The sequence below is a fragment of the Mytilus galloprovincialis genome, chromosome 5 (assembly GCF_965363235.1).
Source record: "Mytilus galloprovincialis chromosome 5, xbMytGall1.hap1.1, whole genome shotgun sequence".
Taxonomy (NCBI): Eukaryota; Metazoa; Mollusca; class Bivalvia; order Mytilida; family Mytilidae; genus Mytilus; species Mytilus galloprovincialis.
Window position 1 is genome coordinate 38,651,743 of NC_134842.1, and position 57,011 is coordinate 38,708,753.

At 31.8% G+C, this 57,011-nt stretch overlaps 3 protein-coding genes across 3 annotated transcripts; 1 reads left to right on the forward strand and 2 right to left on the reverse strand.

The window, feature by feature from the left end:
- Positions 1-212: 212 nt before the first annotated feature.
- On the reverse strand, positions 213-18,762 carry LOC143075779 (solute carrier family 23 member 2-like). The gene is made up of 12 exons (XM_076251340.1): positions 18,671-18,762; positions 16,878-17,006; positions 15,161-15,318; positions 13,897-13,991; positions 12,210-12,289; positions 11,117-11,298; positions 8,453-8,573; positions 7,179-7,335; positions 5,784-6,037; positions 3,074-3,347; positions 1,717-1,812; positions 213-502 (listed from the first exon to the last, which is right to left on the reverse strand). The coding sequence occupies exons 2-12, from the start codon at positions 17,004-17,006 to the stop codon at positions 279-281; spliced, it is 1,770 nt and encodes a 589-aa protein (XP_076107455.1). The 5' UTR covers positions 18,671-18,762; the 3' UTR covers positions 213-278.
- Positions 18,763-24,198: 5,436 nt separating this feature from the next.
- LOC143075781 (serine/threonine/tyrosine-interacting-like protein 1) lies at positions 24,199-42,485 on the reverse strand. Its single transcript, XM_076251343.1, has 9 exons — positions 42,221-42,485; positions 41,779-41,840; positions 36,331-36,436; positions 29,787-29,855; positions 29,336-29,403; positions 28,113-28,258; positions 26,980-27,077; positions 26,008-26,120; positions 24,199-25,038 (listed from the first exon to the last, which is right to left on the reverse strand). Exons 1-9 carry the CDS (start codon positions 42,375-42,377, stop codon positions 24,907-24,909), a joined length of 951 nt encoding a protein of 316 aa, XP_076107458.1. The 5' UTR covers positions 42,378-42,485; the 3' UTR covers positions 24,199-24,906.
- Positions 42,486-42,635: 150 nt separating this feature from the next.
- LOC143075780 (malate dehydrogenase, mitochondrial-like) lies at positions 42,636-53,043 on the forward strand. Its single transcript, XM_076251342.1, has 8 exons — positions 42,636-42,788; positions 45,165-45,423; positions 46,938-47,047; positions 47,675-47,800; positions 49,768-49,872; positions 50,178-50,249; positions 51,037-51,189; positions 52,046-53,043. The coding sequence occupies exons 1-8, from the start codon at positions 42,717-42,719 to the stop codon at positions 52,172-52,174; spliced, it is 1,026 nt and encodes a 341-aa protein (XP_076107457.1). The 5' UTR covers positions 42,636-42,716; the 3' UTR covers positions 52,175-53,043.
- Positions 53,044-57,011: the final 3,968 nt, after the last annotated feature.

The window sequence follows — 57,011 nt, forward strand, 5'->3', positions numbered from 1 at the left end:
TTGTGGCATGCCAAACCTCCCGCTTTAATGGCAATGTTAAATATAACATTCAAATGACAACATAAAACGTATAAAATCGAGGTTTAGCAGTCAACTTTTGAAATATAAGCTTCGATTCATTTCTTCTATTCATACAACATGTGTTTCAAAATTGAAATTTTCCTTCTGATTTCGATGGCATTGAAAATTGCGATATTGTCATAAAACTGACATTTTTATTTTATTAATGAAAGTTTTAATATGATTATTGATTCTAAATGTCGATTTCGTTATTCACATTATGCATATTGGTTAGATCCATTATCAGTCACGTCATATGACTCTATATATGGTTGTAAAAATGGCACGTGGCGAAGAGGTTTACAGCTTTTTTGCAGTCGACTAACACATGGAAGGTCAAATAATCGAGAACGGGGTATCTCGTGATTATCTTGTAATAACATCTGCTTATTTTCCACCGATAACGCATCTTCTTTCAATATACCTCTTTCCCTATCGGTACCTACAACAAAAAGCTTAAGTAACTGAATAAATTTGGTAATAAATTCAGTATTGTTTGTAAAAAGAGTATACGAATAAAATACGATGGTGTATGATTCCCGATGAGTCCGGAAAAACAAATGACGTAGTAGTTAGCATCTATAATTTGTCATAATGCTGTCATCAATTAGCCAAACCAATAAAAGACGAGTGAAATTATTTTTTATTTTAGTTTTATATCAAGTCAAATAGCTCAAGCAAGAAATCTAAAATCAATATACTGGTATATATAAAGATTTAAAGATGTGGTATGATTGCCAATGATTCAACTTTCCAACAGTGACCAAATGACGTATACGTATGGTTAGCAACATGTACTGACAATTGGCCGTTTCATAATTTAATGCATCCTGGGTAATATTTTCAAAAGCGTACACCGAAGCGTTTTGATTGGTTTAAAACGTTATCAACAATAGAAATTCAGTCAATGACGTCAACGTTATTTTCACTTTGGGGTACGAACAATGAAATTACCCATGATGCTTTAGATTCTGAAACGGCAAATTCATCCCACCAAGAAGTAAATCTTTGATCGTTGAATCTCTAAAAAGTACTGCACAGATAGAACCATTGTCGTCGGAGAGTCCATACAATTGTCAAATAAGAATGAAAGATATGAAAAGTAGTAAATTTTAGAAAATCACCTTTATAGAAATGACCATACAAAAAATTATCTGCAAAAATTGTTGAATAGAGAGATTTGATTTAAGCTTGATATTTCCTGTAATCAGGGTATCGAATTTAGCATCCCCCCAAACCAATACAACACTCAAATGAATGGTGATGTCGGACAAAAAAGCAACAGTAGTTCACCGATGTTCAAATCTCATAAATCAACTAAGAAAACCAAATATATTATAAAAACCAAATAGCTTAGGGAATCGCCTAAAAGCCAAACATAGAGAGTGCACCGACAAGCTATGTCTCTGCTTCTAAATATACTTCACTCGCCAAAATATAATCTCTGTTCTCTATAATGCATTGTCGACCTTTTGCATTAACTTTAAAGTCATTTGGCAATGCGAATTGTTATTATTCAACTATTGTATATCAAGTTTGGCCAGCATGTAATTTTTCTTTCATCGTAAAAATTTATAGTTTTATTGCATTCAATAAGTCGTTAGCATTTCATCCATTGAAAAGGTTAAACACATCTTACCTAGATGATTATCTTACCTTTCACAGTGTTGTCCATTATCAACGAAACAATAAATCCTACGAACATTGCGTTACCAAGGGTAACTTTAACAATTTGATTCAGTTGGTCCGAATCTGAAAAAAAATGTCCTGTATAATTATTGCTGTTATACAGTGCTTGATACAACTTCAAACATGGTGTGTAGAACTGAAACACATGAATCTATGAGGGTCTGGATGGTTTGTTTTACAGAGTAGATAATAATGAGCCAAAGTACAAATAAAGGGCAGAATAGAGAAAAAATAGAGAAAAATGGTTGTCAAAAGGACAATAATGGGTTGCTAACATATTAATAAAAGCAAATAAACAGCAAAATTAATACAGAATATAGAAAATTGGCCCCAAAAATTAAAGATTATAAAAATGAACCCTCCCATCCCGACCCTCATCTATGACAACAGTTTTCGCGAAAAATACACTTATTTTTGAAATTAGCATCAGAAACGCTCGAATGAGGGGCAAACAAAACACACTGAAGGCACAAAGTTCAAAAGAGACCAGTCATAAACAGTTTATGTACACTTAAAATATTGCATGCCCACGAATTGTTTTAACACAAAATATCGGGGAACCCAACCAAAGTGTTGAACGTAATATTTTTTCAATTAAAAAAAGAATAACAATTCACTTCTTTTTTATATAACTTTGGTGTGAAATTTCAAGTACACGAGTTCCGCGGACACCTTAACTTATATATAAAAAATGTTAATTTTACCTATTATGTCTGTTTGTTTTGTTCCCACATTGTTGCCAATATAATGGAATTTGATGCAGCTGTCAAGTTGAGAGGTTTAGCTACCTTTAAAACAAGTTTAATACACCATCTTCTACATAAGAAAATGCCTGTACCAAGTCAGGAATATGACAGTTGTTATCCATTCGTTTGATGTGTTTTAGCTTTTGATTTTGCCATTTGATTAGGGACCGTCCGTTTTTAATTTTCCTCGGAGTTATTTTGTGATATAATAATTTCGGCTGTTTCGTGGCAGCCAGTTTTTAGGTGGAGGAAGCCGGAGTGCCCGGAGAAAACCACCTACCTTCGATATGAAAACTGACAATCCTAGTCAATTAAGATAGGAGTTGAGTGCACCTACACGAGGGGGGTTCGAACTCACAACCTCAATGTTGACTGGCTAGTAGTAATTACTTAGACCGCTCAGCCACCAAGGCCCCTCAGCAACAACAAGCTACGTGTTTAAACCAGTAAATGGTCTCATTTCCTCTATATCATTTTTGTTTATTTTACAGTTAAAGACACATGTTTTGCAAAAATATACAAATAGTATGATCTTTCAGTACCTAGGCATGCCTTAAATTAAATTCTTATGCAAATACCTGTTTTCAGTGAATCCGGAAATTGTCGTTGCCATTCCGACAACACCACAGCAAAATATAAAGAAATTCCAATAACAGACAAGTTTCTGCTGGATCTTAGTTCAACGTTTTGTAACGCAGAAAGGCCAAGAGAACAGAGTACTCCCAACATAGCAAAGGTAATGCCTCCTAATACAGGGTCAGGTACCGACGTCATTACTGCACCAAATTTTCCAATAATTGCTAAAACTACTGCTAAAATTCCGGAGATGACCAGCACTATTCTGCTACCGATCTAAAAATGAAAACAATTAATGAAAATAAAGAAAAAGACCAATAAATGTCACTGTTGTAGCAACCTTAATGTATCGATAGTGTTGAACCTTAATACAAGCGCTCTGTTTTGCTATATTTGTCCTTTCCTGTTGTTGCAGATAATATAATATGAGTGTATATCTGTTTTTAACAAAATGTCTCTTGAAAGTAGACCACAAAGTGGACTCGGAATAAATATATTGCCACTTTGGACCGACAGTAAAACTTTCTCATACTAAAATGATTGCGTCTAATATTTCTGATCTTGTCACCAACTTTCAAGTTTTATTGTGAAAAAGTTATCTTTATTCATTAGTTGTGTTGATTATAACAAATTAATTTTACGGACGCCATTACGAGTTGGTTGACCATTATGAAATAACCGTTTCACAGATGATATTGGGTATTTTCGTCATGTCTTAACTACAATCCCCTTCCCTTTTCACGAATATAGAATTATAGAATTAGACCGGGTTTGTTACAACATTAGCAACACGACGGGTGCCACATGTGGAGGAGGATACACTTACCCTTCCTGAGTTACTGAGATCACCTGAGAACCAAAGGGTTTTGGTGGGGTTCGTGCTGCTTAGTCTTTAGTTTTCTATGCTGAGTATTGTGTTTTTTTATTTGCCTGTTTGTCATTTTCTTTGTTAGTCATGGCGTTGTCAATTTGTTTTCGATATATGAGTTTTACTGTCCCTCTGGTATTTTTCGCCCCTCTTTCAAGAGGGTTGAGCCGGGCTAACTTTAACATTATATGAAGTCAAACAAATTAAGAAAATACCCTTTGGTTACATGAATTGGTATTTACATGACAAACCCCGATATTTTGATCATTGACTGCACTTATTTTATTTTTACATCATATGAGGGTTTTTTTAGCACAGATCTTTCAACACATTCAAAAAGGAATATAGTTTTATAGAATAGTATATCAATGTTTGAGGTCAAAACGTGATAATTAAATTCTTGTTGCAAAACATGCACCGTCTAAAGCTGGTTGAAAAAAGATGGCATACATGTAAATGAAAGTCAATACAGGTGTTCGGGTTTTATCCAATTCTTGGCACAAACTTAGGATGGAAGGGAAAATGACAATGTTTTGGAATTTAAACAAGAATGAGTCTAAAGTACACGGATGCCCCACCTGCACTATCCTTTTCCATGCTCCATGGACTGTACAAATTGGGTAATAATCTAATTTGGCATTAAAATAAGAAAGATTATACTAAAGGGAACATATGTACTAAGTTTCAAGTTGATTGAACTTCAATGTCATCAAAAACTACCTTGACCAAAAACTTTAACCTGAACGGACGGACGGACGGACGGACGCACATACGAACGGACGGACGCACGAACGGAGTCACAGACCAGAAAACATAATGCCCCTCTACTATCGTAGGTGGGGCATAAAAAAAGAGAAAATCAACATGATGTTGGGAACAATAATTCGTACCGAATTGAAACTAAAATCAGATGGATAAGCGTTTCACCTGTAAAAGATTTAAGACATGGGTGTAGTATTTAAATGTTGTTCCTAATTGACAGATTAATTAAATCGGAGAAGACCCGTTGTTTTGTCTATCAATGCAATAGATGAACTTCTTGAGTTCCCACTCTATATCTAAGCTTGAAACAACATTTCAACGTATCAAGTTATAACTGAGGAATAAAATAAACAACAAGATTTTAATTGGAGAAAATTGATGCTTCAAATAATTCAGATGCACATTTTCTTAAAATAGACAAAGAAGATTTATGTAACATTGCTAAACCTCTCAACTGTATGACCATCACATAGAATTGGTAAAAGTGGTTTCGGAGAAGTATTGGGAATCAAACGTGTTTTCCAGTCGACAGCTGATAAAGTGAATACAAAAGCATTTTTGTCATATGACATAAACATATTATATGAAATGATAGGTATAAAAACCAGCATTACTGTAAAAAGAAAAAAGGCAACAGAAGTATACCGTTGTTTAAAAGTCATAAATCGATTGAGAAAAAACAAATCCGGGTAACGAACTAAAACCGAGGGAAACACATCAACTATAAAAGGAAAACAACGAAACAACAGTAACACTTAAGTGCAACCACAACAAAAACGACAATGCAACACACACAGAAACGAACTATAAGATATTAACTGCCATTCCTGACTTGGTACAGGACCTTCTGAGAAAATATGGTGGGTTGTATCTGGATTTGTGACTTTTATGATAATGTTAGATATCGCGCTTTTATGACAAGGTTAAATATATCACTAAGATGACAACATTTCATGACAGGTCTACATCACAAATAAATGCAAGATCAATAAGGACAGAGAAATACTCAAATAAACAATACAATAGCACATTTCGACATGTAAAAAGTTAATCAATTTATCTCAATTACAAATCACTCTTACTCTGGTTAAACCAAGGAGTGATACTGTCGTGCTGTATGAAGTTGTTGCGTGACCGGTTCCGAGAGTTCCAGATATTACACTAAATATTCCTTCTATAGCTATTCCTCTGTTCAGCGCATGCCTGGGTACCGGATATGCATGACAGACACGTGCTGTTGCTATGTAGTCCCCAACTGATTCGATCACTGATGTTATTACAGCAATCAAAAATCCAAGAAAAATTGCTGCGTTGAATTTAGGTGTTCCAAATTGACCTTCATATAAAAGAATGGGCAATTAATCACATCGGAACTTTATTGATGCAGTTCATTTAATGTAATAACATTCGTTAAAATCATATAATGAATATAAAAAATAAGATGTGGTATGATTGCCAATGAGACAACTCCCAAACAAGAGACGAAATGAGACAGAAATTAACAACTTAAGGTCATTGTACGTCTTTCAACAATGAGCAAATCCTATAACGCAAATTCAGCTTTAAAAGGCCCCGAAATGACAAATGTAAAACAATTCAAACGAGAAAAACGAACGGCCTAATAGTTCATTTTAATGCGAATCAAATTGAACGTTTATGATGACGCGATGAAATCAAGAATGTTGGATAAGGAACAAACTCGATCGAATTAATATCACGATAACATTTTAATATGATACTGATACTATCAACCAGTTCCAAGCAAACGGAAATTTTTTACATTATCCAAAAATGTTTTTAAAATCAAGTCGCTTAAATATTTGGTTTATACCTCTTATGTTTTCAAAGCGATATTTTGATCGGCTTGGTTTGCTGCTCAAAGCATGTTTAAAAACCTCCACCTCTGGATGATAAAGGTGAACTCGTATCGTTGAAAAATTGATAGCCAATAATAAGGATTCAAAGGTGAAACAGCAGTTGTTTAATTTCAATAGTAAACCCACGATAAGAAGGGTTCACTGATTCTTAATATAAATGTGTTTTTGAAATATTTTTTTTTTTTACTTTATTTTGATGTTCGTATTAATTTTGCTTTTCTATGACACATGCAGGATATTAACCAGCTTTGAAGTTTTAAGATCAGCAATCCATACACCTAATCGGTATTAGGCCATTCCGAAAAAAAAATATCAATTTGGACAACTACCTGTTAGGGTCAAATGTGCAAAACAAAGATGATTAGAATGCGCTGAGAGAGGTGAACATTTAAAAGTTTTGATAGTTAATGAAATAATTTAAAGTTTGTGAAGTTACAATGCTTTGTTTAGGGTGCCTTCGATGGTTTTCAACATTCCTGTATAAAAAAAAACACAATATATTGTTTGAACAAGGCACTAGAAGTTCAGTTTGAAAAAGTTACGTAATTTCCAAACCTAGGTAGATTGGCATAGATAGCGATAAGCGATTACATATCCTACCTGGATAAGGAATGAGTATCCAAGGTGTATCTTGTATCACTTTGCTTCTAACATCTGTTCTTGCTTTGAATGACATATCATCAGGGTCATCGGAAAAGACGTTTAGTTTCGTAGATACAGCACACACCACCCACATTATTATCAGTGTGAAAAGAACCTGTGAACAGGAAGAAAAATATCTAGTTTGCAACTAATGTATCAATGCATATAACACAAACCAGTAATCGTTAATGAGATATATTATGGTTGGTTGATCTTTTCAAATCCATCAAGGTATCTGAACACCAATGAAATACATACGTTGGTATAACAAAACTAAACACCATAATAAATGCAAACAGTCTGACTGATCAAAATGAAGTATTGTAATTAAGTATAATGGATCCTGGTATACCTATCGATAGTGTAGCCATGCGGAATACAACAACATGTATTTGATTAAAAAAAGCAGATTCCAGAACAATAAAGCCACTATAACCTAAAAATTTGTGATTACTATTGTGAATTTCTGGTCATGATCCCATTGGTATATCCTTTGTAAATAGAACGCGACATGCGCATTTATTCAATTCTGTTCAGCGTTGACCGCATAGATTGTATTACCGCTGGTCGTTTTGACATGAAGAGTACGTTTCATCAGTTTGCCAGACTATTCATCAAGTCTTTTCGCATTTAAATTGCCATAGTGTGTATATCTTGCAAGCCTTAGTAAATAAAAAGAAAATCTGACATAGAGATTTATTTGCTGGTGACATTTCTACTTTAATTTTCATAGGATATCTTCACGGTGTATTGACTTGAGAGTGTCTGGTATACAGTAACATGAGTAACATAGTTTGCACTAAACAGATGATTTCTGAACAATTTTTGGCGGAATTATTGCACCAAAACAGATGATTCATGTCGAATGCTTACGTTTTGGCGAATTATTGATCTAAAAATTTATCCGGAGCATATACTTCCTCTATCAAACCAATGTATATAAATAAGTTTAATGCCGAAACTGTCTGCATACTTTTTTTGAATATTTACCATTGAATAACCCTATAACCTGGTATGATCCTTTTCTTAAACTATCTGCAACTCTGAAATTTATGAGCAATTTTATCCGAAACATTATATAAAAGTTGATACATGTGTATAAGATTCATATATATATATATATATATATATTAATCAATGCATGTTTCCCCGGAAGCTCCATATTCGTATTGTTTTTTTTTTTCATTTTATTTATTTAGAACTGAATTTGTAATTAAGTTATATATACTCACTGGAAATACTTGAAAAACTGGATATGGCTTTGATTTCTTCTCTGACTTCCGTTTGCAGTTCGGTATAGTAATTTTGATATGCGACATGTACACAGAAAACAGCACAGTGATTCCACAACCTCTAAAGGAAATAACGAATTACAAATCTGTTAATGAAATGATGTTATAGTTCTAAAAAGACAGCTACAACATATATATATGCACAAGTGACGCCTAGGATTCTTCATGGTTAGACTCAAAACAAACTAAGCACGTTTGTCAACCAAACTAAACATGTTTGTACAAAGCATGTTTGCCAACGAATAAAATAAAATTCCCAATAATATTTTAAAAGAACATTTTCACTTTTTATTTCATTAGATTTGTTTTATTGTCCCATACAAGAATATATATGGTTTACGGGTGGGGATCTCGACCGTTTATGAGTTTGCAAACAGAAGGGGGTGGGGTTGACCCCCAGGGACTCCCCAAATAGTTCATTACATTTGTTTTATTGTCCCATACAAGAATATATATGGTTTAGGGGTGGGGATCTCGACCGTTTACGAGTTTGCAAACAGAAGGTGGTGGGGTGACCCCAAGGGACTCCCCAAATAGTTCATTAGATTTGTTTTATTGTCCCATACAAGAATATATATGGTTTAGGGGTGGGGATCTCGACCGTTTACAAGTTTGCAAACAGAAGAGGGTGTGGGGGACCCCCAGGGACTCCCCCAAATAGTTCATTAGATTTGTTTTATTGTCCCATACGAGAATATATGTGGTTTAGGGGTGGGGATCTCGACCGTTTACAAGTTAGCAAACAGAAGGGGGTGGGGTGACCCCCAGGGACTCCCCAAATAGTTCATTAGATTTGTTTTATTGTCCCATACAAGAATATATATGGTTTAGGGGTGGGGATCTCGACTGTTTACGAGTTTGTAAACAGAAGGGGGTGGGGTGACCCCAAGGGACTCCCCAAATAGTTCATTAGATTTGTTTTATTATCCCATACAAGCATATATATGGTTTAGGGGTGGGGATCTCGACCGTTTACAAGTTTGCAAACAGAAGGGGGTGTGGGGGACCCCCAGTGACTCCTCCAAATAGTTCATTAGATTTGTTTTATTGTCCAATGCGAGAATATATAATATGGTTTAGGGGTGGGGATCTTGACCGTTTACAAGTTTGCAAACAGAAGGGGGTGGGGTAGACCCCCAGGGACTTCCCTTTAATTTCAATAGATTTGTTTTATTGTCCCATTCAAGAATATATATGGTTTAGGGGTGGGGAACCAAACTTTGTTTGGGAGACTTAATTATTAAATATACAAATGTACTTTACATTTTAATAAGATTATTAAATACAAAAAACAATATATGTAAACTAAATGTACATGTGTTCCTTCATTTTGTACCCTGCTTTTTCTGCTTTAAATAACTCAGCTAAATTTTTGCCAAATGTGGCTTCATATTCTGATTTTTTGTTATGCACTATTTTTACAATCTAACATGTAAGTAAAAAAATCTGTTGTACTGTATTCCAAAATTCCTATATATATAATTTATAAAACATTTAAAATGATTTTAAAAAACAAATACATATCTGTTTCTGGTTACAATTGGTTGAAAAATTTGGTAGGGAGGTTTAGAAGTTATGTTTCTATATACATTGTTGTATCATGTATTAATAATTACATTAGATGTATGTTTCATTATAATATTTTATTCTGATTGGCTAACTGCACATCACGTGTTATTCCGTAAGCAGTTGCATTGCTCAATACAACTTTTCTTTCATGGTAACACGTGCTCCAACAATAAAGTGCACAGGTGAATTAAATAATAAAATATATAAAATTCGTGTTTTCATGATCATAGCTAAAAAATGTAATTATAAGTATTGAATGCTTCTTTTTGTAACTTTATAGGGCTGTACAAGCGTTGACCGTGCGTACATTTTTAGAATGAAGCGCTTCCGCGCTTCATACAAAATGTACTTCGGTCAACGCTTTTACACCCCAATAAATTTACAAAAAGAAGCATTCAATTCTTAAATATGTTACATTTTTATGATTTTTATTTACTAAAGAATTATTTTTATCTAACATGTTATTATTTTTTGTTGTATATTTTGTTTGTTGTTTTATCAATTTTATTTATTCTTTCATTATTTACATGAGAATTTAACTTGATTTTATGAGTTTTCTTATTCTAGTCATTACATTTAGTTAAAAATGCAAAATTTTATTGACATTATTTTTTAATTCAATTTATTAAAACATTACAGTCATTTCTTATAATTTAATCCTAAATTCCATTTTAAACCGTAGAAAACCATGAAAAAACGTTGATGACTAAATGATGTCTATGGACTTATAACAAAATAATGTCAGCCAATCAGAAGACACGTTACATCCAAAATTAAATTATTTCAAAGTAACCGTTAGAAAAAAAACTTGTGTCCTATGGATATTATCTGTGAAAAAAGTGATGTCCCAACAAAAGCGATTCCGGAAAAAAGTATCTGTCCTACTGCACTTTGCACCGTTCCTATGTGTAGATAAATTTTGACCGGTCCCTAATGGTGCAAACCTCAGATCCTTTCTTATTTCTATTGTAAAACTTTTCCTTTGTCTGAAGATAACGAATCATTGATATAATGATATTTATGATTACCACATACACAAACGATATCCCCCAATGTGCTTTACACAGGAAAATAGCTACAGGATATAATGAGTATCCTAAACAGAAGAGTGTTACTCCGATCGTGATTGGTGATATAAATTTCATCAGAAGTCCAATTAATCCGGTTAATCCAATTACAACTTCAAACATAGAGGCTGCTATTAGGCTTCCTTGGAGCTGAAATGTCAAAATAATGATTAGAAAAGCTTCTTTTTCGTGTTTAACATGATCGTCAAAGTTTTCTTATTTTCAAACATTTTGGAAATATGCTGCAAATTTGGAACCGTTTATGTTATAACACAGTATCTAGGTACACATATATAGAACTGTTTATTCCATTTTTCATTGTTCGATTGTACTTATATTTATGTTATTGTCGACAGCTGAATGCAAAATCAAGCATATGCTTCCTTTTTTAAGAATCTTACGAGTTACATTCGTATGTGTATTGTGGTTATTTTTTTATTCGTCATTTTTGAGAGTTGAGTATGTCGTCCAATAGCTACTTTTACATTTGAATCATGCTTTCTGCATTCCATTCAAGATTACGCATTATGAAAGTTTTTAGAATAATTCAAAGTTTTAAAACCATTACACTATTCAAGTTTTCCGACCTTCGACTTGACCCTGACGACCCCATTCCCATTCATGTGCACAATGTAAAACCAGTATTGTCGACATTGCGATATCAAAAATAGTAACACACTATCGTGTCAACACTGTTAACATTGTAAGAAAACTTTTATACGGATTGTTTAATTTTTCGGACAAAGCGGCTGATTGATGTGTGTTTTAACCACTAATTATAATAAGGTAATTGAAACACTTCGTACCTAATTTAGTTTGACCATAATATTTTGTAAATTAGTTAAGAGATGAAAAAATATATGGCCATTAACTCATATTTAGACACTTACAGTTACTGAACAAATAATGAACTTGCCGCCAGCTTAATTTTCAGTTTGAATACATATACGGAGTTAAACATTATCACTGAAGAAGACCGAGAGAAAAACATGATAAAATTTGACGAAAACCAAAAAGGATTTGTTCAATAAAAATAATTACACATTGTAATACATACTTACTTCTGCTAATCTATCGTATACAATGTTTGTTGTCAGTGAATTTGAAATGTTGCTTGTTGTTAAATTAGTCATATTACTTTCTGAAAACAAGTTATCAATAATTATTGCATGACTTTCTAACTGATTAATTGACGATTGGTATTGGTTAAGAACGCGCCAGCATAAATGGACTATGGAGCAGCGAATTCAATCGTTAGAAAAGGGCAGTAACATGATTTAGTTTACTTTTATTCATGATTAGAATGGAGGAAAAAGTTTACGTATTCGCTTTTCATAATACTAAGTATAGCATTAGTCAGTGATTAGATAGTACATGATTCATTGTAAATAATTGTGAATGATATTATATAGACCATTTATTTAATGACATCGGGTTCCTGTGATTCAAGCATTTAGGGTTTGTACTTCGTATACTTAAACTTATTTTAATCTGAAACACTCATTTTGATCTTTAACAGCTCATTAAAGACTGAACAATAAATAGTTCAATTATTTCCAATCCTTCAGTCAATTTTCAGACTAATACAATGTGGTAAATACAGTACTGTTAAGACTATTCGCTTGCAGTCAATGAAATAAACCATCATAGATACCAGGACTAAATTTTGTATATACACCAGACGCGCGTTTCGTCTACAAAAGACTCATCAGTGACGCTCGAATAAAAAAAGGCCAAATAAAGTACGAAGTTGATGAGCATTAAGGACCAAAATTCCTAAAAGTTATGCCAAATACAGCTAAGGTAATCTATGCCTAAGGTAGAAAAGCCTTAGTTTTTCAAAAATTCAAAATTTTGTAAACAGTTAATTTATAAATATAACCATATCAAATCAAATTTATAAATATAATCATATCAATGATAATTCATGTCAGCACAAAAAGTGCGGACTACTGGGCTGGTGATATATTCGGGGAAATAAATCTCCACCAGCAGTGGCATCGACCCAGTGGTTGTAAATGAACTCATCATAGATACCAGGACAATGTTGTAAATACAGTACTGTTAAGACTATTCACTTGCAGTCAATTAAACTCTGTTCAGTTTATATTCAGTAGAAAAAGTATCAACAGAAGTACCAAACTATATAAAGGTATATCCAAAAACGATAAGTCAACAAAAAACTAACAAAATCAAAAGTTTATCAACCAACATAATGAATGGAAGACCGTTGTCATATTCCTGACTTAGTACAGTCATTTACCGAGAAAAAAATGGTTGTCCTTGATAGCTGTCATTTACCCATACTTATCAATAACATACTATTTTTTTTTTTTTCGGAAAGATACTGAACAGCACTAAATTAACTACCAGAAACATGTCTGTATAATACTGGACAAGTCAAAGTCCGGTATACTTTATCAATTTTGTTAGGCAATCCGCATCGATCAATTGTAAATGATGTACGGTGTTGTAGGCCTATAATGTCTTTTTAATGAATATTTCATTGGTTTTTCATTTCATTTCTATAAAGCCAGCCGACTAGTGCTGCTTAGAATTTCTTTATTTTAATGCACAAATAAAGCAGCTATTAATAACTTATTATCTTGTTACTCCTCGTCAAGGCAGTGTCAGTTAATTTTCGACTTACGAGTTTCAACATCCATTTTGGTATGTTTTTTCATCTCCTTTTTTAACATGAAATTGATGAAATATTAGGTCGCCCTCTATCGGATACATTTACTTAACCTTTAAAATCTGATGGACATTTCCATGTTTCTGAGCTTTGCAAAGCAATAAGTGGTACCATAAATGATGATGAAGCACCTTGGAAAACTGGTAACCTAAAGAATTAACATGTAAACAGTGATGTATATTACTTTCGATAACCATTTTTCATGATAATTAAGGAAGGAAAGTTTATATTCTCGAAATGCTTAAAAATAGACATGCTAAATTTAGACCCAAACTTTGCTCCCTTTCCAATGAATAACGACCTATTTAAACAAATACACGTATGCATAATCAAGAAATACAAGATGTAAAATTTTAAGTGTTTAATGATGTTTGAAATTAAAAAGGAAGTAAAGATAAGAACCATCTATAGATCTAAGCTAGTTTACTTAAAATACGCATTTCCCTCTTGAGCAACAGAATGTAGAAACGAATAAAAGGATGTGCAAGATATGCGTCAATGAGAAATGACAAAACAAACCACAAAAGAAAACTCGTTTGTGAATTTAAACTTTGCTTGTAAAGCTAAATATAGTTGTTTCGATAAGGTTACATCGGCCTTTTCCGAAACATGCATTAATGTTTAAATTAAAACATGTTGTACTTGACAATACATTTAATGAATGTAATCCAGTAACCTACTAATACATTAGGTCCATATACATGAATATTCCTGGTGCAATTACTTAGCCACTATGTCAACTAATTCACATTGATATAGTATGTCTCATCAGCCTACTTTGTCTGTTTGGGTGCTCGCCTAGTCTTGGCAAGATAACAGACTTATCAAAAACTGTCACAGTGGAAGTTTTACATGTAGTTACATGTATATAACAAGCTTGAGACCACCGGTTCCCTCTTTTATAAATGTTTTTACCAAGTCAGCAATATATGACGGTTGTTTATTATTCGTTTCGATAAAGGTCTATGATAAAATCTTTTATAGTATTGTCATAGTTTTTATGGACTTTCCTTTTTTATTTACGTTGGAGTATGACATCAGTATTTTTGTTTACTTTTTTGTTAACACATATTATTTAATCAAAATCAACCTGAGAAAAATAAAAAATAAAAACATCAAATCAAAAGTAATCAAAACGATCCTAACCTAGTTATTATGCAAAATCTAGCAAATAATGTGTAATGGTGTTTTGAAACGATGTACACTTCATAAATTAAAAAAAAAAAACACCATCTCATGTTGACCCAGATTTATTTTCTGGTTTTTTTTCAGATGAGACATTATAACTTGTTTTACCAATTAAACCCATTATGTTACCTGAGCCCAAAGTAAGACTGTATAGCTGTAGAAAGTCCAATTACCAGAATGGAAGAACTAAATAGAATGGACCGTACAGGGTCGTTCAAATCTGCACATACTACATCAGAAAGTACTGTGACAATTGCTAACACAGCTCCAACACACAAGAATGTATGCTGCAATAAAAATTATCATTACAAATGCATCTCTATTGGGCATGGTACAAAATTAAGGCTACAGTAGTTCAATACTCATAATTTGATTAAGCAAAAGAAATCCAGGCAACAAATTAAAACCAAGGGAAACACATCAAATATAAAAGAAATACAACGGAACAATAAAAACACTGATCTTCAACAATAGGAAACGCCATCATACATAGAAATAAATTGTAGATAACAAATACCATATTAGTTATACTTGAAACGAAATATGATTATAATTGTTCTGCAAAGGAATATAAAAAAAGCACGGACAGTGTAACGTTTACGTCATTTTTCAAGGTAAAGATGAATGATGCATTGAAATATGAAACCATGGTCTTTTTCTTACCAGCAGTAAAACTCTCACAAATGTATGCTTATGCTGTATAAACTCACAAAGAAGTCCGATCAGACTTGGAACGTTCAATCCATTGAATGTTGTCGAAATAACGGAAAGCTGCTTTCTGCGCGTTCGATATCATTTGTAACTAATATAATGCCGTTACAACATGCAATGATTTCCTTTTGCAGTTCAATTAAGAGCCCTTCATCGTTGTCGTTCCCTTGCATAACTTTGCTATTTTATTAACTGCAATTAGTTTTCTTTCCTGAATATACATACAATATGTGCCACTCTTATCAATCAACAATCAATCAATCAATCAATCTCATTATAGAGGGATTCTTATTGTTTACAAACGTATTACTCAAGTTGTATCAACGTGCATGTACACTTGCAAATTATACTTTGTTTAACATATGACGACCTGGTATATTTCACAACTTACTTAGAAAGCTGTGGTAATTCACTACCTTAATAAACTCATCATAGGAACTAGGGTTGAAATTTTGTATATGCGCCAGACGCGCGTTCCGTCTACAAAAGACTCATCAGTGACGCTCGAATAAAAAAAAAGATCAAAGATCAAATAAAGTAAGAAGTTGAAGAGCGTTAAGGACCAAAGATTTCTTACAGCTTTGACAAATAAAGCTAAGGTAATTTATTCTTGAGGTAGAAAAGCTTTAATATGTTAAAAATTCTTAAGTTTTGTTAACAGTAAATTTATAACTATGGCCATATCAATGATAACTCTTGTCAACACAGAAGTGCTGACTAATGGACCACAGAAGTGCTGTCTATTTGAACACAGAAGTGCTGACTACTTGAACACAGAAGTGCTGACTACTGGACCACAAAAGTGCTGACTATTGGATCACAGAAGTGCTGACTACTGGATCACAGAAGTGATGACTACTTGAACACAAAAGTGCTGATTAAGGGACCACAGAAGTGCTGACTATTGGATCACAGAAGTGCTGACTATTGGAACATAGAAGTCCTGACTACTAGAAGACAGAAGAACTGACTACTGGAACACAAAAGTGCTTACTACTGGATCACAGAAGTGCTGACTATTTGAACACAGAAGTACTGACTACTGGATCACAGAAGTGCTGATTATTTGAACACAGAAGTACTGACAACTGGATCACAGAAGTTCTGACAGTCCTAACATACTTAATTAACTCACTTGAAATGCTGTTGTTATGGTAACAAACCATGGTGGCCGTTCATCAACATCATACGCCAAACTTGCGTCAAACTCCTCTACTTCAATCTTCTGACTTAGCAGACTTTCTTTGTTCACTGTTCCATTCATCTATTGAAAAATCGTCACATTAAAAGTACCCAACAGTTGTTGAAGATTAAAATAATTAAAATAAAATGGGAATAGATTTTCGACGTTCAAATATTTCCTATCAATAAATGTCTTTATTCTATATTGGAATTATTTTAGTAGGTTTCTCTATATGAATTGGATTTTGAATAAAAAAGCATATTCACCTGAGAAAGTGTTATTCACCGCGCTAAACGTCACGCGCTTTTACATGCAACGTTATGGTAAAATGTTTCGTGTAAAAATTTGTTTTAGTATATGTTTGTCATTAAATACATTTTCTTTTCTCGGAATATGGAATAAAACAATTACTGTCTTTTGTTTGGGTAAATATGGGGTTTTATTGACTTTTGAAAAACTGATATTCACTTCGGCCGTCGGCCTCAGTGAATATCAGTTTTTCAAAAGTCAATAAAACCGCATATTTACCTCATCAAAAGACAGTAATTGTATAGTATTCTTGTCCATCATTTTGCTAATGAGCTTTGTCTATAAAGCTTTTGTGGTTTCTTCGTTACATATTTGATTGTTTTTATAGTGATTAAGATCATAACACAATCTTGACTGTTGTACCTCTTTTTTTAATGTGTTCACAAAACGGATTTATCCGGCTGAACTTACTTTAGAAAAGTCAATAATAACAATGACCACTACCCATTCCTGGGTTTTGATATCTATATTTTAACGGAAATCTTAATGCTAAAATTTGCTATTGCCAAATATACTTTTTGATGATGACGTTCCCTTGGCACTATCTTATAATGTTTATATATATCAACATGTTGGATTCGTTGTGTGTAACAAAGAAAACATGTTTAATATTATGCGTGCACCTGGTTTTCAATTTTTGGTGATATAAACGTTCTTGATATGTTATTTCATTTTTTTCTGCAATAACTTTACTGATATGTTATTTCATTTTTTTTCTGCAATTGCATAACTGGTTTGTATATTTATTTTAGATATAGTCTAGTGTTATTCCAGTCTGTCAATTTGGCATATGGTACTGTGATAATTTACACGCAGATATTGGATAATGTAAAGCATTTTTGATATCAACAGCTTTTCAATTTCGACATTTGATAGTCTGTGTTATTCAAAACAAAAAACTTGACATTTCCAATGATTAACATAAAGAGGATATAATTAAATCATTAGATTGGTGTATAGCACTTTACCTTACATGAACTGCGTCGATGAGAAATCGACCTTATGCAAGCACAAGTGTACTCACATGTATAAGACTTTGGTTAATTTTGGAAAATTCAAATACGAAAGCAAAGATGAAATTTGAATGTATTTTTTTAGGATCTTTATAGCTACTCTATTTTCAACCATTTGAAGACTTTTCGTTAAGATTTTTATACCCGAAAAAGGTTATCATATGGATAGATATTTATTCCATAAAGTCTTTTCTATCCGACGCAGTTCATATAAAGCCACGAGCAAGAACACTTGCCGATATAGACACAATTACAAGCAAAATCATAGTCAACGATAGTGTATATCACCTGATTATCAAAAGAAGGCACGGCGTATAGTCTGATGGAATAGACAGAACACCTTTCTATCCCCTGAATAACGATGCTATTATATAATTATATATAGATAATGTTTTATTCCGGAATAGATTTTAATATACAGACCTTTGTTTGGAATCTGAAAGAGCTACTATCTTTTCACATCAAGCTGTGTTCGAACGAGTTTAGAATAATGAGCATTCAACTTTATCGTTGTGAATTTAATACTTACAGTTGGGTGCAGACCAAGCATTACATAAAGTAAACGCAAGTTAACGCGGCGTGCACATATTTCGTTAGTTAACTTTAAATTTCGCGTTTACTAGTAAACGCCCGTTTACTTCATTAACGTTAACGCGGTCAAAATGGAAATTTCTAATGTCTACTCGAGTAAACGCGCGTTTACTCTGTGTCCGTTTAGTCAGTAGTAAACAGCCGTTTACTTCAGATTTCACAAGTTTAATTTTACGTGCACGTAAAAGTAAACGGGCGTTTACTACAGATTTCTCAATTGTATTTTTACTTGCACTTGAAAGTAAACGCGCGTTTACTTTTCGCGTTAACTAATTGTGTATCTTATAAAATAATCGTCGTGTGCATTTGTACATTTATTTATGTTGTTAAAATGACTTAATATTTTACGTATATGTGTTTTGAACCTTAACATTCAAAAACACTTTTTATTAGAAATATAAACATTTATCTAGCGGATATTTCTAGATCATTAGGAATTGTTTCGTCAATAAATTCTAGATGTACTTCCTGTAATATTTTCTGTCTAGTGTTAACTTTAAAGTCAGTAACAGATCCACTCTGACGAAAACGTCGTAGAAATGCACTTATCCCCTAGAAACTTGAACATTATCTGATCGTATCAACTCATCTCTAACTTCAGTATGTTTTTGCCAGATCTTCTTATACTTAATATCCTCTCACAAATGGTTTTACAGCTCCAGGACGAATTTCCATTTTGTTTTTATATGCAATGATTAATTTTCAATAAATTAATTAAAGAGGTGTCATTTCATTAAATGCAATCGTCAATGTGTTGATCGAAAATGGACAGATGGATATTTTGATGTACCTTATCATGTGATATATTAGGTCAGTGTATCCAGGATACGAGGTCAATCTGCGTTAACGCGAGTTTACTACAAACAGTAAACGGGCGTTTATATTTTTTTTACAAAAATAGAAGACACGCTTTTTTCGCGTTAACGCGAAGTAAACGCGAAAGTAAACGCCCGTTTACTTTTTACAAAATTAGAAGACGCGCGGTTTTCGCGTTAACGCGGAGGTAAACGCGAAAGTAAACGCCCGTTTACTATTTATGTCTACTAATATTTCGGAGTTAACGTAGAGTTAACGCGGCGTTTACATGAAGTGCACGCGAGTAAACGCCGCGTTAACTTTTTAGGCCCGTTTACATGTAATGCTTGGTCTGCACCCAACTGTAATCAGATGGTTATAAAGCACTGTTGTTAGAAATTTGTTCATCAGAAGTCGTACATATTTACAACTGTACCACCTGGAATAAATGGATAAATTTGCATGATATTATATCTAACATATCTATTCTGATCGTGATTATACATTAAAACAAAGGTTTAACGCATAAAATTTATAAGAATATAAGATGTATAATACGAAATTTAAGGTAAAATGATAAATCGACATTCATTCCTTTCAGTGAGCCGGGGTTTCATTATTTAGTATCAAAAATATTGTTTTAATTGGTTTACTAAATAAAGATAAATTATCAATTTCCTTGAATGAATTTTAAGCCAGGGCCACACTCAAATTAAAGAATATATCTGTATATATCCTTTGTTGTTCTAATATTGATAATATAATGGATTATTTATTGATGATAGTTCACAAATCCCTCTTATTAAATAGAATTTGAAGATTTTTTTTCCAAAACAAACATTTTGTTGGAGGTATACTATACTGCATATAAAGAAGATGTGGTATGAGTGCCAATGAAACAACTCGATCTCAATCCAAGTCAAAATTTGTAAAAGAAAAAAAGAAAAAAAAATCATAGGTAAAAATACGGCCTTCAACACAGTGCATTGGCTCACACCGATGCAATAAGCTATAAATAATAGTTTTGATGTGTACCAACCTTCATCCTTACCTGAAACAATAGTGTAATAGCAAAATATAAAAAGACACACTTTAAAATTTCAACTGAAATGGCTTAACTTAATTAATCAAAAGACATATAGATAGAAGTGAACATTCACCGACTACACTTTATATTATTTTGGTTAGTTTGTCAATGAAGAACATAGCTTACAATTCAAAAATAAAATACCAAATTCCAAGGAAAATTCAAAACCCAAAGTCCTAATCAAATCTCATTTAATCGAATCAAATGTATGTTATATTTAAGGCAAAACTTACAATTAATGGAATAGATAGTACCGACAAACAGGTTTAAACAGATAATGGATGGTGAAGTGAAACCGAATATAATGCATTTTGCAATGACGTATAGAAATTTTAACTTATCACAAGTGTAACAAGAGCAAATATAAGACTAGATATAATAAAAGTGTTTCGTAGCTAGACATCGAATCGGTAATTAGTTAAAAAAAAAAAAAAAAGTAGATGAAAAGGTATGCACAAAATCTTGCTCGCTTTCAATAATATATAGCCAAAAGCGTCAACTTTTTAATGTCAAAATAAATTCAAGGCGTCAGGAGTTTTGATTCTTGATAAATCGCAGAATGGCACTTTATGTTGTATTAGTTCGAAACTTCATCTAATCCATTCTAATTTTAAGATGTTTGTTTCTCATGACTAAATGGATGTCAAGTTCGATATTGAAGATTTTGAATATTTTGACATTGTTTGCAATTCAAAAAGGTATCATCCTTGTTTCTTTGGAAATGCTTTATGTTCTTTTATGAATTTGAGTGATATAGCTGAGCTTTTGATTTTACAATTAGATTGGCAATGATTGGAGATTTCCAATTTGATTATCCTTGGTTTTGTTTTGGCTATTTTATTTTTATTCACCAGCCCAGTAGCCTGTACTTTGGTACGGTCATGAAAATACGGATTTTGTGTGATAAAAGTTTGCTTTTACACAATTTTGGAAATTATCTTAAATTCAGAAATATACCTTCCGCAAGCAAAACTTCGATTCCCTGTCAGGCTTTATAGATACTTGTTTGCCCTTTTTGGTTTAGGGTATTTTTCTTTCTATTAATTTTGAATTTCAAATATGTTGGCTTTGATTATCAGTGATTCAGAGAAGACATAAATTATCGAAATATGCATCTGGTGCAAAAGAATTGTTTCTGGTAATGTTATAGTAACATAATGTCTTCATTGTTTGCATTTATATTTCTAAAGCGGACATAAAGTTCGTTTAATCAATGTTAAGAACAAGATTCCAAGTTACAGGTTAGATTTAATTTTACTCATGAATTATGAATTTTGTAAGTAACAATTGTTATACTTATACTGACAAATTTTAATAAGTTTTTAAATATAAGGTAATGTGATAAATTGTTTTTCATTGCAAAAGTGCAATAATCTGTCGACTTGAAAACAGAGGGAAAAGTAGCATGTAATGCTTCCTTTACACCTCCTTTTTACTCTTCTATATTTTGTGCCCAGGTGTTCTTTGTTTCACATAAAAAATGATGTCAATATTCAACTTAAAAGCTTTCTTTTTTTCAAAAGTAAAGTAAATTCGTTAGTTAAGTTTTGAAGAATGTATAATAGGCTTTCGTGGGACTAAATAGGAAGTCTAAACTTAGAAATATATCAGGAAACAGTCGTGTGTCATGTGGATCTATCAATCAAGAAATCCATGGGAATCATATGAACGAACTAAGCGAAAATTGAGACAACATAGAAGGTGTGATACCATCATTGATTTTCCCAAATTCGTTTTTGTTAAATTTGCACTTTTCAAATAATTGTGCAGAATTTATCTGTTTCAAAAAAAGAAATACTAGACATGGGTCAAGTTTAATTCTGTCCAGTACTATAGAAAAACAAGCACAAAATGTTTCATTGTATGTAAGAAAACACCCACCACTGGAAGTTACCAAATCAACTTTTTACCCTTTTTCTTCCTGTGTGCAAGCTTTAGTAACCATGTAAGCTCAAGTTTCCAAATATTCTATAGAAACACAAAAGAAAAAATAATGGTGCTTTCAAATACCTAAGATATATGTTTATGACACAGATTTTTTTTTACTGCAATGAAATGTAGGGTAAATTTCCTACAACTGTCAATTTCAATGGCGTAATTTTTTTTCGACCCTTTATGGTCATTTTTATAAATTGTCTATTTACAAAACTTTGATTTTTTTGAAAAACTAAGGATTTTTTTATCCCAGGAGTAGATTACCTTAGGCTTATTTGGCACAATTTTTAGGAATTTTGGATCCTCAGTGCTCTTTAACTTTGTACTTGTTTGGCTTTTTAACTGTTTTGTGATGAGTGTCACTGATAAGTCTTATGTAGACGAAACGCACGTCTGACGTATTAAATTATAATCCTGGTACCTTTGATAACTATTTTGTATGCCATCGAATATGACATACTATATTTTGGTAGTATTACACATAGAAGGAATGTGTTATAAAGCACATGTCTTCAGGAATTCAATTCAAGCAAATATATATCAAGACAATCATCCATATTTATTGCAGACAAGACAAAAACTAGACATCTCTAAAAAATATTGTCCTAGGATCTAAAACTTAAAATGAAAAATTTCAATTACAATAAAACAAAGTAAAGAATGATTTTATTGATAATCATTTTAACATCAACTACATGTATATATATATCACAGATAAACAATTGTCATTATAAAGCATCCAAAAAATAACTAATGATACTTTATCTTATTTAATTTAATTGTTACATGATTTTCACCACTTAAATATAGTTCAGTGATTTTTCCCACTTACATTTTGAAAAGAATTATTTAAGACCTCACTTTAAATGTAATACATATCCTAAGACAACAGTCTTTCCTCATTATATACAATTTAAAACCTGTCATTTATTAAAAGTAAAAGAGAATGAAAATATATAAAATAGATGTGGTGTAATTGCCAATGAGACAACTCTTTCTAAGAGAACAAATGACATAGAAATTAACAACTATGGGTGACCATATCTATATTGCCCAATTAAAATAAATAAATAGCAAAGATAGGCAATATTAAAACAAATATAACAACCTGAAAATAAAAAGAGAACACATACAGTTGAATTATTACTGAAACAATTTAACAGTTTTGTCTATTTCATGTCAGATAACTAAAAGACGTTACATATTTCTGAATTATCATTTAGTTATATTATGTTCTTCAGAGAGCACAAAGCAATAGAAGTAGAGCTTAATGGAATAGGGACCTAGTGCTAACACTAGGCCAACCTTTAAACGTTATAAAAATTACATAGCAACATCTCTAGACTCATTCATGAATTCTATAAACACTGTCTGAACAGCCTAATTCCTTTTCTTTTAATCCATGTTAGATGCAATGATGGACAAGGAAGCTTTTTAGGAGTATATTAACTGTAGAGATAATTTCAGGATGTTAAGACCAATATTATGTATCATATATAACATATTACCAGACAGTACAAAACAAAACAAAATACAAACAATTTGGCAGCTTATGCTTTATGTAAATCATCAACATGACATACTATTGGCATTTAAGATCTAAACTGACTCAATTAGAGAAAAGTTATGCGACTCATTTCACAAAAGATCTTATGAGTAAAAAGATTCATAAGTCATGAACATTTAAGTATATGTTACAATCAATTTAGTCATAAATTTTTTGGTGAAAAGAGCCCCTGTATTTAGCCACATTTACTAGTATGAATGAATACCAGTAATGTACTATGGTAAAAATTAAATTATGTTATCATTTACCTAGCCAGTTTTAAAATGTTTGCCATAATAGGAGATGAAAACAGTCTTCAAGAATTCCATTTATCAAGCTGAAGTATAAATAAACTCATCATAGATACCATCATAAATTCACCTTCAGACAAAATGTATTTGTAGCTACTGGTTCACACAGTACTCTTATGGTGATCTTTGTCCTATTCTATGTTTACATATACATAACTGATAAAGATCTAATTTTTGGCACAATGCTGTTTACTTTGACAAATAAAACATTGCTTCAGAATTTTAAAACAACACAGCTGTTAAAGCAGTAACCTTTTTATAGTAAAATAAATGTAGGCCACTACTTTTTGTCTGTCAGGGCACAGCAAGACACTATTGATGTTAACATAATGTGTTTTATCATGATCTCCATTAAATGAATTTTACAAATACACATTTCAGCGATGTCATGCATTTAGTAATTTGGATCATCAATATTTGTTGCCTTTTTGCCCAGTACATCTTGCTCCCATTTAGATAGTTGTTCTATAAATCCTCTGTATGGTCTTACTGTACTGCTACAACTTAACACCATATTATATGCATCCTGAAAATTAAAAAAAGATAAAAATAAATTGGAATGTTAAAGAGAATATTTCTTTTCTTCTGCATAAATAGACCAAAGATTCTAATGCAACAACATTTGTAACGTTCATTTTGATTGGATAACGTCACTTATTTACATGGAATCAATTGACAATTGATGCTATGGGACGTTCGTGCAAGCGCAGACGGCTTATCAGACTTTAAATACATGTTTTAACGTTATTTTCTGTCAGTTTCATTAGAATGGAGATAACAATATTGTATTTTAAGATCCGACGGCATCAATTGGGGATTTGATGTCGCAAATACCCGTTTACTCCCCAATTGATGCCGTCGGAGCTTAAAATACAATACAGTTATCTCCTAAATGTTGAGCAGCTGTACCAAGAGTAAAGACCTTATTCTGTTTTTTTTTTCATTCATTTTTTACAAACAACATAATCAAATATTGAGTTTTCACTCCTTAATGGTCCAAAAAGAGTAAAAAATCTAAAAAAAAACTTGTGGGCTTTAAAATACTCAACATTGTGTACTGCAATTGTGAAAAAAAAAATACATTAAAGCAAATTAAAATTTGTGATATATAATTTAATGGTAAACTTTAATGATTGAATTTCAAACTACTGATCCATTTGTCATTTTGAACAATAAAATATGTTTAAACTACTACTAGATAAAGAAATATGATAATTTAACAGGTTTCCGCCAATAATTCTGGAAAAACTAATTTAAAATCTTAAATAATGAATAAGTTCACTGAAGATGCTTGGACACATTGGACAGTGGCTATAAAAAATAACAGTTATTATTTCCATAATATGTTAATGAGATTAAACCCCGCTTTAATAAGTTTTAATACTTGAAAGAAAAATTACCATTCAAATTAAGTTATATCACTGTTTATCAACGCTAAGAAAAGTTTTCAGATATCAAGACATTTTTTTCTTTTTGTTAGTAACATATTACATACCTCTAATGATTTTTTGAAATGTCGCATCAAGAAGGCTACCACAACTGTAACACATCGACTAATTCCTAAGTTGTCAAATACAAGGACAGCTTCATTCTTTTCTATGTGAGTATCTATAAAATAAAATATACTCATTTGAAGGAGACAAATGATTTCTGTCAAAAAATATAGCCTTCTAATCTTGAGTGCTGTTGAACAAATTCATAAATTTTCATTTGCTTCCAAACCTTACATTACATACTCATGACGATTGTTCATATTTTTTAGCAGTTCTTGTCAGATCCACAAGATCTATTAATCAAAACATGCATTTCGTAGATATCAAAATCCATTATGTTTAGGTCTGAAAACTGGATGTAGTCCAAATAAGTTGATAAATTATTCACGCAGCAAGCTAGAGAGTCTAAATTTTCATTGTATCTGTTGAATTCAGTTTTTAATTCTAAATACAATTATGTCCAGATTTCCCTACTTTGATCTCAACAGCTTGTTATTTTTTTTTTATATATGTGGGTTGCTGTCTCATTGATATTTATCTCATATCTCCTTTTCTTTCTTCATAAACAAGGGAGATAATTTACACACATTTGTCACCAAATTGCCTGTACAACTTTTATCTAGAGGCATATCTGATTTAATGCTTTTACTTTTTGATGTTATTTTACAATCCCTCCGTTAATATTTAGATTTCATTAAGACATTTTAAGGGTTGTTCCAGTATTAAATGCATGGAAGTCACTTTGTTTATTCCCCAAACACTTATAAAATAAAATTCGTACAAATATTAAGAAAAATGCAAACACAAATAATTAAGTATGTTTAGTTCCTCCCATCCTAAAACACAAAACCCCTATAAGTTATCATTTGTGGCAGGGGGTAGACAGTAAACTAGATGAACACAAACAAATATTGTTATGTACCAAAACTTCAAAGCAAAGTATGATAATGGAATACCAAATATTTCATCCTCACCTATAAACTGACAAGCTGTTTGGAATTTACTATATAAATCAGCATCATTGTCATCTGATACTTGGCAGTGTAATAAATGTGGACCAGGCTCTGAAAAACTGTAAAATTATATACATGAATATTGGTTCAAATAAATCTAAGAAACATTGCTGACTTAAGTTTTGAAAATTGAATTTTAAAATGTTATTATTAACTTATTTTTCTTTTTTTTAATTTTTATGCCCCACCTACGATAGTAGAGGGGCATTATGTTTTCTGGTCTGTGCCTCTGTTCGTCCGTCCGTCCGTCCGTCCGTCCGTCTGTGCCTTCGTTCGTCCGTCCGCTTCAGGTTAAAGTTTTTGGTCAAGGTAGTTTTTGAAGAAGTTGAAGTCCAATCAACTTGAAACTTAGTACACTTGTTCCCCATGATATGATCTTTCTAATTTTAATGCCAAATTATAGTTTTGACCCCAATTTCATGGTCCACTGAACATAGAAAATGATAGTGCGAAGTTCAGGTTAAAGTTTTTTGGTCAAGGTAGTTTTTGATGAAGTTAAAGTTACATCAACTTGAAACTTAGTACACATGTTCCCTATGATATGATCTTTCTAATTTTAATTCCAAATTAAAGTTTTGACCCCAATTTCACGGTCCACTGAACATACAAAATGATAGTGCGAGTGGGGCATTCGTGTACTATGGACACATTCTTGTTTATTACATAAAATACAAAAGTAACAACATTGGGGAAAATCTCCTAATGAGTATTTACTGAAGATATTTGACATTCTAACTACTGTTGATATGTTTCTTTGATGGTCTTCCTTTTTTTACAACTTTAATGACTGTACCTGCATAAAAATGTTCTATTTTCAATCATTGTCCATTGAATATTGATTATGCTTTTAAAAATTATGACCAAATGGTTTAGCATCTTTTCGATATTTATTAAAAACTTTTGAAAATTCATCATGTCCTTTATAATATATATAGATCTGTGATTTTTTTGTCTCAGAGAGTTAAAATTGTAAATTGCAATTAACAAGTATTCAGTTTGATAGATTTATTGTTACTTGGAAAAAAATCATCTGTCAAACTGAATTCTGATGTAACTATTTAAATCAAGCCTTTTCACTATGTAAATATTCTTACAATGTTTCAGCCTCTACACAACAGTTGACATGGCCTTTGATTTTCAGATCTTTCTGTATGTATTCAGCATTGCCTTGTTTCCAGTTACCAAAGTATAACAGACCAGGTATAACTTCTATTGGGTATGGTTTTATTTCATCCATTTCCTGTATAAAAAAAAACACAGTGTTTACAGATTTATAAAAATGATAAAAGAAACTACAGTTCACAGAACATAAAGCATCTCAAACGAAGAGATATCTTCCAAAATATAGGAAATACTGTGGATTCAATTTTATTTGTTGGATATAATTTTTTTTTATGTTGTGGGTTAACGGAAACCCCTTATTTAAAAGTTAAGCTTAGTTCAAATTTTCTTTAGTCTTGTATGCAGACTGGCAAATCAATGAAATCAAATATACACCCAGTGGCGGATCCAGAAATTTTCATAAGTGGGGGCCCACTGACTGACCTAAGAGGGGGCCCGCTCCAGTCACGCTTCAGTGATTCCCTATACAAGCAACCAAATTTTTTCCCAAAAAGGGGGGGCCCGGGCCCCCTGGGCCCCCTCCTAAATCCGCCTCTGACACCAAAATGCTAATTTTCTCCGATCTACAAAAATAAATTAATCCATAGAACATACATATATAATATTTTTATTTCATGTATATTTGTTGTTCATTCATATCGTATGTTTGAAAAAATAAATAAATATGGTGTCACATCTTACATCCATACTGATGTTATTTAGATAAAGCTATTCTTTCAATATGAAGTAGTTAAATAAAACATGCACTCATACACAAAATGATGAAAAGACGAATCATCAATTGTCAATTTTGAATTTCTCTTTTTAATGCATTAGCTATATAGGTGTTAAAAAATTCCTCTTTATTTTTTTCTGTGGCTGTAGATTTTTTCCTAGGGTATATCCTTTTCAAGGACAATAAGAATCAATGCTGTTTATAGCTATTTTTTAAAATACACAAATATTTGAAAAGTAGGATTACCTCTATTTACTCATACTTTTATACAAAGCAGTAAAGGTTTGTACTATAAAATTTGTAATTATACAACATAGTAAAGGAAGTCTACCAGCACTGATCATGATCCGTAAATTAAATAATAAAAATACATGTAAATCAAAAAAATTCCTGAGTAAAAAAAATAATCACAACTAATCTAGTCAGCAGCTCCAACTTTGCTGTGTGTTCTAATGCTTTTTCATTAAAAAACTTCCTTACCTTAGGCATAAACATAATCTTTTGTGTTCGTAAAAATGGATATAATTTTGAAAATTCTTCGTATCCACCTAAAAAAGAAGCATATTTAGTCAAAGATCATTAAACAGACTGCAAATGTTAACTTACACTGGTGTGTTTTTTTCTTACATTTGAGAAATAAACTTTTACTTGGTCAATAGTTTAAAATGAATAGTGAAGTCCATTCTAGCATTCATCTTTTCTAAAATAATGGCTTTCATTTCACATGAAAACAAGTTAACATTTCAATGAAATTTACTGTAATCATGAGATTTTGATAAACATTTTAAATAGGTAACAAACTATTTCTGTTAGTTGGTAACTTGCAATTCTAAAATACCAAAAAAAATAAAGCCAAAAAGATAAAAGATACTGCATGGAACCCTGGAAAAGGGAGATAATTTGAATATTTCACTTCAATAAATGTAATTACCTTTTAAGATTTTCACTTTATTTCTGCTACCATTATCCCACATTCTCATACCACAAAGTAAAGCAGGAGCTAAAATAAAAAATAAAAAATGTTCATGTATGTCAGACAAGGTATGCTATCCTAATATTTTTGACAAAATAAAAATAAAAAATAAAAAATGTTCATGTTTGTCAGACAAGGCATGCTATCCTAATATTTTTAACATAAATTAATTTACTCATTGTGCATATAATTTGTAGTATTAGAGATTGTGCTAATGTAAGACAGTCCATGATTTTAGAGTGTAGGAAAGCATACCTAAGTAGGTCATGTACTTTAGGTATATATTTTCAGTCACCGTAATCTTTCTTTGATAAAGTATAATATAGTTCATTAATGTTTTGTGGGAACTTGTTGTCTGTTATTTTGTCATTTTAGAGATACTTGAAGTACTATATCTGTGCTTTTAAATTGTAATTTAAGCTTACAGCCGATTTCAATGAGTATGTAGCTAAGCCGCAGTGTTCTCCCCAGGCCATTTTAGCGCTGTGCTTTTCAGCGCTATCACAATTCCCGCTGTTCTATTGCACTGACCGCAGAACTTTCCAACGCAAGCGCCTCGCTATATTTTTTTTCGTAATTTTTCAAATTTCCAGCTTATTTTTTACTTCAGATCATGTGATCGACTGGTTTACTATTTCTGAATGAATTATTTCCGTTGTATTAAGTAACTCTGCAGGACCAGTCTTATAAATTTTACAAAATGGCTACTTTGAAAGATAAAAATAAACAAAGATTTCAACATTGGCATCTATTGTTTTACTTTAAAGAATATATATAGAGGCATATATGAATGAAATGAGATGTAATAAATCGACCGCATTTCCCGACGAAACTCACATACTTGTTTTTCCAACTTTGAACAAACAATGATTTTAAAATCGATCAAACACAGTCACAGGGGTTTGTTACAATTTGCTGGGTTTTAATACTGTCCATACGAACTCCGAAAATGAGCAAGTCTTTGAAGTATTTATTATCACCTATTCGAACAGAAAATTTGTTTAGTCAGCAATTCCACAGTAATGAATTTTACCATTTGAAAACAATTAAGAAGATATGATTAGAAAAACAAACCCCAAGCTGATACGACTTGAGAAATTCACTTTCTCGATTTCAAGCTTGGATGAAACTATTTAAATATATACACATGGAAAAAAGTATTGCAACACTTTGATTTTTTAAAACTTGAAAAATCAGCCTCTCATTTTGGATGGAATATGATAAAATATTTGTAAAATAATATTGAAACGTAGTTAATGATATCATTGGCATTAAAAGGAACAAAAAATAAATGAAAAAAAATGTTTTATCTAACCAAAATTTTTATAACAAAATGATGTGTTTTTGCACAAAAAAATGCATTTTACATCTTTTACTGTAGTCTAATTTTACAATGTCAGACATTTCAAATTAATCTTTAGATAATTGTTCACATCATGGTTGATCGTTATACGCCAAAGAATTTGTACTTTGTGTGCAGCCTCCATTCAAACGGATAACCGCATCTTAACGTCTTCTGATTCCTATTTTCCTGAAGAGTATTGTTTATTTCATAACGTGTTTGAACTGGGGTGTCCTTTCGTGCACTTTAAGTTCAATAGTGTCCCATACATGCTCAACATGATTCAAATTTGGGCTACGATGGGACCAAGGAAGATAAACCGAATTCCATTGGAACAATGGATCTTCCTCCATTATGTTTTTTCCAACTTTGGCGAGCTCTGCACTATATTGGATATGGACAACTATGTGTCTGTTTGTAGGCAAAGGTCTTATCGCACGATAACCAGTAGCGATGAGCCAATCTCGAACAGTTCTTGTTTAAAGGCTCATGTATGGTCATCACTCTCTTTTTAGGATTAAACTGTTTGCAAAGGGTTACCTTCTGACCAACCTTAATATTGCTTGATTTTCCCTAGCAGATGTTAAAGGGGGTCTTTTTGATCTTGGAAGGTCTTTAACATTGTTTGTTGCCTGATTTTTATTCTCAAAACGACTTATAGTGAAATGGTGATGACCAACAATACGTGCAATTGTCACAGCGACATACCTGCTTCTCTCATGCTGATTATCTGCCATCTTGCTGCAGTTATGAGTTGTGGATGACCAATTGCTAGGTGTCAATCACATAACTTTATAAACTTGGTCACTTAAAGTGTTGAAAACAATGAGGATAAAAACATCTGTTTTACTGTTTACGAGTACAGTAGCTGCATGTGCAGATAGAACTCCTCGAGTCAATATTTATTGATTAAACTCAGGTGATATCTAAATAATGTTTAACTAGTTCTATTTCAACAAATTATATCACCAAAAAATAAAGAGTGCTTTTTTAATTTGAATTTCAATTTAGTGTTGCAATACTTTTATCCATGTGTATATATTATAAAACGTTAAGGTCAGAAAAATGAGAAATCATTATGCTAAAAAAATGTCAATTCCTGTCAAATGTCGTAAGGTTAACAGTACACTGCTACAGTAGGTCACAAAACCAAACACAGAAGCTGACAATGACTTTATTGTTGGTCCTACATGTTCTGCAACATCACCTGTTAGTGCTAAGAAATCTTCACACAGGCAGTCTGGTATAGACCCATAATGGAAAAAAACTTCTCCTTTCGTTTTATACACAGATAATATGAGGATTATATGAATTTACAATGGAGAGAAAAAGACTCTTCTTCTATATCCAGACAATAAAATAATATTTAACAAATAGGTAACTTCCATGAGCATGATGTGGACATCCTTACAAGAGAAAACATCAAAAGCATAATATAAGATAAAACACATAACAAATCAATTATAAACAAACCGGGCGCCGCAACACAACAGTTACTGAGAATTGTCGAAAAATTATGCGCTTACCATAGCGCTATCCAAAAATCCTGGGGAGTACACTGTAAGGGTAATATCTTTGGTTAGCTTGCTAGCTAGATGAACCGTAAAATCATTGTTAGGTAAGGTATATTATCCTCCTTTCGAAGTAGCTTTGTCCTTAAGACAGATAGATTGATTATCTGTCGGACTAGTCTACTCTTAAAGGAGGGTAGTTTACCTAACCTAACAATGACTTCATGGTTCAGCTAACAAGTAAGCTAATTAAAGATATTACCTTTAGCTACAGTACTCATTGAAATCGGCTGTAACACTTATTCTTGTATTGTTCAAGGTCAAGAACCTTGTAAATGAATGTCTAATGCTTTTTAGTTAAAGGGAAACTTCGCAAAAAAATCAAAAATTGATATTATGTCCATTCTGTATAGAAATGCTCAAATTTATAGATATTAAAGTTTTATTCCGCTAGATAAGAGATCACCATCGATTTTAAATTTAGAGTATCAATTCTCTGCGTTCCGCCATTTTGTCGTCTTCCCCGATTAAAAATCACGATGTGTCTATAAACCACAAAGGACCAAAACTACAGTAACCGATGTAGTCGTAATTACGTGTCGATATCTTGTCAATCGTACGGTTGTTTTATCTGACAAACTAACTTGATACGGAAAATGTTCTTATTTTTTTTTAAATAACCATAGTCTGTTATTTTTAAACTGTTAATATTGGAATTAGTTAAAAAGTCAAAGTTTAAATCATAAATAAGTGTTCCGTGAAAACTGTTTTCGTAAATCTAATTCGTTTATAATTCTTTAAAGTAATAAATTTTATTCAAATAAATTCGGATCTTCCCTCATCTGATCACCAGCATGACTAAAGGTATTACACCCAAAGGTATTGTGAGGGGTGTGAGGTGACACGTCCAGGTATTCAAGCGATTTCCTGTCGGGCTTGCAAGTTCATGCATCGTTTCACTTCTGTAGGTATTGATCAGTGTACACGGCCGGTAACTTATAACTCTCCATTTTGAACTATCAGGTGTATAAAATACATCTCTGTCTTGCGTGTTCGAAAGTGATATGATATACTAGTCATTACTAAACTCATACGCTTGTTTATAAATAACATTACTGGTGTAAAGAATATTATTTATAAAAATATAAATAATACCAAAAAAAAACAGATTTGATGAAATAAAAATCTATTTACATTTTTTTTCCAAGGTTTAATTTGGGAAAATGTAATATATACTCGTTGTCAATAGTAAAGGACAGATTGGAACATACCAGAAATATTGATTTTAAAAAAAATGTACGCACTTGTCGACGATTGGTTTCTACGCCTGGATAGAAAGTTACGGAGCTATATCGCAATTTAAAATATATACATGTATACATTGAACATAAGAAAGAAACATACATTTTGTGTAAATTGGGGTAACAGTTTTGTAAATAGACTAGTCCACGTATGCCAACAGTATGTAATCATCGAATTCGATAGACTATTGTATACCAAAAGAAGAAGAAGAAGAGGACCAATTTGATTTAAATACAGGTCGATATAATAACTTGCTTCGGTTCATCGAAGTTATGAACATAGTAAAATCACAAATTTATATATCAATAAGATCGTTCTCCAATAAAGGAAGAAATTCGACATCATCACAATTGTTCTGACATTCATGTAAAACATAAGCAACTGGACATACACTAATAAACCCCAAGGGATGTGAATATTTTCTAGGAAAACTTTTGAGTATTAAAGTTTCAAATTGATTTCGGGATTTATTTTCTTTCTTGATATTCAATGACAGCAGTTTAAAGAATAAACTGCTTGTCCACTTTAGGGGTATTCTTGCCAGTTGAACAGACTTATAATTACATTCAAAAATAGGGAAATTAAGATGACATTAAATTCGTTGTCTTTTTTTTTTAAACATCGTTGGTCTGCAAATAGTTAAAGTATTATTCATTGTGAGAAGAAGACTATTTTAATAAGGACGCTCCCGATTATGAATAAATTTGGTTGACGTTTTTCACACTTGAAAAGAATATCTATTCGTAATTTTTTGATTCCATTCCAAGAGGATCCTTAAATTTCCTGTCAATTTTTTAAAACATCTTTTTTTTCAAATAGCTGAAGTATTCATGCGTTGTGAGATTTAAAATATTTTGATGAGAACATTAATTCCTAAATAGGTAAATAAAGATCGCTTTGGATGGGCTAAATTATATAATTGCAATCTGTTTGAAATATTAAAGGTTGGCGATTTTAATTTAAAAAAGTACAATTTTTAGTTCATACACTCGTGTTTAGAAGGCTATTTTTATTTATAAATTTATTCAATTAAAATAATTCAGTATTTTATCGTTACAAAACTAATCAGAAGTCATAATTCATTTAAAAGTGAGCTTATGCAAAATATATAAAAATATACAACAGCTATCCAGTTATTGTGCGACCTTATTTCTCCCGTAAATTCATTTTAATTCTTTTTCTTACATTTCTGTGTCTAAAACTATAACTGACTCCCGTATATCATTCATACGAAATGTTGTTCACACCTGAAATGCTGAACCGTGACGCCTAGGTGTCACTGAATGAAGATCAAAAGATTAGAATTACATAATGCTAATCTTTTAATTACCGTGAGTTTAACTACGCATTCAACATTCACTAAGTGTCACAAATTAATACACATTTAATTTCCACAGTACAAGCAAGTGAAAATGTTTTCTGGAATGAAGCAAAAAGTTCAGAATACAAACATGTATTTTTTAATACACTATCGATCGTGTCAGTTTCATATGTTTGTTTAAAGTATTTGAAGAAAAAAAATCATAAAAAGGTTCTATTGTATTATTTACTTTAATTACTAGAATTCGTATAAAAAATCCACACATGAATCCTACAATCTAATTTAAAAAGTTGCATGGCTATCACTTACTTTTCGTTGGTTAATAGCTACACCAAAAGTCGTCGATGCGCTTTAAATAGCGTTATTAGATGGTTAACGAACAAGACTTAAATGAGATTAATTTCACTCCCGGCATGCTCAAAGACTTAAACTACGTCACATAAGTCAGGAAGTTTGATAAAATAAAATTAATAATTCCCAATTTTCTTCTTTATTACTTTTCATATCGAAATAAAACTTGGTGAATATGTTTTTTATGGTATTATGAACTTAATAAGATGAAAAGTGAAAAATCGCGAATTATCCCTTTAAGTTATTTGTTATTTAAAGAATAAAGTTTTTATGGCAGATCTTTGATAGATTTGTGTTTAGCTTATTCATAGGTTTTTAAGACTTGTGAATCTTAAATGTTAAGACAACTGTTTACGGTTGAAGACTGTAAGTTGAGAACAACAATGAAGATGTCTTTTTCAGTTATGTGTTTGACTGGGTTGCTGTCTCATAGATGTATACCCTAGTCTTATTCTATTCAATGGTATAAAATGCAAATGTTTAAAATAAATATTTAATCAATCATCCAAATTATTTGCACACAATAACAACCTAAAGGAGGACAATTGCCACTTATTCAATCAATTTGATTTCCTACATCAAATGGTTTTTTAATGTCCTGCAAGTCTTAAAAATGCCATGTATTTGGAATAGCAAAAACTTCATACTTCCATACACAACACACTGAGTACTTACGAAAATCTTCTTCTCTAAGTGTTGATGATTTACTATCATATACAACAACATTCTGTTTACATTCTAATTCCCCATCGTATGGCACCATAAAATGACCTGTTTTATCCTGCAAAGATAATTTTTGAAAAATTGAAATCATGGAATTTAGTGAAAAAGTTTAACTATTTTTATTTGACATTCAGTGACGAACTTATAAAAGAATTTGGCAAAAAAAACATTAAAAATAAAAACAAATCAAGTTTAGGAATTTTTATACCATTAGAAATAAAAAAACACAACATTTAATGCCTATTTTCTAAAGCTATAATGCTTGTCACAGCTTGTAAATCTTAATTGATATCTTTTTGATACAATCTGAAACAAACATCTACATCATTTGATAATCTGCTAGAATATTTATCTCATTGGCAACTGTATTAGTACATCTCCTTATTTTGTATATGTAAGTAGTTAATAAATCATGACAAAATTATAACTGATCAATTTTTTGCTTTTAATCTTTTTGCATTGAATGGCATTGTTGTTTCCCAAGCATTTAAAAGAGGGACGAAAGATACCAGAGGGACAGTCAAACTCATAAATCGAAAATAAACTGACAACGCCATGGCTTATTAAAAAATGAAAAAGACAAACAGACAAACAATATTACACATGACACAACATAAAAACCTAAAGAATAAACAACAGGAACCCCACCAAAAACTAGGGGTAATCTCGGGAACCTGAAGGGTAAGCAGATCCTGCTCCACATGTGGCACCTGTCGTGTTGCTTATGTAATTACAAATCCGGCATATAGTCTTATTCTGTAGGTCACATTCATGAAAGGGAAGGGGATTGTAGTTACGATGTAAGGAACATAAACCTGCTCATTGCTGAATTTCAAATAAAGTGTCTAATTATTATCTCCCTTAGTAACTGTTACTAGTATACTCATAACTGTTAAATATACTGTTGATGGTTCACCTTACATGTATATGATATACATGTATGCAGTCCTTAATATACATGTGTACATTATAACTAGTTGAAGATTTACATATCTTTTGTAATATTGTTTTTGTGCTAAATTGTGTTTTCTTGAGCCATGTTTAATAGCAGTCTCTGAGCATCAATAATAATTAATGATTTAACTTTTGTTCTTTCTTATAGCCATCAAGACATGGATCAATGTGCATAAGAACACTAAATGTACTTTTATAGCTGTTGTGACGAAGTCATTAAGAATAAATATATTTTATTAAGTAATTACAAAGTCAAGAAAGATACTAAAGTTCAAATGTTGAAATGTTCACAAACTGTTTTTAAAGTTCAATTGTTCGAATGTTCAATAGTTCACAATGGCACGAGATCGTATAGTTTTATAAATGTTCAGTCCTTATGGATTACGTTCGGATATTAAGCGCATGATTTCCAGCCTACCCACGATGGGGAAGACCTTGGCGGAATCTCCGGTACCAATAGCTTGTACCAATCTGTCCTCCTTCAAGTCCAAAGCTGGATCTTATATAGTCCAATGGTCCATACACATGTCTATAGCTGTAGGCCGGTTGTATAATCATCTGGTTATCGAGTACTATTTACATGAGGTTAATTGTCAAATAATGTAATTAACCCCTGACGGATAAATGTTATTTTAAAGTAAACATGGTCATTTATGGGCTTCGGGGTATATATGTCCATAGTATATGAACAGATTGTTATTAGTGTCCAAAGGTTTCCTGCTATTTAATGTATTCACAGATTGTTATTAGTGTCCAAAGGCTTTCTGCTATTTAATGTATTCACAGATGGTTATTAGTGTCCAAAGGCTTTCTGCTATTTAATGTATTCACAGATGGTTATTAGTGTCCAAAGCATACATGATTGTCATTGAATTGTTTATTTCCTTTTTAATAAATTTCCTAATTAATACTCCTTGATAATTAATTAATGTTACCAATTGTGTAACATGATTCCTTCCCTCGCAATAAGAACGAAAGTTCGGAAAATACGATAATCCTTCTTCATTTATGCTATTGTAAATCCAGTAGTTCCATTGTTAAGTTTTTTTTTGTAACCATCACCACATATATAGTTCATAAAATTCGGCAAGTCCAACATCTGAATATATTTACACATAGGTCATTTGAAAATATTTCGATATACATAGTTCGTGTTTTATTTCCGTCACCATCAAAGTATAAAGTTCATCAACTGCTGGAAAGGGCGCACATCTTTGTACAAGTGTCGTCATCATCATCTCCATTACGCAGTATTTGACGCATCTAGCTATTTGGTTCGTCCTTCTTAAGAGGCTGTTAACATCGACATTCGGTTAAGTTTTGTCCTTGACCAATGGCACGGAGGAAAACATCTCTCTGTTGTCAGTAACATCTATTCCAATTGCGAAGACACCATTTGTTTTTACCAAATTGTTCGTGGCATTAGAACCAGAACTCACCACATTCTTTTTGGCTAACCAAGATATATTCCTAATTAATTAACAGTACAAAAATATGGCTATTCCAATGAAGATGGCACCTAAACCCCACTGATAAATTTATCCCAATTTGGACAAACTAAAACTTGTTTACTTCCCCTTAATTTCCTATTTTTTTTTTTTATTTATCAATCAGATAATTGACAGTTTGTTAGCTCGCCTTAAGTTCAAAAGTTATCTAAGCCTAGCAAAATTAAGTTTTCACAATTTCTACGTATATAAATCAATACGTTCTTTTTTATATCAAATTATCTATTTAAAACAAATACGTTCTTTTTTTTTTTATATTAAATTGTCTATTCAAAACAAAAACAAAATAAAAGGGGAAAACTGTCGTATACAACTTCTACAAGTTTTTAAAATCCTACATAATAAAAACAAATATATGTTTATTAACACAAGACATAAAAAATAGATTTAAAAATTCACAAATTAAAAAAAATATATATAATGTGATCCTTTTCTATAACCCCTACACCTACATAATACCTATAACAAATAATATATACTAAATATTATATGTGTTACTTTGTTCCCAATTGTAATACTTTTACAGTTTTATTTTGTTTGCTTCATTAATTAATCTTAACGTTAGATATAGACCAAAAAATTAACAACATTTAAGATTCCATTAATAAAATTTTAACTACCTCTTGCGCAATTTGTTACTGACTCTACATTTCATATTTGACAACAAAAACACCTTATTGCGAAAAAAAATGTCGTTCTCTGTAATGTATTACATTTTTCTAAAATTAGTATATAGTTTCCTTATACTATTTCCTTTCTTTTTTATATATCTATTTTTCATTTGTTTTAAAATTTCAAACCTACTGCCTATCCCTTTTATACATTTACATACGACTATGTTGAGATCTGAGTTTAAAAATAGTATATACATTTAAAACTTAACTAACCTCTTAAAACTAAAACCATTAAAAAAAAATCTATGACTACTTATGAACAAAACACATCGTTAAGATTCTTTTTTTTCAACTCCTTAAATAATTGTTTCCTTATTCTTATTTCATGATTATAATCCTCATCATTGTTTACTTTTCAATTTCAATTTTACTTGAATGCTAGTTTTCCTTTTATATCAATTATCTATTTCACTAAAATTTTGTCATTAAGTTCTAAAGTTCATATATTTCTTATTTTTTCTTTACAAATATCAGTCTACTACAACAATACTAGTAAATCCCTAAGGGCAAACATATCCATGTTTTTCTTTAATGTGCTACTTTATGAAGATACTTCTCTTAATCTATTAACAATATGTAAATATGGCGTAATCTAACACCATAAAAAAAAACTTGCACCATTTAATAACTTAACATCACTTATGTTAATCATCCGAAGAAGGGGTTGGAATCTAAAATTATAGACTATTTGTTTTCTCTAAACAAATGTGCGTACACACTACCAACCTACGTAAATCCATACTTATCAATGGCTAAAATACGCAAACAATGTATCCTCAATGTACCCTTAACTTCATCTACCAAAGGTTCTAATTCAACCTTAATTTACACCGGTGCTCTACTCATTTTACGTAAAACATATGTTTTCTAGAATAATTGAGTGTATCTTCAAAAAAACAACCCATAATATGACCAAAAACCACCATTAAATATGGAACAAAAAATGCTAATGTATCAAACATTTTATCTTTTTACAAATTTACTTTAAACGAAAAACTAGCTTCTCTTGAACTTCACAAAAAAAAAACGGTTTATTATTTTTTTTTTAAGAATCATATGTGTAATCTATCCTATTTCTTAAACAACACGTACTGCATAAAAATTAACACCAAAAAATAACCTTTCATTCTGATAAAAAAAATGTGTATAATATTCATAATTTTTAAATTGACCTATAATACTTTGAAACACCCAATAAAAAGTTTCATTTGAACCATATCTCGTGAACAAACTTCAGATTTTCAGCCTTTTAAAAATACGGCCTCAATTCCTTTAAAATAAAAAAACTTTACTTAATATGTGTGCCATCCCTTGAAAAGCCATTTCTATATGTTGTACTGACATAGAAATACCTTGATTGTCCATTAAGAAAAATGAAAGTAACTGAGTTCTTACCTTTTATATTCCTTCGCGTTATTTTAGACAATCCAAGTCGATCGTGGTCAAACGGCATCAAAACGTGACTTATGTGACGAAGTCATTAAGAATAAATATATTTTATTAAGTAATTACAAAGTCAAGAAAGATACTAAAGTTCAAATGTTGAAATGTTCACAAACTGTTTTTAAAGTTCAATTGTTCGAATGTTCAATAGTTCACAATGGCACGAGATCGTATAGTTTTATAAATGTTCAGTCCTTATGGATTACGTTCGGATATTAAGCGCATGATTTCCAGCCTACCCACGATGGGGAAGACCTTGGCGGAATCTCCGGTACCAATAGCTTGTACCAATCTGTCCTCCTTCAAGTCCAAAGCTGGATCTTATATAGTCCAATGGTCCATACACATGTCTATAGCTGTAGGCCGGTTGTATAATCATCTGGTTATCGAGTACTATTTACATGAGGTTAATTGTCAAATAATGTAATTAACCCCTGACGGATAAATGTTATTTTAAAGTAAACATGGTCATTTATGGGCTTCGGGGTATATATGTCCATAGTATACGAACAGATTGTTATTAGTGTCCAAAGGTTTCCTGCTATTTAATGTATTCACAGATTGTTATTAGTGTCCAAAGGCTTTCTGCTATTTAATGTATTCACAGATGGTTATTAGTGTCCAAAGGCTTTCTGCTATTTAATGTATTCACAGATGGTTATTAGTGTCCAAAGCATACATGATTGTCATTGAATTGTTTATTTCCTTTTTAATAAATTTCCTAATTAATACTCCTTGATAATTAATTAATGTTACCAATTGTGTAACACTGTCCTAATTAAGATGGATCTTAAATCAATGTTTTATTGTTTATGACATACCTTTTGTGCTTTTTTAGCTGTAACAACATGACTCTCATTATATTCATTCTTGTCTCTAGCATCTGTTAAAAAAATAAAACTCATTTTTTATTGAATAGTTAATACTCAACAAGTCCTCGGTATGGATTTCGACTAGTAATGAAGTTGGCATTTTCATACAAGAAATAGTGCTAAACTACATTTTTTTTGTACAAATGTACTTGTTACGGGATATCTGCTCATTTATCATACATCGTTTCCTAGCTAAACATTTAAATATAATAATAATAATAACATCGCAAAGTAATGACATGAACATTATATAGACCCCGTCTCCTATCACAGGTCACAAAGACCTCATATTAGCAAGTGTGAATACTGGCGCACTAACCCAGTGTGAATAGAAATAAGGTTGAAGGTAACTGTCGGGGTAGAGACCTGATTTTTTTTAACACAACCTTACCTATAAGTAGGAGAAAATTTGGGTCGCTTAAATTTGAATATACAGTTGATTGCTGCAATAAATTATATAAATCAGTAGGCTCCAACAACTCTAGATTTTCGGTACATTGATTTGCGAACTCCTGCCAATCAGTGTATTCTTCCCTTCCATCTTCCATTTCGCCCGTTTAGCGTATTTTTACTTTATTCACATGTACAGATGTATCACATCGAAAATATACAAATGTTCTTGCGCCTAAAATATAATCCTACATAACAATCTCAGTTTAATTCACCAATTGTATAAAATACCAAATAAAAAACAATTTATATTTTCCATCTATACTTTGACTTCCAATTTATGAAAACACATGACATTAATTCATCAAAATTATTTTTTGAACATCAGTTTGGTCGTCAAGTGCGGATTAATTTTAAAATTTTCGTACGCATGTCACAACTTTACATTTCCACTTCCTGTCATTCAGCAAGGACACCGGTTAAAATTTTATATAAAAATGTTTTCAAGACTAGCAAAACCGAGTACTGTCACATTTATTGTTAGCAGGTCATTCTGCAAATCTTCACAGGTATAAGTCAAATTGAACGGACGCCAAACAATAAGCGGGAATTAAAACATGTTTAAAAATGCATATCCTTGACAGTTGTGATCAGTCATGTCTGTTGTCGGTTGATGATGCAAAATTGCCTCATCATCAATTTAAGCCAACTATCCTTGATCACAACACACGATACTTGTCTTTCTTAATTTTAAGTAGAGTGTGCAGCATTTGGATGTCTCTTCTTTTGTAAACTGTCAATGAGACAGTTGGTACATGATCAGCACTAGAACAGCTGATCCTGAAGGTTATTCATATTATTGCCTCTTATAATATTATTGATGCATGTATGCTTAATTTTTCATTTTTTTAGATATTAGTTATATGGTTTCGAAGTTGATGAAAATTGTATGCTCCTGTATCAATGTGTATAATATTTAACAAAAAAAAAAATTAAAGTCAAGAAAAGAAATGAAAACTGCTAAAAGTTATCGCCAAGGGGTCAGTTAAAAAAATAAAACTAGTGTGTATTAAAAATATTTATTTATGCTCTCACATTGTAATTACATTTAATCTAATTAAGCTTTTGATTCTGGGTCTTTCTTAAATCGGTTGACACATTCAAATTATCTTTCTGTAAACTTACATTGTCATTTCGGGGCCTTTTATAGCAGACTATGCAGTATGGGCTTTGCTCATTATTGAAGGATGTATAGCAGGGCTCACGCTACCAGGCGACTTGGGCGAAGAAGTCGCCTTCCCGACCGTCACTTCGCTTTCCCCGACCCCCAAAAGCGAAAACAAGTCGCCCTGTTCTTGACGATAGTCGCTTTCAGTCGCTTCCGTCATCGGACATTTTCAATTTTTACCAAGTTGATGAAACATCAATTTTTTATTGATAATTAAAGAAATTCAGACATAAACGATTCATTATCTTTAGAAAAGAGGTTGAAGCATTGTCTTCGTAGTGTGTAGCATGTTATTTGATAAAAATACAACTTTTTATCACTTCGTGCATTTCTACAAGTTCCGGTGCTTGTTACTCGAAAACGTACATCAACCTCAAATTCGGCGGCAACATCAGTTTGTTACTTCATTTAAACGTGATAAAAGTTGCCTCCAGTAAATTTTTAATCCATTTATTGCATTAAAAACGTCATGTTCCTTTCCAAATAACTTGTCAAACATCGTTTATTTTTGTAAATTTTCTTGCATTCGTCCGCCATTGACCGATTTCTAAACTCCGGATCTGAACCGGACCAGCTATGACCGAAATCCGTACTTTTACAATAATTACTACAGACGCACGGATGGAACAGCTGACAGAAGAATATTGATCCCAAAGGGAAAAATAAACATTCCACACGCATTAAAAGACTTTTGGTAACATCTAATTGATTGGCGTATATAATTCCCTATATTTTTTATGGATTGTTTCAAACTATTGATTAAAGTTGCTTAACTCTGAGACTATTATACTAATATCAATATATTCTGGCCCAGCTTAATAACTTTTATATTTTTTTTATGAGAAACACTGAATGTCATACACAAGATAATTTTTAATTAAATTGTAATTGATATATTATAATTTCTTTACATTTTTTAAAATAATTTTTTTTTTTTAGTGCTAGATATTTAGTTGGTAGTTTCTCACTGAGACTACTATAACACATGTGTTATAGTAGTCTCAGTTTCTCACAAGAACCTTAGTAAAACTTAAACAACTTTTAATTTCAAATGTTACTTTAATTGTAATTTTTTTACTCAGATATGAATTGAACAATATAAAAAGAACATTATTTACATATGGCCCTTTATACTATTGTAAAATCCAAACATTGTATCGCACCGCACGAATGAGCACTTCTCTTTCAAATCTCACCACTTCTCCCTATCAGTTTTAAAAAGAGAAGTCACTTCTCCCTATAATTCTGAAGTAGTGTGAGCCCTGGTATAGTGACCTATAGTTGTTAATTTCTGTGTCATTTTGGTCTGTTGTGGACAGTTCTCTCATTGGCAATCATACCACATCTTCTTTTTTATATTTGGTGATAATTTAATTTCTACATAGTATTCACTAGTAGATTTGCTTATAAAGTGTCCTTTCTATTCTTAAACATATGGAGGGATGTTAAGTGCACTGCTTCCTTAACACTTTTAAATGTAATGAGTCTTTGTTTCCGTTTCATTGCCCTGATTTGCACACACTAAAAAATTGTATCAAATTAAAGCCAATTATAATTTATTTCATATACATGTATCTATATCATTTATATATGAAAGAACTTTTTTTGTACCATGTTAATGATATAAACTAGTTTGAATTATTATCAATTCAGTTTCAGAATATACATCATGTACATGGAAGTAATAAAATATATATCATTAATTGATTTCTTTCAGGCTTGGCAGTCTCCAAAAGTTGCTGTACTTGGAGCCGGTGGTGGTATTGGTCAACCTTTATCTTTGCTTTTAAAAAATTCAGCAAAAATAGCAAGTCTGTCGTTATATGATATTGCTCATACACCAGGTGTCGCTGCTGATTTAAGTCATATTGATACAAGAGCCCATGTCACTGGTCATCTTGGTCCAGCATCATTGGAAGCATGTCTGACAGATGCAAGTGTTGTACTGATACCAGCTGGTGTTCCAAGAAAGCCAGGTAAGTTTAAATAAAACTGAGAATGAAACAGGGGAATGTGTCAAAGGATTTTTGTGCAACCATACAGTATGAACCCTTCTGGGTGCTGAATTTTTTCACTGCATTTTCTTCTCTTTGGTCAGGTGCTTGTCTCTTTGACTCATTCCCTGTTTCCATTCCCTATTCCCAATTCTACATTTAATGAGTTTTTATTTACAATAGTTACTAACACGTGACTAACTGGTTAATGAGAATTTTGGAATTTGTTTCCCCCTTACAAGCATGAATAAGTTTTCAGAAACGTACAAACATGATGTACATGTACAGTACATGTAAATTTGAATAAACCAAACCTTTCCCAAATACAACTTGTAGAAACCAAACTTAAACATGTGTTAAAAGGTATTTCATGTATTTACACACATAATAAATTTGAGTGAATTGAAGGATTTGCCTCAAATAATCTTGTTAGGGTATAATAAACTTGTGATGCATGTAGTCTGCACTAATAACTTTTTCAACTACTAGTCCGAAGAACAATATTTTGACATTTTTCTTATGGGTCCAAACAAAGTTTTTCAAAAACTTGCTAGTCCAAATGAAACTTTACTAGTCTTGGGCATTGGACTAGTGGCTAACCATGCAGACTGTTAAGCATGGCAGTGGTATGTTCAAATTTCTTAAGAGTACATTCTCAATTTCATTGTGCTCTGGTGACGAGAGAAATACAAAATGATCTCTTTAAAAGAAAGCAGAAAAGATGTAGTATGATTGCAGTAACATGAAAACACTATCCACAAAAGTCTAAAAGGATACACCAAAGTGATTCTAAACATTCATATCTGAGAAAGTTAACTCTGGTGTCTGTTTTAAAGTTGAAAACTACCTAATTATACTTAAAAAAGATGAAAGAACTTAGATTAGGCCTTCAACAAGGTGCCTTGGCTCACACCAAACAGCAAGCTATAAAGGGCCCGAAATTACTAGTGTCCTGACTTAGGATAGGTGCTAACAAATAGCAGGTTTAAACGTTTTAAAGCTAATTCCCTGATGCTTGTACCATAAAACTTAGGTTGGCTTGCTTGCTTTGTTTGTATAAATGCATCTGTGTTTGCTCAAGCTTTGTAATTGAGATTGACATCTTCAAACAATATAGATAGGCATAGTTAAACCTGTATATATTATATTTAGATTTGATTTGACATTATCCCTATACCAATTGTACAATATACAAACAAAGACTTCTGCTGTTGTCTGCTCTATGGTCGGGTTGTTGTCTCTTTGCCACATTCCCCATTTCCATTCTCAATTTTAAAGCAAGCAAGTTAATCATTGGCTTGCTCTGCATGCATTAGGAAATTAGCTCTAACAGGTGCCAACCTTCACCCTAACTGAACCATTAATAAAACATTACAATATAGGATGACACCCTATAAGATATGAAGCATTGTTATGAACAAACATGCTGGTACAAAACATAATTATTTAATAATATTTATAATTAATTCATTGTTAACATATATTTAATATTGAAGGAATGACAAGAGATGATCTGTTCAACACAAATGCTGGAATTGTCAGAGATTTAGTGTCAGCCATCGGAGATTTCTGTCCAAAAGCCATGATCTGTATCATTACCAACCCGGTTAGTATTGAAATGTTACTACTCTTTTTTTGAGTACAAGATTGTCAAGAAGTTATATGAAATGAATGCAGTGTTAATTATTTAATATTGCACTTTATTATTGGGATTCAATGAAAGTGAAAACATAAATGCAAAAATTCCAATATAAAGGCATTTTTGTTTTAACTGAAATAAGATAAGGGCTATTCCAGAAAAAAATGTATGGGGGTGTTGGAAGGCACTTTTTGTCAGCCCCCACCACCCAGACAATTGTAATTGAGACTATAGTGCATTATAGTGTGAAAAGTTGCTCTGATACCCATCACCCATGTATTATTAATATAATGTGCCTTCCAACCCCCCCCCCCCCCCCCCCCATACATTTTTTTCTGGAATAGCCCTAATGAAATGGTCAAAGGTAAAAAATTGATATAAAATGAAAAACAGCAATATCATAATAAAGGGAGACTATAAATCATTATCAAATTTCATTTGCCGGATATTTAGTGATGTGGTATTGGTTTTAAGATAGAAGAACTCATAAAAAAAATATTAATAAATGTTGATTATATTTATTATATAAAAGTGTAAGAAGTTATATATGCAGCAATTTATTTGTAATATTTAATATTTGCTTTTCTTACCAAGGTTAACTCCACAGTGCCAATAGCCGCAGAGGTTTTAAAGAAGAAAGGAGTATATGATCCTAGACGTCTATTTGGTGTTACAACATTAGATATAGTTAGATCAAATGCATTTGTAGCAGAAGCTAAGGTTTGTGTTTTGTATTTAACACATTTGATTTGTGCATATATTTTACACATGAATTGAATTGACTTGTTTAACACATTTGACAGATACTGTGGATTTAGTAGGTACAGGTTAACCAGGGCTTCCAAAACGGTCATATATTCCTGACATTTGATTAATGTCCGGTAGAAGTCCGGCTGGGCAAAGCATGAAACGGTCATATACATTTTAGTTTTCAAGGCTTTTTCGGTCATTTTAACATAGTCTCGATCTTTTTGACCCAACCTTAATTTTGCCTTTAACATCTACACATTTCCGGTCATAAAAGTGACATGATGATTAATTACTATCAAAACAACCCCTACTTCAATACTTTCTAATTTTAATCAAGGCTAATTAGTTGTTGGACAGGTGATATCTACCTGTTCAGGTGACAGGTAAACTATGTTCAGTATCGGACATCGTATTAATTGATCGGTCTAGTCACAATTATTTTCTTACATTTCAGCGGTTTGTAGCTCATTGATTTAGTCCAAAAGATTAAAATTATAAGAAATTAGTTTATCTACATGATTTGATAAAAAATTTTAAAAGGTTTAAATGAAAAATCGTCAGAACTACGTCGAATGAACTAGAACAAGTGTGCGCATGTGCAAAGGTGGGAAATTCAATTATGCATCCTTTATTTCTTCAAAATGCTAAAATTATCATTGATACCTGTATCTAAACGTTCATTTCAAGCATTTTGTTGAAGAAATAACGTGGAAAGAGCTTCTTCACTCAGTCATGCTTTGCAAACATACACGGATTTTACGTATCCGTTTACGGTCCATGTTTTACCATTGTCAAGTCAACATCTGGTTTTAGAAAAACGTGATTTTAAAAACGAAAATGAAGTTTTTGACATGTCATTTTGCACAAATAAAGAGTCTATGGCAGATATGAGCATGCTGATGTGCACACTTTGAATGATGCACTGCCAATTTAAGAGTTTACATCCAAAACAAAGTAAAGTTTAAAATCGTTTTTTAATCTAATGTCATTATCATTGGAATGGCCATCTGATTACCATAATTGCCTTTTGTGACTTAGTCTTAAGGGATTAAAATCGGGATCAGATATAAAATGTCCGGCTGGCTCAAATGTTTTTTGGAAGCCCTGAGGTTAACCATGAATTTAAATGTTCAACAGAGTACAAATTTTCTTTATGTTAGTTCGCAGATTTTTTTAAATACAACAAAATCATTCATCCACAAAAATATTATTTCCTATAATCCACGAAAAGTGATACCTATGGAAATATATGAATTCACAGTAGACAGGGAACAAAATTGTTCATTTGTTACAGTGAAATAATTTTGTTCATTTATCAGAAGCCCTTGACAAAAATCTGAACAGCACTCTTCTATTTCTATTTCCTGTTATCCTATTGGAGACCTTCTTATAAATATCTGTCCTAGTCAATGATCTGCTAACTAATTTTTTTTAATTAATGGCACATTTTTTTAATATAAGGTTGGGTATATAGCAAAGAAGGATAGTCAATGATGAAAATACCAAACATTGAACATGATCATATATTATTTATATAAATCAATTTAGATTGTAGTTGTGTTAGTCATTGGTAGGTATTTTTAAAACCAAGATGCTCTCTCCGAGGAAAATTCAATCGGAAAGTCGCTAATCAAATGAAAAAATCAAATGACAAAACAAAATAAATTAACAGTGCATATTTTTCAATCAAATGTATCGACCTTTCGTATTATAATTATGAATTAGGGTGATAACAAACAGGCCATTCATTAAGAGGCGGTACCCGGTACTTTTACCCTCCTATGCTATTGACAAGTACCGCCTAAATGTAGAAATTTTTATATAAGTTATTCATGGAATAAATTGAAAAGTACCACCTAGAAACGTGGAAGTACCAGTCAACATGAAAGAAAATGAAACCCCTGAATTATAACAATGTAAATGTGTTTTCATTGCAGGAATTGGATGTATCTAAATTGAATGTTCCAGTTATGGGTGGACATAGTGGAGTAACAATTATACCTGTCATCTCTCAAGCCAACCCAAGTGTTTCATTTCCACCAGTAAGTACCATAGATAACTGTTAAAAATATTATTAATCGGTTAAACAGATATTGAGGAACAGAAAATATATAAAAAGTATAGCAGATCAATGGTAAATAAATCCTGTTTGGTTACATTTGTATTACAGTTAAATTTCATAACAAATAACAAAAACATATTTTTTCTCAAAAAACATAAAAAGTGCCTTCCATTCCCCAATACATTTGTTTTTGGAACAGCCTTAATATATTTGACTCATCATGTTCATACTCAGATTCTGGTAGTAGTTTATTTTTTCATTACTGAATATAACACTGTTTTGTAGGAGGAGAGAAAGAAACTTTCTGAGAGAATACAGAATGCTGGAACAGAAGTGGTAGAGGCCAAGGCTGGTGCTGTAAGTGAATCACACAACCTTCATATGTACATGTATACACCCATGACACTCTGATTATATTTTTTGTTTTTTTTTTGTTGGAGAAAATATTTGCAAATTGCTATATATTCTTAAACTCTGAAAAATATCTAACACTTCATATTATATGTCTTATAAATACTTTGTTATTTGGTAAACAGGATATCACTTTCATACTTTTATTGAACGAGATGAACTTACAATCAAGTTGAAAAAATCACCACACACGTAAACTCTTTTGAGTCACTATCTGCCTTTTTTTGCATCAAAAATTTTAATTTGGTAAAAGGAGATGAGGAGTAAACCAAGTTCAGAGATCATATTAATACATCAAGGGTTTTTACCAAAAAATAGACCTAATGGTCACTATAAGGTCATAAAACATTTAACCAAATTGCTAGGCCTAAGTGGTCCTGAATTAAGTACCTTTTAGTTCCACCTACATTACTAATGGGATAAACTCATAATTTAATTTTGTACTAATATGTATAAATTGGTAATGATATGGTCACTTTTACTATTGCCTGTATAAATTTATATTACTCTTGTCTTTTGATACTTTAAAAGGAATCAATACTACAACTAATCATACTATCACTCAAAGCATACTGTATAAGGTTTATATCTATAACAGTGCTTACATTAAAATATACTTTCTTAAATGTAGATAATGGTCAATATATGCATTTGAATAAATATAGTGTTGTCTTCTCAAATATTAACACTATTTTGCAGTATTATTTAAATACTTTCTGGTTTTTTTTTCCAGGGATCAGCAACCTTATCTATGGCCTATGCTGCATCAAGATTTACATTTTCACTGTTAGAAGCTATGGCTGGAGGTGAAGGTCAAGTAGAATGTGCATATGTACAGTCAGAAGAAACAGATGCTGCTTTCTTCTCAACGCCTCTCTTGTTAGGTGTAAGTATAAAAATAAGAATATATACATGTAGTATGATTGCCAATGAGAAAACTCTCCATCCAACACCAAATGACTTAGAAGTTAGCAGTTATAGGTCACCATACAGATTCATTTATTAGCAAAACTATACCACATAGCAAGCTATAAAAGCCCCTGAAATACAAATGTAAAACAATTCAAACGAGAAAAAATAACGACCTGATTTATATACAAAACAACAAATGAAAATCTAATAATATTTACAGCAAAACAAATATAATATACAGTAGCAAACAATCATCACTAAGTCACAGACTCCTGACTTGGGACAGGCATAAATAAAATATATTTATGGGTGCCCAACCTTTTCCTGACTTGGGAGAATACTTACAATTACTGAAAGCAAGTTCAAAGTCTAAATAAACAAGTAAAAGAATCATCTATTGAAGAAAGTTTACATTGAAATTTGAAAAAAAATTCTTCACAACATTTTTAGTTGTTCATTTCATAATTTTGTGTAGATTTTTTTTTAAATTTTATGTTCAAAAGTAAATTGAGGTGGGTTTTTTATGTTTTAGTATTTTAAGACGCTTTTTAATTTGAAATTTCTTTTTATTATTAAATACCTGAAAATATAAGTTTCTTATTGTGCATATTTTGTATAATCTGAGAATGAAAGTTACAAGTATTAGAAACTTCAAACACTCAGTGTTACAATGAATACCAATGAATGTAGTAACTTTACTAAGACTAAAAGCTAATTTTGATTTATACATTTTTGTTTTGCCTCTATTGAAGTAAAATATGTTGGTTTTATCTTTGTCTTATATCACAGAAGTATAAAATTAAAAATGCTATTTTATTCTTATTTTCTAGAAAAATGGTGTTGAAAAGAATCTTGGTAGAGGAAAACTCATTGACTACGAAATGCAGCTCTTAGATGCCGCTATGCCTGAACTTAAGAAAAACATTCAAGCTGGAGTTGACTTTGTAAACAAATCATAGTGTTCTTATTGTCAGATAAATTATAAAAACACAAATTTACGTTATTATCTGAGGGTAAAGTGGGATTCCAATTTAATGCAATCCGAATATCTTCTTTTGAATTTATAAATAATTTTATTTAACAGTTTTCTTCAACATATGGTCCTATTTAAGTTTATATTTTCTTTCTTTAGATTTCATCCCATGTATAATCTGTTTGGCATGGTGCTTAAGTCATAGAATCAATTGTTTTCTAAGTAATAAAAATAAGGAAAATTGTATTTGAAACAAAAGATACTGATTTTTCAGCCAAAATTGAAAATGTAAAATTTACTTATTTTCTCTCCATAAAATCACTTGTGGCCAGTTATATAACATTCACTTGTGAAATTTGTGAACACGCCTTTGAACAATGTCTAAGTTTTAAATATTTCATATACCGGTTTGTCTTATTCATTATATGTCAAGGTTAGAATATCAGGTAATTTAATATTATTTATAAAATCTACCTCCATGACATAAAAATACAATTTTTCAGGTAGACCAATTTTAGTTATTGAATCTTTCTTAAATTGTTCAGGCCATGTTGAGGTTGGATTATTGGGTAATACATATAAACAATCCATTTTCTGCTTTACCGGTACATGGTATCCAATCAATTTTTGTTCTCTTGTGAACGCTTTGCTGTGAAAGTATGTAACCAAATGTCTGGATTCTCAATGAATATCTTTACTTTTGACTATAAAGTATAAACATGTATACCATTACATTAATGAGAGTTTATATTATAGTATAGTACTGTAAAAAGACTTTTTGTGTGCTGAATTTTGTTATGTTGTGAGATATCTTAGAACATAGTTGTTATACCACAATAAAAAGAATTAATTTTATTGTATCATTTGTTAATGTATATCCTTAGGAATGTTTTCTGTTCAAATAACAAGCTTTTTAAAAGAGGTTTATAAATTGATAGTATATGAATTATGGAAAGAAAAAAGAAATAATGGGACTGTGAGCTTGTTTTTGAGATGTTAGCAATTGAATTTGACGGGCAATGATTCTCTTGAAGGTTTTTATACAACTAACATCTGCAGCTTTTTTTTTCTGAAATACTATAAAAAGAATAACAAGGATTTTCAAATATGGCTTTTAAAACTATATGCAATATAATTTTGACATAAAAAGTGAGCTTAGTGGTCATTTTTGTCGAGCCTGCAACTTTTGTTGCAGAAAGCTCGACATAGGGATAGTGATCTGGCGGTGGCATTAGCTAACTTCTTAAAAGCTTTATATTTTAGAAGGTGGAAGACCTGGATGCTTCATACTTTGTATATAGATGCCTCATGTTACAAAGTTTCCGTCAGTCACATGTCCAATGTCCTTGACCTCATTTACATGGTTCAGTGACCACCTAAAAAAAAAGTTCAGATTTATGTAATGTTGAATTCTCTCTTATAAGTAATAGTAATAGGATAACTATATTTGATATGTGCATACCTTGCAATGTCCTCATGTCTGTCAGACAGTTTTCACTTGACCTCGACCTCATTTCATGGATCAGTGAACAAGGTTAAGTTTTGGTGGTCCATATCTCAGATACTATAAGCAATAGAGCTAGTATATTCGGTGTATGGAAGGACTGTAAGGTGTACATGTCCAACTGGCAGGTGTCATCTGACTTTGACCTCATTTTCATGGTTCAGTGGTTATAGTTAAATTTTTGTGTTTTGGTCTGTTTTTCTCATACTATATGCAATAGGTCTACTATATTTGTTGCATGGAATGATTGTAAGGTGTACATGTCTAGCGGGCAGATGTCATGTGACCTTGACCTCATTTTCATGGTTCAGTGGTCAAAGTTAAGTTTTTGAGTTTTTGGTCTTTTTTTCTAATACTATATGCCATAGGTCAACTATATTTGGTGTATGGAAATATTTTATGATCTTTATGTCAGTCGTGCAGGTTTTATTTGACTGTGACCTCATTTTCAGTTCATTGCACAGTGTTAAGTTTATGTGTTTTTGGTCTATTTTTCTTAAACTATAAGTAATAGATCAACTATATATCATGTTGTATAGAAGCATTGTTAGCTGTACATGTCTGCCTGGCATGGTTCATCTGACTTTGACCTCATTTTCAAGGTTCATTGGTCTTTGTTTAGTTATCTTGGTTAATGTTAAGTTTATGTGACAGTTGTAATAAAGCTTAGCTTTATATTTAGGACTATCAACATAATATCAATGATTAGTATAGAAGGCGAGACATTTCAGCGTGTGTACTCTTGTTTTTGCTGGGCACTAGATTGATAAAACTAGAGGATTTCGAACAAAAATCTGACAAATAGTTAAAAAACAAGAGCAAACATCCTTATTTAACCCTTTCCTCCATAATGACGCTTTTTGATGCCACCCCCATTACTCCATAATGACGCCTTTTGAAGCCTGTGTAGTACCTCAGTTGAAATGCTTTGACTACAAAATGTCTGCATCAGACTTTAAACAGTTTGTATCCAATATGAAAAGAATATTTATGAGAATATCTGACTTGAATTTCATTGACGAAATATTTGTTTTCACAATGCATTAATACTTTAAACCTGATGATTTTTTTTATTGAAAAAAATCCTTATGCGAATCAAGTATGTGAAGAAAAAAAATCCATGGAGGAAAGGGTTAACAAAAATAAAATTGAAGCTATAAAAAGACATGTATCTGGTTGCGCATACTGCAAGAAAATTCTTTTTGTATTGTGGTCTTCATGTTTTGCCATCTTCAGACAGTATAAAGATAGGAACAAGCACTGAAGTAAATGATATGATCTTCTTTTGGTGGATACAAAATGGTTAACAGGAAGAAAGGTCCTAATTATTGGTATTAGAAAGTAAAATAAAACTTAATAATGAATTGTCAATATCCCTTCCAAAATAGATACAATATCGATTGGCTTCACTCTGAAGGTGGTACTGCTGCCAATGACCTCATGAATATTGTCAGATGAATGGTAGTTGGCTAGTTGCACATGTAGAAAATGGTTGAAATTGTGGTGAATCTTATGATAAGAGATTGATGTACAATATCTATGTTTGAAGTTAACTATGTGTGTTTCTTTTAGTTCATTCTGTTTCTGGTTGTCTTTAATTATTGTCTGGTAAATTTTTGTTGACACTGAAACATTAATGTAACAAAAGATTCTAGATTCTGGATTGAGTCAACATTTAGGTTCAGTCTGGTTTCTTATCTTGTAAACTGTCAAGGCTAAACTCTGCTTATCTTGTAGGAAGACACATCTGCAATCAGCTTATCTTGTAGACTGGTGAGGTTAAGGCTCTCTCCTCCATCCTGCTAGCATTGGAGGTAGACAAAGCTGTTCTCGGATTATTTTGTAGACTGACAAAGCTACATCCTAATAATCTTGTAGACAAACAAAGCTACTCAGCTTGTAGTTTGACAAGGCTACACCTTGCTAATCTTGGACCAGACAAAGCTGAACTTTGCTGATCTTGTAGACCAACAAAGCTGCAATCTAGTTATCTTGTAAATAGACAAATCTAGTACCTATTTATCTTGTAAACTGATGAGCTTAAGGCTATAATCTAGTAAACTCTGCTAACCTTGTAGACGTACAAAGCTACACTCTGTACTTATCTATTAGACTGAGAAGGCTACACCCTGCTAATCAAGGAGGCAGACAAAGCTGCACTGTGCTGATATTGTAGGCAAATAAAACTACAAACCTAATAATCTTGTAGACCTACAAGGCTAAACTCTGCTAACCTTATAGACCGACAAAGCTACACTCAAATATATTACTTATCTTGTAGACTGACAAGGTTACACCCTGCTCATCTTTGAGGCAGATAATAGTTATCAAAGATAAATCTACTATATCCCTATAGTGTAGACACTCAAAGCTTCAATTTGTTTAACTTGTAAACAGACAGAGCTAATATATGCTTTTCTTTCAGACAGACAAAGCTACATTATAATTATACTGTAGACAGACAAAGCTACAACTCTCTTATCTTCAAATACTACCAAGGATTAAGTCTGCTTAAAACCTGCAGATAACAAAATAAGTAACTCGTAAATGCTTCTATTGTGTACTGGCAAGACAATTGTTCATTTGACAAAATTGTTTATTTGACAAAAAGTCAAAGCTGCAACCCGATAATAAGGTAGACCCACAAAGCTGCGTATTTTTAATATGGCAAAAAAGCATTTTGATTGGATGATTTTGGAGTATGAGCACAAACAACTGACTCGAAAGTTTTATGACCTCAAGGCCACTCTGCTTATCATTTACACAAACAAAGCTTAAATTGAAGGCCACCATCCAGATTCCATGATTAACAAGTTTATTTGCATCTGAAATACGTTAAACCGGTATTGTTTTATATTTTTTATATATCCCAAAAGTGTGTTATCCCGTAAAACCTTCAATTTTCCTTATCGACAGTGAAATGTGTGGCTTGGTGCCTTCTCTTTAATCAAAATAATACCAAATATACAAACGACATCACATCAAACTTTTTCGATAACAGATACTGCTTTGGAAAAAAAATGAATATAAAAGTTTAATGTAAACAGCAGAACTACGAATGATCTAGTAGTTGCATGCCTAATCACTAACATGCATCATCATGATTAAGATTCTAGAAATACACAGAAAAGGCAGCTAAGGGAAAGGGAGCTATGATTTTTTATTATGTAAGGTTTGTTTCTCTTCTTTTTGATGTCCGATTGTTCATGTAGTCAAACTACAGTTATCACTGATGGTGTGTGTTCGAATTTAATAACCTATAGTGCGTAATTACTAGAAGTTTCTCTCATGGCTGGTGCGTTCACCGTCAATTTTAATT

Bases quoted from the DNA above. Each gene is read 5' to 3' on its own strand.
- LOC143075781 (XM_076251343.1), bottom strand. From the start codon at position 42,377: ATGGAAGATGGAAGGGAAGAATACACTGATTGGCAGGAGTTCGCAAAT. The intron at 29,404-29,786 runs GTAATTACATTT...CTTCTTTTTTAG, and splicing joins TAAAGTGAAAATCTTAAAAG to GTGGATACGAAGAATTTTCA. The intron at 25,039-26,007 runs GTATGTAATATG...TTTAATTTTCAG, and splicing joins ATTTCAAAAAATCATTAGAG to GATGCATATAATATGGTGTT.
- LOC143075779 (XM_076251340.1), bottom strand. From the start codon at position 17,006: ATGAATGGAACAGTGAACAAAGAAAGTCTGCTAAGTCAGAAGATTGAA. The intron at 13,992-15,160 runs GTAACATAATGG...TTAATTCTTTAG, and splicing joins CAGTCTTACTTTGGGCTCAG to GTTACCAGTTTTCCAAGGTG. The intron at 3,348-5,783 runs GTAAGAGTGATT...TTTCATTTTTAG, and splicing joins CACTCCTTGGTTTAACCAGA to ATCGGTAGCAGAATAGTGCT.
- LOC143075780 (XM_076251342.1), top strand. From the start codon at position 42,717: ATGTTTTCAAGACTAGCAAAACCGAGTACTGTCACATTTATTGTTAGC. The intron at 45,424-46,937 runs GTAAGTTTAAAT...TTAATATTGAAG, and splicing joins TGGTGTTCCAAGAAAGCCAG to GAATGACAAGAGATGATCTG. The intron at 47,048-47,674 runs GTTAGTATTGAA...TTTCTTACCAAG, and splicing joins TCTGTATCATTACCAACCCG to GTTAACTCCACAGTGCCAAT.